The sequence below is a fragment of the Zea mays genome, chromosome 1, assembly GCF_902167145.1.
Source record: "Zea mays cultivar B73 chromosome 1, Zm-B73-REFERENCE-NAM-5.0, whole genome shotgun sequence".
In the NCBI taxonomy this organism is placed as follows: domain Eukaryota; kingdom Viridiplantae; phylum Streptophyta; class Magnoliopsida; order Poales; family Poaceae; genus Zea; species Zea mays.
The window spans coordinates 60,757,493-60,829,581 of record NC_050096.1 but is presented as its reverse complement, the minus strand read 5'-3'; the positions used below and the strand labels follow the sequence as shown (position 1 = coordinate 60,829,581).

General features: G+C 45.2%; 1 pseudogene; it reads right to left on the bottom strand.

Moving 5' to 3' along the window:
- Positions 1–41,255: 41,255 nt before the first annotated feature.
- Positions 41,256–59,933, bottom strand: LOC109941143 (uncharacterized; annotated as a pseudogene).
- Between the last annotated feature and the right edge of the window lie 12,156 nt (positions 59,934–72,089).

The following is a 72,089-nucleotide window of genomic DNA, read 5'->3' as shown; positions in this document are numbered from 1 at the left end:
GCTGGTATTCGTGATCGTGAGCATCTCCTGAAATCTCATTCAGGAGGCGCTACACCAATTTTCTATCTCCATCACGTGAAGTGCTATTGTCATCATTGCTTGTTCTTTTGTTTCTGCTGCGTGGAATCGGACAGCAATCAATCAATCAAGATCCTAACACAAAGGAAAAATTATTTTTTTCATTTCTTTGCCACGCGCTCCTATCAGTTTGTACACGGTTTTTTATTTCATTTGGGAATTTTTTATTTTGGATTATAATGTCGACTAAAATTGATATTTCGAAGTTTGATGACAAAATCAGTTTTGCAATTTGACAGATTTAGATGAAGGTTGTTCTTACTCAGTTATGTGTACGAAAGACATTGCAACCGTAACCTGCTGATATGTCTGATGATAAATAGGAAGATCTTGATAAAAAAAGTTTTGTCCGCCTTACAGCTCAGTTTATCTTCTAATGTTCTGCGTGAAATAATGAATGCAAAATCTGCGCCAGAATTGTGGAATAAATTGGAGGAGCTATATATGACCAAGAGTCTTGCTAATAAGCTCTATCTCAAAGAGTGTCTTTATTCTATTCGTATGGTGGACGATACATCTATTCAATCACATCTCAATGAATTTAAATCTATTTGTGTCGACCTTGAGAGTTTGGATGTGAAGATAGATGATGAAGATAAGACAATCTTGTTGGTAGTCTCGTTGCCCCCTCTTTTAAGCATTTTAAAGAAATTATGCTTTATGTAAATCGTACTTCATTGACATTTGAGAATGTTAAGTCAAATTTATTGTCCAAGGAAAAATTTGACGTTGATTCTCGTTCTGAGTCTAAGGGTGAAGGTTTTATTGTTCGAGGTAAAACTCAACAAGCGGGCAGTTCTAATAAACCTAAATCAAGGTCTAAGTCAAGGGATCGTAAATCCAACACGTTTTGTCGTTATTGCAAAGCTGATAATCATGTGATCTCCCAGTGTCCTAAGTTGAAAAATAAGGAAGAAAGACAGAAGAAAAGGAATCTGATAAATCATGTGCCGAGGCTAGTATTGTTGAGAATAGTGATGGTTGAGAAGCTCTTATGATCACTTGTAATGATGAAAAGCGTATGGCTTGTGTTCTTGATTCAACTTGCTCTTTTCTCATTTTCTCACATCGAGAGTGGTTTTCTGATTGTTCTCATGTCCATAATGGTGATGTTATTATTAGTTATGAATCTCCACTTGAAAATTTCTAGAATTAGTTCTATTCAGATTAAAGCTCATGATGGTTTTCTGATTGTTCGCTATGTTCCTAAGATGAAGAGGAATCTTATTTTTTGGGCACCCTAAAAGCAATGGGTTTCAAATTTTCTACTGATAATGGTGTTATTAAGGTTTCTCAAGGCTACCATGTTGTTCTGAAGGCTGAATGTATAAATAATCTCTATTATTTGCAAGGTTCCACAGTTACAGATACTGCAGCTGTTTCTATTGCATCCAACACTTCAAATACCAAGCTTTGGCATATGCACTTGGGACATATGAGTGAAAAAGGTATGCTTCTCTTGCACAAGAGAGGTTATTTAAAAGATATTGGCAAATCGGAATTTTGTGAACATTGTGTATTTGACAAACAGAAGAGAGTCAGCTTCTCTTTATCTACTCACTGCACCAAAGGTATTCTTGATTATATTCATTCTGATCTTTGGGGTCGAGCTCCTCATTCTTCTATTGGAGGTTGTGATTATATGATCACTTTTATTGATGATTTCTCTCGCAATGTCTGGCTTTATTTTCTGAAACATAAAACGATGCTTTTACTGTATTCAAGTAATGGAAAGCTTTGGTGGAAAATTAGACTGGCAGAAAAAATTAAGAAATTGAGAACCAACAATGGATTGGAATTTTTCAATAGTGAGTTTAATTCTCTTTGTGGTGATCATGGTATTGCTAGACACAAGACTGTTACAGGTACTCCCCAGCAAAATAGTGTTGCTGAAAGAATGAATCATACTATTCTAGAGCGTGTTTGTTGCATGCTTTCTAATGCTGGTTTATGGGATAAGCATGGTTTGTGGGCGGAAGCTGCTTCTATCGCATGCTATTTGATTAATCGCTCTCCCAATTCCGCTATTAATTTTAAAATTCCAGAAGAGGTATGGACAGGTAAACTAGTTGATTATTCTAATCTTAGAATGTTTGGTTGTCCTACTTATGCTCATGTTAACAATGGGAACCTAGTGCCTAGAGCTCAAAAATGCACTTTTGTTGGCTATGGTTCTGATGTAAAAGGATATCGTTTTTGTGTGTTGATTCTAAAAAGGTGATTGTCAGTCGTGATGTTGCTTTTGATGAAAGTACATTTTCTTCATCTGGAGGGGTTTTTGATAGTGGTTCCTGAAAGGGAAATGTGCCCTTGGGCCATTTCTATATTGTTTTGGTGATTAGATGCACAACACATTATGTTTGAACTAACATAGTGTATAAGCAAAGGTATATGAAGGAAATTGAACTCCGAACATGACATAATGCAAATCTAGATGGACCAAGTGAAAAGGTAAGCTCTGGACACTTAGTAAATTGTTTTGTGTGCTAATCATATTTGTCTAAGTGCTAGGGACTTCATAAAGACAAGTCCAAAAGAGAGCAAAAGAAAACAAAGGAATAAAAAGAGAAAGTGTGTTGGACTGGAGTGCGCCGGACAGTCCGGTGCATGGTCCGGCCAACTCACTGCTCTCGGGTTCTTCAGCCTACGTCGGCTATAATTCACCGGACGGTCCGCGCAAGGTGCCAGAGTGCCAGACAGTCCGGGGAGCCAACAGCCAACGGCTAGTGGCCTCGTCGGCCCCGGGCCAATGGTAAAGTGGCACACCAGATAGTCCAGTGCTCCGCAGAACAGGAAAGCAGCCAATCAGGGGATTCTCTGTCCGTACCCAGAACGCCACTGTTCACTGTCTGATGTGCACCGGACAGTCCACTGCACCCACGGACAGAAGGAAACCAGGCCCTTCTAAATAGAGCTCCAACGGCTCCTAGGTCCCTTGGGGCTATAAAAGGGACCCCTAGGCGCATGGAACTCCACACCAAGTAGTCATTGAACATCCAACAACGCCGAGACATTGAATTCGTGCATTTGCTTTAGTAGATTGAGATTTGGGCACTTGTTTTGAGCTATAACTCCGTTGTGCTGTCTTTCTGCTCTCTCTCTTGTTTTGTGTGCGTGAGTTGCTGCAAGTTTGTCTCATGTGTGTGATTCTAGTTCCCCCCTTATTCTTGTGTTCACTTGAGATCTATTGTGTAAGGGTGAGAGACTCCAAATTGTGGAGATTCCTCACAAAGGGAAAACTTGAGATAAGGAAGAAAACTGTGGTACTCAAGTTTGATCTTTGGATCACTTGAGAGGGATTGGGTGCAATCCTTGACCGAAGGAGGTCACCACAACGTGGAGTAGGCATTGGCCGAACCACGAGGTAAAATCACCGTGTCACTTGTGCATTTCTTTAGTGTGATTGTCTTTCTTCCATAGAGTTCTCACATATTCACTTGCACTATTGTTCCAAAGTTTAATACATATCTCAAAGGAACAATCAAGTGAAGAGTTCTCTTCCTCTCTCTATTCACAGTAACTTGGTTTTCATTTCACTAACATTTATAAACCAAGTTTGTGTTGTTTAGAGTTAATTATTGAAGGATCACCTATTCACCCCCCTCTAGGTGCTCTTAATTGGTATCGGAGACGTTCTCTTCATCAAGGGACTAACCGCCCGAAGAGATGGATCCTAAAGGCAAGGGGATGGTGGTCAATGACAAGGAAAAAGAGATTCTCTATGTTGATGAGCCAAAAGGTGACAAGCCCACTGACTCAGGCTCAAACAACAAGAAGAAAGATAGAAAGAAGAGGCGCATCAAGAAGATCATCTACTAGGACAGCGACGCCTCCTCTTCTTCAGCAAGGGACGACGACGACGAATTCTCGTCCACGAAAAAGAAAACGATTAATCAAAATTATTCTTTTGGTTACTCTCGCATTCCTTACAATTCAAATGCTCATTTATTGTATATTCCACTCGATAAACCCCCTCCCCCCACTTCGATGGAGACGACTACTCTTTTTGTAGTCATAAAATGCGCAGTCATTTATTGTCTCTCCATCCTAGCATTTGGGAAATAGTGGAAAATGGAATGCATTTTGATAGTAGCAATAATCCCGTATTTGTTAATGAGCAAATTCATAAGAATGCCTAGGCTACTACTGTGTTGTTAGCATCTCTATGTAGGGATGAGTACAATAAAGTCAGCGACTTGGACAATGCCAAACAAATATGGGACACCCTCAAGATTTCTCATGAGGGAAACGATGCCACCATGATCACCAAAATGGAGTTGGTGGAAGGTGTATTGGGAAGGTTCGCCATGAAAAGGGGAGAGGAGCCAACCGAAACTTACAACAGGCTCAAGACCCTAGTGAACAAGATCCGAAGCTATGGAAGTACAAGATGGACGGATCATGATGTTGTTTAACTAATGCTAAGGTCATTTACCGTTATTGATCCTCTTCTTGTAAACCTCATTCGTGAAAATCTCAGGTACACCAAAGTGACGCCTGAGGAAATGTCACACCCAGGTTTCAGGGGTTCAAAACCCGGGCACGAAATAATCACCAGGTGTGCTGGGACCAAGTCTCACACATATGATGAATCATGGTACATAAATGAATGTCACAACTTTACTATATAATGGGAGTTATGTACAAATTAAATAAATAATTACATCATATGAAAACAACGCTCCAGCAACCCAAAGTTGACTGGGAGACGACGACCTAGACCTCTCATGAACTCGTCACAACATCCTCCATGTGCCTCATCCTGCGGTACCTGTTCTTGACCTGTGGGGGTGTGAGACAGCAAGGGTGAGCTCACAAAATATCATAGCTCAACATGTTGTGGGGAATAATGTGCATGAACTCGCCAAAGGTGGGAGCTCATATGAAGTGTAAGGCTTACCAAAGAGCATGGTTGAAGCTAAGTATTGCTTTTAAAGTTGGTCAAAATTTTATTAGCAATTACTAAGTATAAGTAGATACAAACCCAAATAAGTAGTAGATCAAAATTGGTAACAACACCCACAATGCAATGCATATGACAAATTGAATTTAGTTCCATAAATTAATCATGCGAGAGTCTTGAGCTGCTCATGACCGCGAGCTCGGCTAGTATACCAGTTTTACACTCTGCAGAGGTTGTACCCTGTACCCACAAGTCGTGTATCCCATGTTGCCAGGGTTTGCAAGGGCCTTAGACACTTCCGAGGTGAATGACTAGGGATCCACTACGAGGCCTTTACAAAGTTCCACTAGTTTCTGAAAACCCGCTACAGTTTCTAGGAAGAGCAATGTAGGAATCTGAAAGTTGCCTAGAGGGGGGGTGAATAGGCAAGTTGAAACTTTTTCAACAAAAATTAGAAACGAACTGGGTAAAACTAGTTCAACCGGTGTCAAAACCGGTTCAACTGGTTTGCACGAGCTCAACTAAATCATGAGATATAAAACTGAATTGATCTCGAAATTCACCCAGTTAACTTTGAAAATGAGATGTTCTAGATAATCCACAAGGTTCAAAGTAGTAGATCTGAGAAGGGCACTTCTCAAAATCCACACACCAAAAAGATATAAAAAAATCTTCCACGGAAGGGTGAGAGAACGAAGAACACGAACAAACACAATAAACAAGAACACAAGAGACACAAGATTTATCCTGAGGTTTGGTCACACCACAAAAGGTGCCCTACTTCCTTGTTGAGGCACCCACAAAGAGCCGGGTCTCTTTCAACCTAATCCTCCCTTCGCCGACCACAAAGGTCAGGCCCACACACTAATCTTTGCTCAAACGAGCGGGTAATACAAACTTTCTTGTGGTCTTCCACAAGATTTGGAGACTCACAAAAGACACCTAGTGGTCTAGGAGCTAGAAGCTCCCAGAGTAATGAATCCACAAAGAACTCGATGTAGTACCAAAGCTCAAATGAAGAAGAGCAAGAGAAATTTGGAGATGTAGCACAAAAACCGCAGCTCTCAAACTCACTCAAAGATTTCTCTCCAAAGATTTGAAATGGGAGAGGGAAGAGATGTGTGAGAGAGAGTGGGAGGTGTTTCTCAAGTTAGAAATGGAGTTCCAATCGTGCTCACTTGTGTGGGGAGAGAGGTAGGAGTGAGTATATATAGGTGGGGCTTCAAAACTAGCTGTTTGAGCCAAAACCCGGTCTAAAACCGATTGAACCGCCCCTGGCATGTCAGGCAGACTGTCTGCCAGTCTGACTGTCAGACTGACTGGCAGACTGACCTGTAGTCTGACCAGGTTGACCAAACCGGTTGAACCGCCCTATAGGAGCGGTTTAACCGCCCCTGACATCTCTGGCGACCTGTTTGCCAGTCTGACTGGCAGACTGTTGGTTAGCAGTCAGAGGGGTCAGAGACCAGCTGAACTGCCCCTCAAAACTAGTTCAACTGGTCTTGACTAGAGAGTTTAGGAGAGAAAACCCTAGTTCAACTGCCCGAAGGCAAATTCAGCTGGTGTATGGTCAAAGAGGTTCACAGATGAAGTTGAAGTTCAGCTGGAGTTGAGAAAGCTCAACTGTAGCTGAAAAAGCTCAACTGCAGTTGAAGAAGTTCAACTCAGCTGAAGTTCAGCTCAGCTGAAAAAGCTCAACTGCAGCTAAAGAAGCTCAACTTAGCTGAAGTCACTGATTATTGAATTCAAGGCTGAACTTAGTCATGAATTTGATATGAAAGATCTTGTACCAACAAAGAAAATTCTTGGGATGGAAATTCAGTGTGATTGTCATGCTGGTACTCTTTTTCTATCTCATAAAAGTTATATTGAGAAAGTTCTTGAAAAGTATAATCTCAGTAATTGTAAATATGTTGCTACACTATTTGCTTCACATTTTAAATTATCATCGAGGCAATGTCTTGTTACTGAAGATGAGAAAAAACACATGTCTCACATACCATATTCTAATGTTGTTGGGAATCTCATGTATGATATGATCTGTACAAGACCCGATTTGGCTCATGCTATTAGTGTGGTTAGCAGATGTATGCATAATCCTGGTAAAGAACATTGAAATGCAGAAAAGTGGATTCTTCGCTACTTGAAAGGTACTTATCATTTTGGATTGTTATTTGACAAGAATTCAGTGAAGAAAATTGGTGTTATGGGGTTTGTTGAGGGATTTGTTGATTCTGACTTTGCTGGTGATCTTGATAAGAGATGCTCCATTAAGGTTTTTTCATTATGCGGTTCTGAAGTGAGTTGGAGGGCTTCACTTCAATCTATTAATGCTCTTTCCACTATTGAAACAGAATATGTCTCAGCTACTGAAGGAGTCAAAGAAGCTATTTGGATGCGAGGTCTTATTTCTGAACTTGGTGTTCCTCAGGATGTCATTAAGGTTTATTGTGATAGTCATAGTGCTATTTGTCTGACTAAGAATGACATGTTTCAATTCAAGACCAAGCACATTGATATCAAGTACCACTTCATTCGTGATATTGTTGCTGAAGGCAAGATTAAAGTGGACGAGATATATACAGATGAAAATCATGTAGACATGCTTACAAAGCCATTATCTAATACCAAGTTCAAGCATTGTCTTGACTTGGTAGGTGTTCGTGGAGCTTAGCACCCTAGTGATGTTTGGGGAAACAGTTTTATAGATTTAGCGTCAAGGGGAGATTTGTTGGATAAGATTATGTGACCCTATCTCTATCCCCTTTGCCTATATAAATAGGCCCCCTTGTACCCTATACGATACACCACATAATAGATCTGTTTTCCTGTGTTTTTTCTCCTCCACATTGAGGGAGTTTTTTGTCACATCCGGTTTTGAAGGTAAACCGAATGCGAACCATGTACGTGCCAGAATCAGTAATTCACGTACACAGTGATTACATAAATGACTCATCATAGCACAATGCTTCGAATTACAATAAAGAGTAAGTAATAATATTACAGACTAGAGCCATTTACATAATATAAATCAAAGTACACAGAATCGAAACGTAGCCAACGTAAGCAACCCACCACAGGCAGCTGACTGGGGAAGGTCGCTAGCCTAATCCTCGAACTCATCGACGTCCTGGAACTCCTAGAGATCCACCTCGACGCCTTCTTCTCTTTCTTTACCTGAGCATAGATTGCATCAAAGGCAACCTGGTGTTTTGTGAAAGCAAGGGTGAGTACACATCAACGTACTCAGCAAATGTCCCGTTTGGCTGTAGTGGACTAGCTTTATGTGGGGTTAAGGTCAAGCAGTTTCTTTTAGTTGATCATGTAATTATTACTAGTAGAGAGCCAGGTTTAATATTAACCCAAGTTGTTAACCCAAAAGTACCCTTTCCAGACAGAAAGAATACCACTTACCATTACCATAATCATAATAAAAAACCATCATCCTCATCACCACCTGTAAACCAACCATCTCTGATCAAAGTATCTCTAATCAATGGAGCTCCCTTGGCCGCTCATAACTGTGAGCACAGCTAATATATCAGTTTCATAACACTCTGCAGAGGTTGCGCACTTTACCCACAAGCTGTGATTCCCTCTCTAGCCCGGGCTTGCAAGACCCTTATTCACTCCCGAGGTGAATGGCCAGGGATTCACTATGAAGCCTTTACAAAGATTCTCTGAGGCTGTAGCCGCCCGTTAGGTTTCCTAAATGTATCGCACTCCTCCCTAAGGGGCGAACCAACCTTGGCAGAGCGAGCCGCATACACCGAGCCCCATTAACGACACGACAGCGAAGCGAACTACACCTCAATTCCTCTAATTATTCAGCTAAGGGCGTCCCATTCCACCCTCATGGTTGCACTGTTTTCCCGGGCGGTCATCCAAAGAACAGGTCCTTACGGAGAGGCACTCAAGAAACCGCTCGAGCCCCCTAAAGTATCACAAGTCTAACATCATAATCATAATGAGAACATCGTATCATAAGTGTTCACATCATGTTCATTGATTAAAGTAAAGAAATAGCATGAATCTAACCATAGTAACCCGAAAGGTAATCAAGGACAAGGTAAATACAAAGCTAGTCAATCCTTAGGTTGATCATGGTATGTGGGTTGATGAATTATAAAGTAAACGGGACATAATAGGTTAGAGGACACTTGCCTTCACCAAACAGATGCTCAGGGTCTTCGATCTCGTAGAACTCGAAGAACTGGATCGCTTGGTCGCCAAAGCTTGCTGTCGATTCCTCGAAGCACGTAAACAAATCGTGATCTAATCGTAATGCGAAGCGAAGACGAACCAGTACAAGCAAAGAAACATATATATGCATAAGAACATTACACCATACAAGATAAAACATTATAAAAAGAGGAGGTTTCAAAGGGTATGCTCAAGGTAAGCATGAAGGTAAGGGCATAGATATCACGAGGGTTTAAAGGTGATAACAGACAAGGGTGTAGGAGAGGAGTTAAATGGGCATAAGAACCAATAATATAAGTACCACCAAGTATGGAGTTAAGACAGGACCTGCAAGTGGAAAAGGAAAGGGTACGTCCAAGGGCCAGATAGGTAAATTGTCGCTCTCAAATTGAGGTGGAAGAGAGGGGATTTTTAAAGAGTAGGAATAAAGATGAGTATCAAGGAAAGACCGATGGATGACAAGGTGAGGGTGATAGCAGATAAAAAAATACAGCAAGGGATGGAATTAACACAAAACTTGTAAGGCGACAAGAAGTGAAAAGAAATCAAGGAAGAAACAGGTAACTCGCAACTCTCAAACTTTCTCAAAATAAAGGAGAGGCTTTTAAAGGATAAGTTCAAGATAAGCATTAGGTAGAAGACATCTATAACACAAGGGTCAAAGGTGATAACAGACAAGGGTGTAAGAGAAAAGATGAAGGCACAAAAGTGCCAGTGGTACAAATACAATAAAGAATGGAGTTAAGTCCAGGCCTACACGCGGTAAAGAAGAGGATATAGCCAAGGGTGAGATAAGTAAAACATAGCTCTCTAATTGAGAAAGAAAAGAGGGGATTTCAACAAGCAGACCTAAAATAAGTATCAAGGCAAGATTTATAGATTACTATGGTAAGGATGATATCAAACAAAAGCTCAACAAAGGATGAAGTTATGGTAAGACAAGACTTGCAAAGCGACAAAGGGAAAGGAAACGAACAAGAGCGGGATACGGAAAACAACACTCTCGGATTGAAATGGAATAAGTGAGGCTTTAAAAAATCAGTAAATATCATGGTAAATATGGGGAGATGTCAAGGGTCAAAGGTGATAATAGGCAAGGATATAAAGGAAGAGGTAAAAGTGCATAGACAAAACTAGGAATCTTGGTACAACCAAGAATAGAGTTAAGATAAGTCTTGCAAGTGGTAAAGTACAGGATATAACCACGGGTGAGATAAGTAAGAGACCACGCTTGAACTGAAGTGGGAGATTGGAGGTTTTAGGTAACGAACATAGCGTAATCACCAAGGTAAGATTGAGAGATGGGATAGGTGGAGGCAATAACAAACAAAAGCACAACTAAGGACGAAGTTACAAACTCGCAAGCCAAAGAAGAGGATACGACCAAGGTAAAGATAGGTAAAGTATAGCTCTCAGAATAAGACGGGAGAGAGGTGATTTTAAAGGGCAGGTAGGAGACAAACATCAAGTAAGATATAGAGGTGTCTAAGGTGAAGGTAATAATAACAAAATGCATGACAAAGGATAGAGTTAAGGCAAGAATCGCGAAGTGGCGAAGTGGATAAAACAATCAAGGGTAAGATAGGTAAGGTTCCAATAGAAGGGTTGAAGTAAAATTCATTACCGAAGGAAGTCACAAGAAATTAATGAGATCGCCAAGGATGTGCAAAATAAAATGACCACTCATGGATCATTAAGAAATAAGGGTGGTCAAGGGCATGTTAACTGAAATGTCTTAAACAGACATTGGGATATAAAGGTAAGAATATATAAAAATAATAGTATGCATGATTCCAATAGTACGAGCGTACTAAGACCAAGAGAGTACAAATTGCCAAAAAGATAGCGACTTAACAATAGAATAGGAAAGGGTCTCAAAAGACAGTAAGATCATGGACATATAAACTGAAATGTTTAAATAGGCAACTAAGTTTTTTTATTAGAGGTAGATATTGAAAGAAGAGTATTAAAGAATCCAGGGATACTCGCATGTCAATACTAGGGGAATAAAGATTGCCAAATGGTAGCAATTTAATGACGAAAGAGGAAATGATCCCAAGACAAGAAGGTTATGGTCAGGGGGCTGTTGGGGACTTGTTCTCAAATTCTATGAGTTAAGAACAAGGCAACACAAAAAGAGGTTAATGATTAATGCCCTTCGTCCTTCGAAGCATTATTTCCCTTAGGATATAATGATCTTCGGACGAAGGTCATGAAGGACGTACCTTCATCATTGCAGTATGTGTTAATGAAAGAGGAAGCATATGAAACATGAGAAATAACATGAATAATCATATGACACATTAATATATCTTTATTATATTATCATGGACAAATAAGAACAATATTGAATTACATTTGTACCTTCGGCTTGACAGAAGGCAAAAGTCCAAGCGTGACACACGAGTGAATACAAGTTAGCGTGAATAGTACATGGGTACTGTTCACCTATTTATAGGCACGGGACGCAGCCCGGTCAAAATTACATTTATGTCCTCGACAACTAGCTACAATCATGACACAAATTATCAAGGACCGATTGGTCTTTTCCTCTTTAAGTCGGTGCAGCCGTTCGTCTCAAGGCATGTCGATATGCCGAAGCTCCCTGGATGGTAGCTTCGGCGTGTACCTTCGCGTTGTATTTGCTTATGTGCTGATCTTCCGAAGGTGTTTTTTCTTAAAGGACCTTCGGCGATGAAGCAGACCCCAACAGTAGCCCCTTCGCGGTGCGAGATCGTTTTTCGTAACGAGCTTGATCCGTGAAAATCTCCAAGGCTTCGGAATGTCGAAGGTCCAAAAAACACCTTCCCTGAGCTCGTTGCCGAGAAACGATTAAAATATTCTGAGCACGAGGTGGCCCACTTTGCGACAGGTACGCACGGTCTGGCGATTTTCCTCCCAAGCGTCGAGTGGTCCACCGTTCAGCGGGTGCGGGTAACTGTTCAGTGGGTGCGGGCAACTTGGCGATTCACCTTCCCACCTGCAGCACTATATAAACAGACGGGTAGGTGTGAAGTTACCACAGCATTCATTGTCATTGCACTGTTGTGCCATTGAAAAATTTAATCATAGCCGAAGCTTTTTCACTGCATTCTTGAGCAAACCATCATCGTGAACTAGCTTCGTCAAAAGAGGGAGCTTCGCCAAAAAACTGTAAAAAACATTAGCTTCGTAAAAACTGCAAGAAATTCAACATCAGATGGCCAGAGTACGCTCGACTGTAAGGGTGACCCGTGAAGGAGAGGAGGACGAAGCCACCGAGACAGCCCCGATCTCCGAAGTCATGAGACAATCGGGATTAGTTGTGACGGAGGGAGCCATTGACGAAGGTGCACCTACTGCCGAAGCTAAACAAGCTGACATCGAAGAAGAAAATGTTGATGAAGAAGAGGAAGACTATAACACTCTGATCCCATCAAAACCCAGCCACTTGGATTTTGAAAAATCTACTGTGTCTGAGGCCGACGTGCCCATGATGATGAAGCTGGGTTACTTCGGAGAAGCTGAGAAGAAGCTTATTCGTTTTGCCGGAGAAGAAACCACTCCAAAGCCGAAATATGACGAAGTAGTAGTTTTCAAAAGCTTTTTCAGAGCAGGATTGCGGTTTCCGCTTCACGAGATGATTGGAGAAGTTTTGGATAATTATGAAATCTATCTTCATCAGCTGACCCCTAACGCTATCGTTAGGCTCAGCATCTTCATCTGGGCCCTTCGAAGCCAAGGAATGGACCCAAATGCCGAAGCTTTTTGCCGAGTGCATGAGCTACATTACCAGACGAAGGCCAGAGAAGACGGGTACATGAAAATTTTGGCTGTTATAACTTCGCGTATCGCAAGGATACGAAGGCTCCGGTGCTCAGCTATCGCACCAAGTGGCCAACCGGCTGGAAAAGTGAGTGGTTCTATATCAAGGCCGATGAGAAGAAAAGGGAGAAATTGAAGACGATGGTCATGAGCCCACTGTGTCGCATGATGTCGGGGTCACCATGCCAACAAGCTGTAGCAGAATTCAGGGTGGTGGCTGAACAGATCAGCACTAGAGATCTAGTGCAAGAATACCTGACCAACAGGGTATCTCCAACGTTGAGTGATTGGAGTGTGCGAAGCTGAAGGGAACAAGGAAGAAGAATGAACTTGTTTGATTGCCCTATCGCTTCAAGTTTGAGAAACAATTCAAAGAGCCTTGCCAAGAGTGGCTAGAAATGATTGAGGCTATGTGCAACGAAATTTTGGGCAATTATACTAAAAAAGAAGATGAACTGATGAATGCAGCCTTCGGCACCCGACCAAAACGAAGGTTGAATCGGGTAATGGACGCCTTAAACTTTGAATACCCTGACTATGAACGACTAAGCAAGGGTGCCGAAGGGCCAAAGAGAAAAAGGGTTGTCAGTGTTATGAGCAGAGAGGCTGCTAGGATGGTAAAAGAAGACGAAAAAACTTTGAAAAAGAGAAAATCCAGTCCTGAGCCGAATGTGGCGACCTCGAAGAAGAGAAAAACTGCAACTCCAGAGCCGAAGATGGCTGAGATAGAAGAGGAAGCTCCTTCGACGCCTTCTGCTGCCGAAGTAGAAGAAATTTTAAAGGTAATGACCGAATCCTTACCTATCAAGCTGCTAAGTCCACTGGGGCCGCAACCGACGAAGCTTTTACAGAAGAAGGACGAGCCTTCGGCAGCGAAAAAGGCAGTTGGGCCAAAAAAGCGAAGAATTGTTACTGTTATGCAGGCCATTGAGGAAACGCCACCGCTGGCCTCAGCATCAAAAATAACACCAGCTACCGAAGTTGCTGCTTCTGCCGAAGCTACGACTGCCGAGACTACCAATCTAGAGAGTACATTATCTGCTATTGATAAAGTGCTCTTGGATTTGGCTGTGGAAGAGACTGTTGCGGCTGCAAAAGAAGTCCTAGACGCAGTGCCTGAGAAAGAGAAGGAAATTGCTGAAGATATTTCAGAAGAAAAAGGCTTCAACTTTCAAAATATAATTGGTCAAGAATTATCCAAGGCTGAGAAGGAGGAGCTGCAGGAGTATGCTATATCCTGTGGCTACCAGCCAGGAGCCATGCTCTTCGACGGAATTAACGAAGAAGCCTTAGGATGTATTCGAGATCGAACTGGGGCGAAGATTATCAGCACTCTGTTGAAGAGTGTTGGTTTTTCGAAGCTTGAAGCTGACATCAGCAACTACCGACGACAGCATATCGTCGGCAGCTTATTCTATTCTAATTTTAAGGTAAAGTTTTTTCCTCAACTTTTTATTGTTTTGCAAACAAGCAAAGATTTCTGATGAAGGTTATTTTGCACAGAGTATGCTATTAAGCAAAGCGCTGAGAATGCAACAGGACCTCAAAGATAAGAAGAATGAGGTTATAATTGAGGGTTTGGAAAGTAAAATCAAAGATCATAAAGCTTCTCTTGAAAAGAAAGATTTTATTCTTCAAACAATGGAGGGTTCATTGGCAGAAGCCCAAGCCGAAAGTGCCAGATTAAACAGTGAACTCCTCCTAAAATCAGAAAGCTTCGAGCAAGAAAAGAACAATTTTGATGCGAAGCTTGAAGACGAAGTCGAAAAAAGTTCGAATTTGCAAAAATCCTTGAAAGAGCTTCAGGACAAATGCTTAAACTTTGGCAACCGGTGCGTGCAACAGCTGAAACAGGTCTTCAACTCAGTGGGGGCCAGCTCTAAAAAATTTGAACCTTCGGTTGAAGACCTTCCAAGCACCTTCGAACATATTGAGAGCGAAGTTGAGGCGCTTGACGAAGTTATAGCTGGGCATGGTGACTTCTGTGCCCTGCTAGCTTCTCGCGGCACAGCTGTAGCTTTTATGAAGGCTGGTTGCACGCACGGAAAGATCGTAAATAGGCTGAACTTCAGTCTCTCACCAGCGGATTTAACTGACATCCCCAACCTGGCCCGAAGCATTGGAAATAGATTTATAACATAAATTTGGACGAAGGGTGGGCAGGACTTAGCTGGTGACGAAGCTCGAAGCCATCTTAAGCCGATATTAAACTCGTTTCTGTTGCTTACCTTCTCCTGAAATCACTTTTTTACCTTATTACTGCTTTGTTGTGTACAGGATGACGATGTCGAAGATCAATGATCCGAAGCTTGATGAAGACTGATGAAGCTGCTGCACAAAGCTTTAGAGACATTTGAATTATCTTTGTAAAAGATATTGTAATTTAGGAATCAAACATTACTCTGTAAATTTGTCCATACCATGTAATATATTTTTACCTTTTCATCCGTGTGTGAATTGCTTTGATGTGGACGAAACTTGTATCTTTTGAGCCGAAGGCGAAAAACACCTTCCCTTCTTTTCGTACACAACAAAGCATATCTTTGCTTCTTTATACTCATCAAAGCCTTGTCATCAAAGCCGAAGCATCTGTTTGTACTCTATGTTATGGTGATGATGATCCTACGAATGTCTAAATGAATGTGTATGAATGCAATGAATGATGTGATGTAATGTGCAAATGAATGTCCAAACACACGCATACGAAGCCACACCCAGACTCTGCATCCCCTTAGGAATGTCTTTTGAGTCTTAAGCTCTACATCCCCTTAGGAACGTCTTTTGAGCTTCTTCGTCTTCTATTTCGGCGGTATAAGTTCTGCATCCACTTAGTAACGATTTTTGAACTTCTTTGCCTTATATTTCAGTGGTATTTGACTCTGCATTCCCTTAGGAACGACTTTTGAGCAGAAAACTTACGCTTCGCTCCATTAGGAACGATTTTTTGTAGCTTCGTCATGCTCTGCATCCCCTTGGGGACGACTTTCGAGCTTCTCCCTGCTTTTTCTCTTTTTTCTCTCTCTGCACTCGATGGTGCATGCTCAGATTTTATATTTTACATTCTTTTGGGGGATTTGGCTCTCGTGGACCTAAATAAGAAAGGGAAAATTACAAGCTATGGCCCCATTAAAAACCTTTCTCCCCCTTTTGAAAGGAAAAGGTTGCCATAGAAAAAATGAAAAAGATTATATCAAATTACACATAATATCGCCGAAGCTCATCTGCATTCCAAGATCTGGGTATGTCGTTGCCATCCATATCCTTCAATCTGTAAGAACCGGGCCTTGACGAAGATACCACCAGAAAAGGTCCTTCCCACTTCAGGTGCAACTTGCCTACTGTATCCGGATTGGCCACTCTCCGAAGTACCAAATGCCCTGGCTTGATATTTTTCAACCGAACTTTTCTGTCATGCCATTTTATTGTTTTAGCTTGATATTTATTGATGTTCTCCACAGCCTGAAGTCTGGTCCCCTCTATAGTATCTTTTGCTATGTGATAATCAGCTTCGTCTTCTGCCGAAGCTGCTGTTCTTATTGACCCTGCTTTAGCTTCTTCTGGAGTTATAGCTTCGTCACCAAATAATAGTTTGAAAGGTGTAAAACCTATTGATCTTGAGGTGGTTGTATTATGGCTCCATAGTACTTTAATCAACTCATCTGGCCACTTTCCTCTGGGCTGATTGAAGATTAGCTTCATTATTCCCGTCATTATAATACCATTTGCTCTTTCTACCAACCCGTTTGACTCTGGATGCCTAACTAATGCAAAATGAATATTTGTGCCAATTTGGTCACAGAAACCCTTGAACGTTTCAGCATCAAACTGTGTTCCATTGTCCACAGTTATAGCCTTCGGCACGTCGAAGCGACAAACAATATTTTGCCAGAAGAATTTCTGGATTGTAACCGAAGTTATTGTAGCCAAAGGCTTTGTTTCAATCCACTTAGAAAAATATTCTACAACCACCACAACATATTTCAAATTACCTTGCGCTGGTGGAAGTGGGCCCAACAAATCTAGGCCCCATCTTTGCAATGGCCAAGTAGGCTGTATTAGCTGGGTGAGAGATGAAGGTTGTTTCTGGTCTCTTGCACATTTTTGACAATTTTCACATTTTTGAACTAGCTCTGCTGCATCCGAAGCTGCCTTCAGCCAGTAAAATCCCTGTCTAAACACTTTTCCCAGCAAGGGCCTAGACCCAATATGAGATCCACACATACCTGCATGTATTTCCTTCATTAATTCAATACCTTCAGCTCTGGATAAACACTTGAGGAGTGGAGAACAGACTCCATGTTTATATAATTCCCCTTCTATTATCACATACTGTCGGTGTTTTGGGTCCGACCGCACACCCGGGGTTGCCTCTCGAGGTGTTTTTAGGAGTAGGACGGTGTCGATGACTATAGCAAAATGGTTCGTGCCAGATGCACGAGGGACAGTGGACAATGTTTACAGGTTCGGGCCGCTTAGAGATGCGTAACACCCTACGTCCTGGTGAGTATGCTTGGTGAATGAGGTTACAAGGGAGCTCTCCGAATTGAGAATGCAGAGAGTTGAGGTGGGTGGCTGAGTAAATAGGGTCGATCGTTCTGAAGGGGTGCCCCCTAGGCCTTATATACTCGACCGTGGGGCAATACACGTGGATATGATAACAATGTGCAACTAAAAGATAGTGAACTGTTTGAGTTTATCTCCCTATAGTTCTGCCGACCTATCCTCGCATGGCTCCGTTGCATGGGGGCTCCAGCGCGGGAAAGTCGGATCTCTGTTGTGATCGCTTGCTCAACGTTGTGGGCCGTCCGGGCTCGCACCAATCCGGCCTCATGTCAACCTGCTTTGCTGATTGTCCCTCCCCAGGCCCACGAAAGAATGACCTTACGATTTATTGGGCCCTTGGGCCTTTCGTGAGGTCTTTTACTCTTCCAGTGGACCCGGGGGATATCTGTCCCCCACACATACGGTCTTGTCCTTGCTTCCATTCTCTTATTATAAGCTTCGTCATCCGAAAGAGAATTACCTTGGAGGAAAGATATAATTTCAGTCCTCCAATCTTCACTATGTACTGGAGAAATTTCAAGCACTGCTCTCTCCATAAGTTCAACTGAAGGTGCTTTTATTGTTTCAAAAAATACTTCTGAAGGTAGAGGGAGCCCCTGTGCCGCTGATTTGGCTAGTAGATCTGCATGCTCATTTTCTCCTCTTGGAATATTCTTGACAGAAAAACCTTCGAAAGAAGCCTCCAACCTTCGAACTGTATCCAGATATTGTTCAGGCTTCGGGTCTCTTGCCTTGCTACTTTTGTCTATATGGCCAGAAATGACTTGAGAGTCAGTTTTAATGATGGCCCTTCTTATTCCCATTGCCTTTAACTTCCGAAGCCCCAACAGAAGTGCTTCGTATTTAGCAATATTATTTGTACAACTGAAGTCAAGCTTTGCTGCATAACATGTTCTGACTTTTGAAGGCGCAACTAGGACAGCAACCGCTTCTGCACCGAAGGTTCCCCAGGAACCATCGCAGAACACTGTCCAAGCTTCAGTGTCTTTATTTGTTTCTTCTTCCTGAGCCCCTACCGTCCAATCAGCGACGAAGTCTGCTAACGCCTGGGACTGAATTAAGGATCTATGCACATAGTCAATAGTGAATTCATTAAGCTCCGCAGCCCATTTTCCAATCCTTCCAGTAGCTTCTCTGTTCCTCATTATGTCCTTCAGAGGCTGTGACGAAGGGACAATTATGTGATATGCTTGAAAATAATGCTGAAGCTTCCTGGAGGCCATTAACACAGCATACAACACCTTCTCCAATTCTGTATAATTTTTCTTTGATAAACTTAAAACTTCGGAGATGAAGTACACTAGAGCCTGTTTTTTGACTTGGCCATCTAGCTTCTCCTGCACAAGCACCGCACTAACTGCAGAGTGCGAAGCTACCACATATAAGAGCAATGGAGCCCCTAGCGAAGGTGGAGTTAGTGTTGTTAAATCAATCGAGTATTGCTTCAACTCTTCGAAGGCTTTTTGTTGAACCGGACCCCATTGAAAAACTTCGGCTGACTTCAATATTTCAAAAAATGGCAGATTTCTTTCTGCTGATCTGGATATGAATCTATTTAATGATGCCAGTCTTCCTGCCAGCCGTTGGGCCCCCTTCTTTGTGCTTGGCGGCTCCATCCGAAGGATAGCTTCAATCTTGCTCGGGTTGGCTTCAATTCCTTTCGTTGATACTAAACAACCAAGTAACTTGCCCTTCTTCACCCCAAAAACACACTTTTCTGGATTTAACTTCAGGCCAGCTTGCCTGAAATTGGCAAATGTCTCTTGCAAATCAGTAATGTGATTTTATTGCTTTGTGCTTTTCACTATGGTATCATCAACATAGGTCAGTACATTCCTGCCTATTTGAGAATGAAGGACCTTGGCTGTCATTCTGTTGAAGCTTCCTCCAGCATTTTTAAGCCCCTCAGGCATCCGAAGATAGCAATAGGTACCACTAGGGGTTATGAAGCTAGTCTTTGGCTCGTCTTCCTTCTTCATCCAAATTTTATGGTAGCCTGAGTAACAATCCAAGAGACTCATGAGCTCTAAAGAAGCTGCTGCATCTACTAGAGAGTCTATTCTTGGCAATGGGAACTCGTCCTTTGGACAAGCCTTATTGAGATCTGTGAAATCAATGCACATTCTCCATTTACCATTGGCCTTAGGGCTGGGCATTCGGGTAATATGGGTAATTCGGTTCGGTCTATTAGAGTTCTACAAAAATCGGGTTCTGTAAAATAGGAACCGAACCCGAACCCAAAATTACAGGAACCGAACCCAAATAGACCGAAAAATTCGGTTCGGTCTATTCGGTTCCTACAGAACCCGAATAACACAATCAGGTACAAATACTCAGCAAATTCACACAAATTAATACCATACAATACTGCACATAGGTCCATACAAAGTTCATAACAAATTAACTTAGAAACAAATTCACACAATACTGCACAAATTAACTTAAAAAATGTGGCCGGAGCTTGCAGCGAGGGAGTGGCACACCGGAGCTGCAGCGGACTGGGAGCCTGGACGATGAGCAGTGGAGAACCGGACGGGGAGCCTGGACGGGGAGCAGTGGACGCCGGAGCTGCAGCGGACGCAGGAGCAGAACGCCGGCCGGCCGGGGAGCAGTGGAGAACCGAAGCTGGACGCAGGAGCAGAACTCCGGAGTCCGGACGGGGAGCAGTGGAGAAATGGAGTGGAACACCGGACGGGGAGCAGTGGACGCCGGATGCAGGAGCGACGAGCCGGACGCAGGAGCGACGAGCCGGACGCAGGAGCGACGAGCGAGTAGCTCTAGGCGGCAGCCAGACGGGGAGCGTCTAGCTCTAGGGTTGCCTGGTCGCCGGTCGGAGTGGTGGCTGTGGACTCAAGTCTCAGGAAGCCTGGGCGGACTGGGCCGTCAGCTATTTCCTATTGGGCTGACTACTGTGTGTAGCCTACGTAGGTATATTTTGGTTTTTAGTCTATTCGGGTTACACGCTATAAAACCCGAACCCTAACCCGATAACCGAATAGGAACGATCTTTGGACCGAACCCGAAAACCGAAACCCGAAAAACCGACCAAATCGGTCTATTCGGGTTCGGGTTCGGTTCACGGGTTTAAAATGCCCAGCCCTAATTGGCCTTCTTCACCATAATAGTGTTGGCTAGCCATTCTGGGTATTTCACCTCTCTGATGACACCAGCACTAAGAAGTCTCTTCACTTTGTTCCGAGCACCTTCAACTTTGTATTCAGACATTTTTCGAAGCCTTTGTTTTCTTGGCCTGAAAGATGGATCCGCATTGAGTGAATGTTCAATAACATCTTTGTTGACACCACAGAGATCATTGGCTGACCAAGCAAAAACACCTTTGTTGTTGAATAAAAATCTTAGCAAAGTCTTCTCTTGCTCTTCAGATAGCTGAGATCCCAACAGTACCCTTTGTTCTGCTATGTCTTCACATAGGAGCATAGGCTTCGGCTGATCCACCGAAGCAGCCTTTTCTCTTTTGTATTTATACTGTTGATAGGTTTCGGCTCCATCTATGTTATGAATTGCCTTTGAATCTGTCCAGTTTCCTTCGGCCCCTCTGGCAGCTTCTTGACTCCCATGGACAGCGATGGGCCCTTGTTCCGATGGTATCTTCATGCATAAATATGTTGGATGAAGTATTGCTTCGAAGGCATTAAGTCTCCCTCGGCCAATGATTGCATTATAGGGGTACTCCATGTCAACAATGTCAAAGACAACCTGTTCAGTCCTTGTGTTATGGATGAAGCCGAAGGTTACTGGCATTGTGATTTTACTAAGTGTGACAATCTGCCTTCCTCCGAAGCCACAAAGAGGGTGTGTAGCATCATGAATCTTGTCTTCTGGCCCTTGCATCTGTCTGAAGGCCTTAAAAAATATGATATCCGCTGCACTGCCTGTATCAACCAGAACATTATGGACTAGAAATCTCTTGATTACACAAGATATGACCATAGCATCATTGTGAGGGTAATCCTTGAGCTGAATGTCCTCCTGTGAGAAGGTGATTGGAATGTGAGACCATTTGGACTTGATGAAGGGTCCCTGCACCCCCAACATGTTGCACCCTTCTCTGCGCTTCTTTCTTCTACTTCTTATTAGCCGGCTCTGAACTTGAACCACCTGTTATCGGGAGCACCAGCTTCGTAGCCGAAGGTGCTACGACTTGGTTGTTGAACGAAGCCATCAGCTTAAAAGTGGAAGTGAGTTCACCGGAGGTGGGCGCCAATGTTGGGGACTTGTTCTCAAATGCTATGAGTTAAGAACAAGGCAACACAAAAAGAGGTTAATGATTAATGCCCTTCGTCCTTCGAAGCATTATTTCCCTTAGGATATAACGATCTTCGGACGAAGGTCATGAAGGACGTACCTTCATCATTGCAGTATGTGTTAATGAAAGAGGAAGCATATGAAACATGAGAAATAACATGAATAATCATATGACATCATTAATGTATCTTTATTGTATTATCATGGATAATTAAGAACAATATTGAATTACATTTGTACCTTCGGCTTGACAGAAGGCAAAAGTCCAAGCGTGATGCACGAGTGAATACAAGTCAGCGTGAACAGTACAGGGGTACTATTCACCTATTTATAGGCACGAGACGCAGCCCAGTCAAAATTACATTTATGTCCTCGACAACTAGCTACAATCATGACACAAATTATCAAGGACCGATTGGTCTTTTCTTCTTTAAGTCGGTGCAGCCCTTTGTCTCAAAGCATGTCGATATGCCGAAGCTCCCTGGATGGTAGCTTCGGCGTGTACCTTTGCGCTGTATTTGCTTATGTGCTGATCTTCCGAAGGTGTTTCTTCTTAAAGGACCTTCGGCGACGAAGCAGACCCCCAAAAGGGGCATCGACAAAGATGTCACAAGAACAACAGTGAGATTAGATCTAATAGATTGAGAGAAGTATAGACCATACTAGAACGAAATACTTTTGGCAAGGGGGCATATAGGAGCACAACATAGAATTAGTCGAGGTGACTAATATTTTGAAGCAGAATCAAGGAGAGGGTGAAGTAATAGTCAATAAGTCCTTAAAACGGCCAATGCTACTCTAGGCTAACGGTCCTACAGTCAGCACGACTTTGATACCATTTATGTCACACCCGGTTTTGAAGGTAAACCGAATGCGAACCATATACGTGCCAGGATCAGTAATTCACATACACAGCGATTACATAAATGACTCATCATAGCACAATGCTTTGAATTACAATAAAGAGTAAGTAATAATATTACAGATTAGAGCCATTTACATAATATAAATTAAAGTACACAGAATCAAAACGTAGCCAACGTAAACAACCCACCACAGGCAGCTGACTAGGGGAGGTCGCTAGCCTAATCCTCGAACTCATCGACGTCCTGGAACTCCTAGAGATCCACCTCGACGCCTTCTTCTCTTTCTTTACCTGAGCATAGATTGCATCAAAGGCAACCTGGTGTTTTGTGAAAGCAAGGGTGAGTACACATCAACGTACTCAGGAAATGTCCCGTTTGGCTGTAGTGGACTAGCTTTATATGGGGTTAAGGTCAAGCAGTTGCTTTTAGTTGATCAGGTAATTATTACTAGTAGAGAGCCAGGTTTAATATTAACCCAAGTTGTTAACCCAAAAGTACCCTTTCCAAACAGAAAGAATACCGCTTACCATTACCATAATCATAATAAAAAACCATCATCCTCATCACCACCTATAAACCAACCATCTCTGATCAAAGTATCTCTAATCAATGGAGCTCCCTTGGCCGCTCATAACCGTGAGCACAGCTGATATATCAGTTTCATAACACTCTGCAGAGGTTGCGCACTTTACCCACAAGCCGTGATTCCCTCTCTAGCCCGGGCTTGCAAGACCCTTATTCACTCCCGAGGTGAATGGCCAGGGATTCACTATGAAGCCTTTACAAAGATTCCCTAAGGCTGTAGCCACCCGTTAGGTTTCCTAAATGCACCGCACTCCTCCCCAAGGGGCGAACCAACCTTGGTAGAGCGAGCCGCATACACCGAGCCCCATTAACGGCACGACGACGAAGTGAACTACACCCCAGTTCCTCTAATTATTCAGCTAAGGGCATCTCATTCCACCCTCATGGTTGCACTTTTTCCCGGGCAGTCATCCAACAAATAGGTCGATATGGAGAGGCACTCGAGAAACCGCTCGGGCCCCCTAAAGTTTCACCAGTCCAACATCATAATCATAATGACAACATCGTATCATAAGTGTTCACAACATGTTCATTGATTAAAGTAAAGCAATAACATGAATCTAACCATAGTAACCCAAAAGGTAATCAAGGACAAGGTAAATACAAAGCTAGTCAATCCTTAGGTTGATCATGGTATGCGGGTTGATGAATTATAAAGTAAACAGGACATAATAGGTTAGAGGACACTTGCCTTCACCAAACAGATGCTCAGGGTCTTCGATCTTGTAGAACTCGAAGAACTGAATCGCTTGGTCGCCGAAGCTTGACTGTCGATTCCTCGAAGCGCGTAAACAAATCGCGATCTAATCGTAATGCGAAGCGAAGACGAACCAGTACAAGCAAAGAAACATATATATGCATAAGAACATTACACCATACAAGATAAAACATTATAAAAATGTGCAGAATGAAATAGAGCTCGCTTCCACGGCCACACGAGGGAAAGAAACGCGTCGGTCGGAGCTACGGTCGACAAGTTATCGCGTTTACGCTAAACGAATATGAATTAGGACATTTAATTCGGTGTTATCAAATATAAATTATAACTACTATTTAATTAAAGCGAGGGATTCTAAGCGAGGCGAGTTTACGATGCGCGAAACAGCACGCCAGTTTGTGAACGACACGCGCGACATAGCGCGCGGACGACGCACGAAACAGCACGACAGTGTGCGAGCGATGCGCGGACACGCGTGCGAACAACACGTGCGACACACGAACTAGACGCGCGACAGAACGTGCGAAGGAAAGACGACGACACGTGAACAGTGCGCGAATGACACGTGAATACGCACGCGATAACGTGCGAGCAGCGCGATAGCGCGTAAACGATGTATGACCACACACGACTAAGCGTGCGGACGACACGCGGCACGCGTCGACAACGTGTGACGACACGCGCGAAACAACACGCGAACGACGCGCAAACCAGCATGCCACCACGTGCACATCATGCGTGAATGTCATGCGGATGGGACACGCGATACACGTAGAACAGAGCATGCGACACACGCGGAACAATTTAATAACGCGTGTGGACCACTCTTGAATCAGCGCGATCACATTAGTAGGTATTTATAAGAGCGTATATTAAAACTATAGATTGGTTTTACTTAGAATGTTGTTTATAATTATTGAACAATTAATTAATTAAAACTCGCGACATGACAAAATGACTTTACTAATATGAAATCGACGTTGTTACAAAGTTGACGTGACTAAAACGAGTCGAAAAGGGTTTGCGACACATTATATATTAAATAACAAACAATTTCGTGTCAAATAAACGACACCACATACGAATACTATTAAATTGTGTCAGTTTTGTAATAAACAAATATTAACTATAACATCTAAGTCGGCATAATCACGTTAACAAGTATCTATAAACGCATAATTAAAATTATAAATTAGATTCGATTGAATTGTTACTTTAATAACCGACAACTAAACAATTAATCAATGATTCAACATGAACGATATAGAAAATGATTTTATTAAAGCGCGTAAATAGAGATTTACGCAAACGATAACGCGAGCTACCAACATGCGAAAAAACACGCACGCAACGGTACGCGCAAAACAGCACGCGTGACGACATGCGAAATAGCACGTGCGACACGCACGAACGACGCGCGCGGGCAGCACGACGACCTGCGCGAGCAGCGCGCGCGCGACAGCGTGCACGACGCGGAGGCAAGGTGCTGGAGCTGGTAGACGTGTGCATAGGGGGTAGACGAGGGTAGTCGGGGGAAGACGGTCTCACCTTCGCGACAAACGACGATGACGTGGAGGCAGCACGACTCCCAGCTCGACGACAAAGACGCTGGTGAACTTTGGGAGTGCGACGCGACGACGACGAACGCGGCGCAGCACTATGACGCGACAATGAGGGCGGTGCAGATGGTGGCTCAACGGAGCTTCGGTGCGTGGGGGCAGGTGCTCGATGGCATGCGTGGGAGACTCCTCCGCATGTTTGCGGCGTGCCTACGCGCGGGGTCAAGGGAGACGACGCGGCGGGCGAGCGCCTGCGTACAACGCGGTGGGGAGCGCGCACACGCGCACGTCGAGCTGGGCAGGGGCCGCGGGCTTCACCGGCAAGGGAGCACGCCGGGGCGGAGGCGCCGCACCATGGGGCGAGCCTCGCCCACGGCTGGTGCACGAGGCCGGGACGCCGGGACCTAGGGCTCGGGCGGGGATGAGGCGGGCCAGACGCGTTGAGCGGGTGGCCGGAGCTGGGCGAGAATGGGCGAGAGGAGCGCGTTGGGCGAGATCGGTGGCGGCGGTTTCCGTTTTCAGCGCAGGCACGTCGACCGAACGCAATGGACCAGCGGGAGGTGGCTTTTGGAGGGGAAGTTAATGACATCTGGGCCCCACGGCTCAAGGCGATCGGCCGCCAAGCGCGTCTGCGCGTGGCTCTGGCACGCGGGCCCCCCGTGGGCAGCGACGACGGCGACCGAACCACCCACGCGCACTACACGCGTTGGAAGCGCGGCGGCCGACGGGGGCTGGCGAGCGGGCGCTCCCGGTTGGGGCGCAACTGGGCCGCGCGAGCGCGCATGACGTGGGCCGAACGGAGGCACAAGGAGGCTGGGCCAGGGAGGGGTGGCTTAGGGAGTGCGGCAGCCAGGCCAGGCTGGCCGAGCAGGCCAGGAGGGGGAGAGAAAAGTCAGCCCTTTTTTCCTTTTGTTATATTATTTTCCCTTATTTAATTTTAGGCTCGAGCACAAATTCAGAAATCCGAAGAATTCACAACAAGCAGATTCATCAATCAAAAAAATATGCACTCCAACATGATGCGATAATCGAAATTTCCTTAAGGTTTTATTTTACTAGGCTCACTCCTATGTATATAACAAAATAACTCCCCTCTATTTAGGAAAAAGGGTAGAAAGGAAGGAAAGAAAGAGGGTAACACCTGAATTTGGTGGATATTAGAAAAGAAATTTTATACCCCAAATTCAAGGTGTTACATTTTTTCACATTAAACTCTATATCTATTTTTCCCACCTACGATCCTAACATATTCTTCAAACCAAACACCCTCTTAGAGTATTGCTAGTACGATGTCTATGTGTTGCGACAACACACAAATTATTCGATAAAACGTTAGTGCAGAACGAGTACCATACCTATATATATCAACATGTAAACACAACTTATCCCTAATCATTGTAGACCCAACATACCAATAAATTGGTGCAACTAAATAACCAACAGAAGTTAGTAAAATATATGAAGATGAACCAAATCAATCTCAATGGAGATTTCACATGGTTTCCAAGTCCTTGGAAACGAGACATCACGGTTTCATCCCCATGAAACTAATTTAATCCCCATAAAACTCTTTCCTCTTAAATACTACACCATGCCATCTAAAGTTTCAGCACACTATTAAAGTAATGTGATCCCTTCTTCATTGATTCTATTATGAAAAAAACAAATCAGACAGAGAAGTTGGGAGCTAATATTAATACTTAACAAAATAAGACATAAGCTTAATTTCTTTTCATTATTTTCTTCAAGTACATATTATTACAAAACTACCTTCGTAATATTCGAAGGTGGGTCGGGATGTTCGTGCTTTACAGCTTCGGATGCAGAGCGACCCGAAAGGAAACGTGCGCCTAAGATCATGAAAATGATGCCCCCATGCATGGGAACTATACCTCTATTTATATAGGGGGCATGATGTACAACTTCGTAGGAAATTAAATTTATGACCTTAAGTCTTGTACAAGTAAACTACAAAGTGAAAGGGAAATGTGTCGTTGGGCTATTTCTATAAATGTTTTGGTGATTAGATGCCCAACACATGGTTTTAAGTTAATATGTACTAAGTGGTTGAGAAGTGCAAAATCAAGAATCAAGGTATGTTTCTGGACTTAGTAAATTGTTTTTGAATACTAACACATCTCTCTAAGTGCTAGGAACATAGCCAAGAAAACTGGAATTGGATAGGAGAAGTTTTGGCTAAGTTCAGCCAAACTAGCACTAGCCTGTGGTGCACCGGACAGTGTCCGGTGCCCAGGCTGGCCCGGCGACGAACTCGTCGCTCTCGGGAAAAAGCGAAGGCGCCGCGGCTAAAAATCACCGGACTGTCCGGTGCGCCAACGGCGCCCGCGGCCAACGGTTGGCAGCGCAATCACCGGGGGACGCGTGGCCCGCGCCAACGGTCAGTTGGTCACACCGAACTGTCCGGTTCGCCCGATAAGGAAGGGGATCTAGCATCGGACTGCTACTGTTCATGTCCGGTGCGGCACCCGACAGAAGGCAAGAATTACCTTCCAATTGGAACTTCAACGGTTCCTAGCTGCCTTGGGGCTATAAAAGGGACCCCTAGGCGCATGGAGCAAAACACCAAGCATTCTCTGATCATTCTAAGACGCCTAGACTCCGCCACCACACATTAGGATCATTGTGTTAGAGATTTGAGCACCATTTGAGTTGTGAACTCCCTGCACCGTGTTTTGTGCTCACGTCTTGGCTTGTGTGCATGTGTTCGCTGTGAATTGAGTCTTGCGTGTGTTGCTTTCCCTCCCTTACTCTTGTACTTCTCTTGTGATCAAAGTGGCGTGAGGCTCCAATTTGTGGAGATTCCTCGCAAATGGGAAAAGACTGCAAAGTAAGGAAACCATGGTACTCAAAGTTGATCATTGGATCACTTGAGAGGGATTGAGTGCAATCCTTGACCGAAGGAGGTCACCACAATGTGGAGTAGGCTTTGGCCGAACCACGGGATAAAAATCAATGTGTCTCGTGTCCCTATTCATTGTGATTGTTTTTCTTCTAGAGTTCTCACTTTAGCAACTTGGTTTTAATTGCAGTAACGTCTTTAAACCAAGTTTGTGCTATTTAGTATTGAATTCTACAGGATCACCTATTCACCCCCTCTAGGTGCTCTCACAAAGCCTATTGAGGGTGTTGTCTTCTTTTCCTTCTAGAAGCGTGTCATACACGTCGCTTGAACCTTCCTCCGTCTCCTTAGTTGCTTGGTTCAGACGCTCCAAGGTGCTTCGTCTAAGTATTAATGCCGAAGCTTTTACGTGCTTCCTTAGTGTGAGAGACCACTATGATGAAGGCCACTTTGTCATTCCTGAAACAAACTCAAATACAATTGAGTCTCATTAGTTTGAGGACCTACTATCAATGAATTTTTTGGTATTGAATTTGTACAAGGTTGATCACGAGATTGAAATATGAAGGTAAATGCATAAGGACACGAAAGTTTAGACTGGTTCAGGCTCTTAATGTGAGATAACACCTTATGTACGTGCTTATGATCTGATCTTCTCCTCCCTAGAGAGCACCCATGCCCCTCTTTCTATAGTCTTAGGTGATTGATTATAGGAAACCTAACTGGTTTCTTTTGAGACAAGGACACGGTCCTCCAAAGAGTCCTAGTCTATCTACAATTACAAAGGTTCTTTAGCCTATCTTCTATGGGGATTCCCTAATAAATTGGGATACATTGTTATTACAGAGATACAGTCCTAATCAATCACAAACTATCATCTTAATTATCTATTTGGGCGTGTAGATCTTATTCTGACTTGTGGGCCGAGATATATAACCTAAGTCTAGGTTTGAGTTCCATAGTCGAGTCCGAGTAAGGCACATAGGTCAGCGTCTTTATTATCTAAACGTCTTGGGTACCCTGGTATATATCCTTTACACATACCTAATATTGTGGAGCCAACATTTATTTCTATTCTATCTATCTTAGGTTGGATATAATGCACTTGGTCTATACCACTCGTCACGTTAGCTACAGATTACACCACCGACCGCGTTATAGACCATCGTAAGTTCTTATCTACCACAATGATTTAGCCTTTACCGTCGGCCTACACAACCACCTCAGTGACACATTAATTTTTTATAGATTTGTATTGTGAATGAAACACGATGTTTTATTTAAAAAATCATCAAACACATAAATAAACAAATAAAATATAGGTAGTTCATAAAGAGAATTTAAAATTACATTACTTAAGAAAAATAAAAGTACACAATATATAAAATAAGTTAAAATAACATTACTTAACAACAATAAATGTTACACAATGTATAAAATAAATAAAACTTACATTACTTGAAAAAAATAAAAATTACATGACTAAAAAAATCTAAATCTCGTGGTGTAGATCTCAAACAAACCCCACTAAATTATTTTGGAGCTAATCATGCATCGGGCCTACGGGAATTGCGACCTCACATTGAAGGACAGTTGCAAAGCCCATCGGTGCATCAGGGGAAGACAATTGATGATGCAATCGAGGACTCAACTATCTCATTGTCGTCCATGTCATATGAACCTCAACATTCATCCTTCGTGATCATATTTTGTAGAATGATATATGCACACATGATCGGACTAAGTATTTGGTGGGAAAAAGAATGGTATGGGATAGCAAGAATATGCATCAGCCTTTGAGCACCCCAAATGCCCTCTCTACATCCATTTATGTGCCCTCCTGACATGCAACAAACACTCGATGCATTGGAGTCTATGAAAGGAGAATGGTCTACAAAAATTAAATACTGGCCATCAACGGTAGATGTCATTGTCGAGGTAGTATCCTTGGTTGTAAACATAACCATTCACCATGAAGTTCATATTTGGTGCTTCACCTTCAGCACATCTATGAACAACGATGGCTGGTTGAGCATGTACACATCGTTGTCCGACCCTCCTATCCAAAAAAGCATGCCAAATCCACAAAGTCATAAAGGGCAACAACCTTGAGCATGATTGTCAGAGATCCAATGCCCCCTTGTAAAGTGACCTCTCTGTTGGGGGCCTTCGGCTTCCGAAGGTCCTCAAAAGTATAATTTAACAATGTTACTGGAGTATAATGTGTGAACAGGTATCTTCGGACCTGAGTTAAAACCACAACGTGAAGAAGCACATAAGGGGTACGGAGGATGGCGCGGAGCCGAAGCTGTTTGTAGAAGAGCTTCGGCATGATAGCGGAAAGGGGAACCGACTTAAAGATGAAAAGGCTATTTAGACCTCGAAGAATTATTATAGAGTTATTACCAGATGTAAAGGGCATAGGTGTAATTGTACATGGGTTGCGTCCCGTGCCTATAAATAGATGAACAGTAACCCTGTACTAGGCACGCTGACTTGGCATTTGCTTTTGCATCACGCTTGTACTGTCACCTTCTTTCAAGTCAGAGGTACATTTGTAATCCGATGTCATTTCTATTTCTCCATAGCAATAAAATAGAAATGAGTTGATAATAATATATAACTGTTTATCTTATCTTTCATATTCCATGTGATTCCTTCTTCATTATGATATGTGATATCTATGAAGGTATGACCTTCATAACCTTCGTCCGAAAATCATTATATCCCAAGGGAAATAATGCTTCGAAGGACGAAGGACTTAAACGTTTAACATTTTCTGTGTTGCCTTATTCTTAACTCAGCATTTGAGAACAAGTCCCCAATAAATGCAATCTATACTCTCTATCATACCAGGAGACCCCATTTTCTCCTCCTTCACTAATAGTTGCCCCAAATCATGAATAGTTAGATGACAACTATAGTCCTTACCAAAACATGTATAACACCTCTAGAAAATAGTTTGAGGCACTCTAAGCGGAAACGTTTCCCCATTTTGATGTATTCATGAACAAAACAAGGGTGAGATGAGTATGTGTTGGTAGAGAAATTTGAATTGTGAGTTGTGTGAATGATTTGAAACACTTCTCTATTTATAGACCATATTTTAGGATATTTTTGGATTTTTTTTTGAAAATTTTGAAACTCAAAACAATGTGAACCAGTTAGAAAGCAACACATGCCAACATAAGGTTGGTACCGACTGATTGAGGTCGGTACCAACCGATTCTCTATTGATGGGGTTGGTACTAACCAATCGGTACCAACCAGTATAGGCCCAATGCGATCGGTACTAACCCTAATGTCTGGTTAGTAGTCTAGCCAACACCACACTCCTGATGACCGGTAGTGGAGTTGTGGTGGTCGGTACTAACCAATGACAGTGCCACACAAGTGGCTAGTACCGCCAACTAGAACCCACCTTACTTTAACTAACTTTACAAAGGTGGAAAATATCTTTGTTCTCATGTGTACAATATCCTAATCCAAATAGAAAAGAATAAAAGTATATGGCTACACTATGTTAGCCTTTGATGAAAAACATACCTCGGATATTGGCAATACACCTACTGAGATCTCGTCAACAAAAGTAAACTCGTAGTGGGTCCGGTTAGTACCAGCCTCATATCCCTAGGGCATGTCTACTCGTATTGTAGCTAACTCTAGGACACTCTAGTTTGGGAGGTAAATCCTTGTATCCTTGAGGCCTTTGGGGATTTCTTGGTTAAGGACCAAGCCCCCAACTCAACCAAGTCTAAGGGGCCCTATAGGATGAGGTTGAAGGACAAATCCCTCTACCCTTGAGTCCTCCAAAAAAAATTAGGTTACTCTCGGGGTAGGACAAACCCATGTGGCACAATTCTAGTGCCACATGCGCATATGATCAGGACAACCACAAGTGCAGGGTAGACAAGAGAAGCTTCCATCCATTGCATTAAATATGATAGACAATGTTTCAATTAATAATCCACGATGCCACCAGGCCTAAGGTCATAGGTTTATCTACGGTAGATGTGTGGTGTGTACCGCTATCACTATAGACATACCTCAATGTGCATGCATACCCACAAGGATTATAAAGTACAAGATGCTACATTGGCTACCAACTATGTCATTCCCAATGATGTGGTGTCACATACTTTCTACTGCAATAAGACACTCTTGACATTATCGAACAACCAAGGCATATGGCTCTGCAACTATGGCAAGATATAAGAAGCTAGACCTCTGTTGGGTAGGGCCTATCGTCTAGGTAGATATGTAACTCTATCCTCTCTTGTGCTATAAACGAGGGAGTAGAGAAACATAGAAGAACATGAAGTTCAAGCAAGTCCATAACTCCAAAAGGTTCCACAAGAAGAGATATTTGGGACTTAGACTAGAACTCCCACAAAAACTAAAGTAAAATGGAACTAGTCAGTCCTTTAGCATACACCACATTTGAAAATGTAATCTTCGTCTTCCCTTCCATTAATTCATCCACCACTAAGAGAATATAGTGTATTATGCTTTCGTGACCTAAACTTCTTTAAATTGTTTGTGCTTGTAGCTATGTTAACACCCTAATCCAATGAGCCTTTAGCCTACACCCTTTGCTCTCTTTCTAACTCTACAAATTTGTCTAGTACCCTTAGTACATTGGTGTCACAACATGGCAACATTTGTCATGCCAGGTAGGGCATTAATGTTCATTGCGATGTTATGTTTGATATGGCATCACTGGCACACCCACTCGATCGAGCGGCAACCTCCAAACATGGAGGATCATCTCAATATTGGTTATGTCAATACGCTCAATGGTGCCTCAATAGGTCCACCAACATCATTGAACCTCTTGACGCTATAGTGGCTCTCCTCTACAATCCTCTAGTACCTAATGGGGGAGCATGGTGTGCTAGAGGCATAGGGTCTTGTTGAGCCCCTGCGCAACTGCCATTGTGATGGGGGAGCCAACATCCTACTACCCCTTGAAGAGTAGGCTTAGCTCCTAAGAGCTCCGAGTCATCTTAGGCCTACATCAACAAGCCTGAACAATGCACAAAGTCATGCTCATCATCTTCCATTAGGGGTCGTACCCCTGCATCTAAAAGAGCTATATTTTCTAGCTTCCTGCTAAACATAATAGACGCTCCCTTGTGCATGCCAAGGCTACAATGGTCTTTAAAATTAGCTTGTGCAATAAACAATCCAACATAGTCGCACAAATGCACTACCCTAGGAGAGGATAAGCTATGGTATACATAGATCTACCATGGTGGATAGCCACTTCCTTAGCCTAGTTTGTGCCCCCCTCTATGTTGCTCCTTACCCATATATCTGAACCTAGCAAAACCTAGAGATGATGGCTCGTGCCCTCTTGAACCCTATGCCTAGCTAGGACCAAGTCCTCAAGCAGACCCCCAAGAATGGAACCCTATGATCTTGAGTTGCTTTAAATATGAATCCTCCTCAAAGATGATAGCACTATGGGGTCACCCAAAAGTGTGTTTCTTGAGGGGACGACAATGATAATCTCATTATACTGTTAAGTGTGAGTGAGTAGCTATTCATTATCTCACACGTTCATTGGGAAGGCCTTCCAGCAAGGCTTGTACTGGCCAATCACCCTCAATGATGCAACTAAGCTACTATCGTTAAGTGTTCACTTTGTAATGAACCTATTCAAGGCTACGATGCGACCTATTAGCTTTTGGACCTCTTTCACTGTTTGCGACGGATGCATTTTAGCTATGACCCAATCGGGGTTCGCCTCAATGCTCTTTCTTGACACTAGGTAACTCAAGACCTTTCCCCTACATAAGCTGAAGACACACTTTTCTGGGTAGAGCTAGAGTCTGGCCCCTCTCATGTTAGCAAAAGTCTCCGCCAGGTCTTCCAGGTGACCAACTTTGTTTTTTCTTGCTACGACGATGTCGTCGACATAGGTGAATATATTTCTGCCAACCTAGTCCTTAAGTATGGACTGTGTGAGGCGGCAGAAAGTGGACCCGACATACTTGAAGCCTTCGGGCATCCTCACGAAATAGTTGGTTCCAAAGGGGGTGATGAAACTGGCGTTCTCCTTGTCCTCCTCGCTGAGGAATATTTGGTGGTAACCGGAAAATAGGCAAGGAGGGACATGACCTCACAACCTGCTACAGAATCGAAAATTTTGTCGATGCGAGGGAGCGAGAACTCGTCCTTGGGTATGTTTGTTTAAGCTGGTGAAGTCAATGAACATGCGCCTCTTGCCATTTTTATTTTTTTGTCATGACGACATTTGTGAGCCAAGTGGGGTAGTCGATTGGTTCAATGAATTTTGCGTCCAAGAGTCATTGGACCGCGACCTTGGTTGCCTCTGTCTTCTCATCTAACATTCTATGGAGTCGCTGCTTCTTGGGGCGAACGGAGGGGTTGATATGTAGTCTGTGCTCAATTATGCTCTGACTGACTTCGACCTGGTGAGATGACGACCAAGCGAAGACGTCTTTATTTCTACACAGACAGTCAAGTAAGTTGTCCTCTTCCTGCGGGACTAGGCCTTCACCAATTAACACAACATGGTTGGGAAGGGTTGTATCGAGGGGTAATTTTTTGGCCCCTTCGTCACTCTAGATGGGGTTCTCGTGCTTGTCAGTCTTCAACGACGAATCTGGAGTATTTTCTTGACATCGCCCTCTTGATCGGTGGAAATGGATATGTTTTTGTTTTGCGAAGTGGCCCTCGCCCTGTGGGTAGGCGGTGGCCTTCAGGTTGCGTGGTGGGGAATGGTCAGTAGCGAGGGCAAGCTTGCCCTTCTTGGCAGTGTGGGCTACCCTGGCCTCGTCGTTGTTCGGTGGTGAGCTAGGGCGGGTGTTCTTTTTGGGAGGCATCGTGGGAGTAGTCTTCATCGCACAAAAGGTGGGCGCCATATGTTGGGAACTAACACACATTTGTGTACTATCAGGTGGACCCAAACACTCAAAGATGATGGGAGAGAGCTCAGGTGCACGGCAAGACAAACGGGAGAGAGCTCAGGTGCACAACAACCATCTTCAACGCTAGGTGCACTGGACGGTCCGGTGTGACACAGAGGCAACAACTTTTCTTCCAACGTGTATAATTGAGTAGGGAGGCTATAAATACCCTTTGGCCAGCCATATGGAGTGTGTGGAGCACAAGAAACCTATCCCAAGCATAGAGGCACATTTCTAAGTGCTCCAACACACAAGTGCAAAAAAGAATCACTCCATGATTAGTATAGGTGCTTTGCGAAGTGTTTAGGCTAGTAAGACCGCTATTGTGTCTGCTCTAGGTGTATTCCTAGTTGTGTGAGTGAGGTTAGCAAAATCCACGAAACCCTCGGCTCTTGCGCGAGCCTTTGTAATATTGTAACTAGTGGAGCGAGAATCTTGCGAGACCGTGTCAACTGCGTTTGTGACACTGTCGTCACCATGTACTGGAGGGAACGAGGCCCGCGGTGTTTCGACCGGAAGCTCGATAGTGAAGACAATGGGGAGCGTTCGAGAGGAGGCTAGAAGCAGAGCACCACTTGCGTGTGGAGAAGGCAAGCGACTCTCTTCGGAGTTACTCGTTCGTGATGCTTGGCTCTCGCATGGGCTACCCTTTACGTATGGGCACCAACGAGGATTAGACGGGACCTTGCGCAGTTCCGGATACCTCAGTAAAAATACCGGCGTCGTCCATGGAAGTTTGCATCTCTACCCTTGCTTCCGCATTTATATTAAGTATTTAAGTTTCAATCTCTCAATTCTATTTAGATTATTTAGATTTGAAACTTAGGTTGCAAAACTATTTTTGCGGTAGAGATAGCAACACTTAGATCAGTGGCGGACGCAGAACAAAATTCTAGGTGGGGCCGACAGTGCAACTGACAAATCATCAGACTAGACCATAAATGTAGATTAATGATAATAACATGAATATTAAATGATAATCTAGTGTTTCCAAAAGGATATGAATACCAAAAAACCTTTTTGGCTCCCGAAAGGAGAGCTAGAGGGAGAAAATAGGTGGACTGACTGAGGACGAGACACTAGGGCGGAGCAGCCGCATCAGCGCGTCGTTCTGGCGAGTCATCGAATTTGTCGTGAGATGGCGTTGGTGAGACGACGACAAGTAGGAGGAGCGAGTGCAGGAGGCAAGGTAGCGATAGATGATAGTGACGGCAAACGACACCCATTGTCGTGTTGCAATGGCGCGGTGGGACTCTAATGAGTTAGCGAGGGATAGGTGATGCCACGGTCCCATCAACAGCTTGCCCATGTGCTGGTGCATACTAGGAGGCAAAATATCAACGTTGTGTGTAGGATCCCGATGAGTCGACGAGCTGATGAGTGATGAGAAGGCAAAGTGCGCAGCAGCGGGCGGGTTAGGTCACCGACTTACTGGTCAGTCGATGACCGAAGAAGCGAGTGAGCCACGAGTGGGCTTGCGCTAGGGAAGAGAATCAAATGGCTCAGGTGAAGAGTGGACTGAGTAGTGAAGCATCGAGAGAAAAATAGATCAAAATCTAGTTTTCATTAGATTTGTCCACGCTAACTATACAAAAATTTGTTTATTTTGGTGTGTACCTAAACCTAGGTATAAGGGGTTAAGAAAAATTGAGATGGGGCCATGGCCCACCTTGCCCACCCCTTGGATCCGCCCCTGACTTAGATAAAACCTAGTTTGCACATTCTAGCTTACATATTTACATATGTTTTGTTCTAGGGATTTTTTTAGGATAGTTTAGCGAAAGTTTTTAGAAGTTCTAATTCAACAGCCTCTTAGGCTTCATTGTTTCCTACAATGCATAAATGCAACAGAACTTACAACAAGTTTGGGGCTGATTGCTAGTGGACATATTTATTTCAAAAGCGATGAATTCGCAACCAAAATTATTCAAATGCACAATGTTTCAATAAGCAAGATCTAATGATAAAGCAAGAATAGATCCAATGTCCAAGGCTTCCACATGAAAGGGATATGAAAACAAAGTAATCGAGACAAGGCTTTCCCCTGCAATACTACGCTTCTTTAGACAAAATAAGACGAAGGTAATAAAAATGAAGGCTCAAGACTTCGCTTAAACTTGAAAAAACACGGAGTGAAGAATCAGATCTCTAGCGATATGATGCACACCCTCACAACCCACCTGACAGGAGGTGGTTCAGTTTTGTTTTCATTGACACCAACATAATAAGGGCGCACCATATCTTTTCTGATACACGAGAACGATCGCATAATTCATCCAGGTTTGAAATTTTCAGTTGCTTCAAACTGCTAGAATTTCTTATGCTTCCAAATGATGTGCCCCGAAAATACCACCGAACTGCTTTGCATATGACTGTTTTCAGATGCCCTCGCCCACCAGGGCACTACCAGAAACCATGCTCTCTAGAATACTACCTAACCCATTTGTAAGCAGCATGAAACTTGATCCAGAGGTTGATTAGTAACCCACCTAAAGTACATGCAGATCCTAAATGTGTGTTGTCATCAGTCATGTGTTGGGGCACAATGTCCATGCCTCCTTCAACCAACTAAACAACTACACATGCAAGCAAAGGAAAAATGAAGGAAATCTTGTGCTCAAGAAAAGTTCTAAAGACAGCACCAACCCAGCCGTCCTCAACCAGTGAAGCAATATGCTTTCCCGGCCACAGATAATGGCCAGCATGGACCACAATACCACGTCCACCCGTGACCAAAATATAGTTATTTCTAGTTCTTTTTTTTTCATCCACATTTCAATAAATGATAATGAATCTAGACATATATATATCAATTATATTCTTAGATTTACTAATGAATGTATGTTTAGTCTGAAAAGAATAATAATTTAAGACGGAGGGAGTAAAATTTAACCGGTATTATTGGAAGCATAATGGAGCGACAGCAAAACGGCAAATGCACATCTTCCCAATTACTCCCATCTACCCTGGCAGCAGGGCTTAAGTGCCTAAACTTCACTGTTTACCATTGCTTTCTTCTCTTTCTATCCCACTGAAGAGACTCCTACCTACATTAATTGCACAATTTCACCTACTACGGTGTATGTGGAATTTGGGTGACTTTGCATATCCTGAAGCTCGTTGGGGTGCTGTGGAACAAAGTGGACACTGTTTACCAAGAAGAAACATGAGATTATCCTGTTGGAACTGTCATCCGATTTCCCAATCTTAGACCTCGTAGAAAAAAGTCACATCAAGACAATGCACTTGCCTTTCTTTTTGCCAGTGGGCGTACTAATTAGCGCACAGCATCAGATCCGATCCTTGCCATCCCAGTACCAGACGAAATAATCAAATAAAAATAATTGCTCGCGTACCATGCCTGTTCACTAAACGACTCTCAAATCTCAAGGTACCAATGATATTGCGTGGAACTGCCATTATTTCTCATGCCTTGTTGAAAGACTCGAATGCTCCACTTATATGCCTGTTCACTAAACGACTCTCAAATCTCAAGGTACCAATGATATTGCGTGGAACTGCCATTATTTCTCATGCCTTGTTGAAAGACTCGAATGCTCCACTTATATGCATATGCTATTTGGTTTGAGAAATGAGCTAGTCCATTATATTCTCACTCCTTACTTTTTGAGTCAATTCCCTACATGCCACTGAAAAATATCTAAATTCCATATCAACCATCGAAAAAGTTGTGATGCCTAATGTAAGTATGTGAATGATTGATTGTATTCCAATACTGGGAATAGGAGTACATATATACAGCGCACAAGTAGCATGCAAGGCAACCGTAGATAGCGCAATTACATCCACAAATCAAGGCCTAATTACATCATGCTAACACTCCCCCGCAGTCTAACCTGGAGCATCGCTAACAGTTAGGCTGGACCTAAACTCCTGGAACAACGAAGTGGGAAGACCCTTGGTGAAGACGTCGGCGTACTGAGATGTCGTAGGGACATGGAGAACTCAAACGTGACCGAGGGCGACCTTCTATCGAACGAAGTGGAGATCGATCTCAACATGTTTTGTCTGCTGATGATGCACAGGATTGGTGGAGAGATATACAGCACTAATGTTGTCACAATAGACCAAAGTGGCACGGCGAGGAGGGTGCTGAAGCTCGAGAAGCAACTGTCGTAGCCAAGTCGCGTCAGCGACACCGTTTGCAACAGCGCGGTACTCAGCCTCGGCGCTAGACCGTGAGACCGTGTGCAGTCGCTTGGAGGACCATGACACCAGGTTATCTCCAAGGAACACGGCATGTCCAGAAGTCGACAGTCGAGTGTCGGGACATCCAGCCCAGTCGGCATCCGTGTAGACAACCAGCTCCGACGGGGGAGAACGACGCACAGTCAAACCAAAGTCCGTGGTGCCTTGAAGATATCTTAGAATGCGCATAAGAGCAGCAAGGTGAGGCTCCCTGGGATCATGCATATAGAGGCAAATCTGCTGAACTGCAAAAGCAATGTCAGGACGTGTAAAGGTCAGGTACTGAAGAGCTCCTGGAAGACTGCGGTACTGAGTAGCATCACCAACAGGAGGTCCATCTGCAGATAGTTTGGAGTGGAGATCAATAGGCGTGCTACAAGGTTTGCACGCACTCATCCCAGCGCGCTCCAAAATATCCTGAGTGTACTGCCGCTGAGAAAGAAATAGGCCATGTGCTGAGCGTGTGACAAGGATGCCCAAGAAATGGTGAAGCTGACCCATGTCTGTCATTGCAAACTCATGCTGGAGAGCCCCAATAACTTGATGAAGAAACTCGGCAGAGGAGGCAGTGAGGACGATGTCGTCCACGTAGAGCAACAAATAAGCAGTGTCGGACCCTCGACGACAAATAAATAAAGAACTATCCGACTTGGTTTCAATAAACCCAATGGAGGAGAGATATGAGGCGAACCTGTGATGCCATGCACGGGGAGCCTGCTTCAGTCCATACAGAGATTTGTGTAGCCGACAAACCAAATCTGAGCGAGAAGAGTCCACAAACCCAGAAGGCTGCACACAGTACACTGTCTCGGTGAGGGTGCCATGTAGGAATGCATTCTTCACATCTAACTGATGGATGGGCCAGTCCTGAGAGAGAGCCCGAGACAACAACGCGAACTATCGCTGGCTTAACAATTGGGCTGAATGTCTCATCATAATCAAGACCAGGTCGTTGTGTAAACCCCCGAGGAACCCAACGAGCCTTGTAGCGATCGAGAGACCCATCTGCATGAAGTTTGTGCCGGAAAATCCACTTGCCAGTAACCAGATTGACGCCATGAGGACGTGGTACCAAACTCCAGGTGTCATTAGCCATGAGGGCATCATATTCAGCTTGCATAGCTGAGTGCCAATTTGGATCCGCAAGGGCATCCCGAACGGAGCGAGGCAATGGCGACATTGGCACAGCGTGGAGGTTGAGACGATCCACGGGATGTGTAATGCTGGATTTGCCACGGGTGCGCATGGAGTGCTCGTTGACGACGGGGGCGATGGAGACCGGCTTGGTGAAGACCGTGCGCCCAGTGGTCGTGGCGCTGCTGGCAACGACCTGTGCAGGGGGCATAGGGGCAGTAGCACCGGCCGGGGGCACAGGGGGTGTGCTGCTGGGGGGCAGCGCTGGTGGATGGCCTGACGAGGCTAGGCGCCCCATGCCAAGCACGCGGTTGTGGTGACCGTGGGGCAGCGCTCGGTGGCGAGCGAGGGGGCGCAGGAGCCTCAACCGCCCTATCAGCAGTACCTGCACGGGCAAAGGTTGCTCCGGGAAGAGGAGCGGTGAGATCACTGTCATCTAGAAGAAAATCCAAGGCGGAGGATGTTAGGGGTGAGGTAGACATGTTGGCGAAGGGAAAGGAGGATTCGTCAAAAACAACATGTCTAGAGGTGAGAATGCGATTCGACTCAAGCTCGAGACACCGATAGCCTTTCTACTCTGAGGAGTAGCCGAGGAAGACGCATAGAGATGAACGAGGAGCGAGTTTATGGGCTGCTGTAGAGGACATGTTTGGGTAACAAGCACAACCGAAAACTTTGAGGTGTTCATAAGAAGGTGTAGTGGTGTGGAGGTGGAAGAAAGGGGTGGAGGAGGCGAGGGTTTTGGTGGGGAGCCGGTTGACAAGGTATGTGGCAGTGTGGAGTGCCTCAACCCAGTAGACCGGAGGAAGTGAAAGGGAAATGTGCCCTTGGGCCATTTCTAAGTATTTTGGTGATTGAGTGCCAACACAAGTGCTTAAATGTGAATTTATGCTCATGGATGGACAAAGTGCAAATCAAGAGGAAAGGTATGTTTCTAAGCCTTAGTACATTGGTTTTGTGTACTAATATACTTGTCTAAGTGTTAGAAACAGAAAGAAAAATAAAAGAAAAGAGGTGAAAAAGGCTTGGCTGTGTACAGCCAAGACTCAGCTCAGTCTGGCACACCGGACTGTCCGGTGGTGCACCGGACAGTGTCCGGTGCGCCAGGCTGACTCGGCGTGAAGTGGCCGCTCTCGGGAATTCGCCGACGGTGTACGGCTAAAATTCACCGGACTGTCCGGTGTGCACCGGACTGTCCGGTGAGCCAACGTTCGGCCGGGCCAACGGTCGGCCGCGGAATCTGCGCGCGACACGTGGCCGGGCCAACGGTCGGAAGGGGGCACCGGACTGTCCGGTGTGCACCGGACATGTCCGGTGCGCCAACGGCTCCCAGATCTGCAACGGTCGGCCGCGCCATTTTAGGAAGGAAATCGGGCACCGGACAGTGTCCGGTGTGCACCGGACTGTCCGGTGCCCCCGATGACAGAAGGCAAGAATGGCTTTCCAGATTTGTGCTCAACGGCTCCTAGCTGCCTTGGGGCTATAAAAGGGACCCCTAGGCGCATGGAGGACAAAACCAAGCATCATTTGAGCATTGTTGATCACTCACACTACATTCTTGCGCACTTGTTCGACATTCTAGTGATTTGAGCTCCGTTCTAGTGTGCTAGTCTCTTGAGCTCAAGTCTGGGTTTTGTGTGTGCGTATTCGCTGTGATCTTTGTGTCGTGTGTGAGTTGCTAATCCCTCCCTTGCTCCGTGATTCTTTGTGAACATCTTTTGTAAGGGCGAGAGGCTCCAAGCTGCGGAGATTCCTCGCAAGTGGGATTAAGAAAAGCAAAGCAACACCGTGGTATTCAAGTTGGTCTTTGGACCGCTTGAGAGGGGTTGATTGCAACCCTCGTCTGTTGGGACACCACAACGTGGAGTAGGCAAGCGTTGGTCTTGGCCGAACCACGGGATAACCACCGTGCCATCTCTGTGATTGATATCTCTTGGTTATTGTGTTGTGTTGAGATCCTTCTCTAGCCACTTGGCAAATTAATGTGCTAACAATTAATCAAGTTTTTTGGCTTAAGATTTTGAAGTGTTACAGGATCACCTATTCACCCCCCCCCTCTAGGTGCTCTCAATTGGTATCAGAGCCGTTCTCTTCAAGAAAGGGACTAACCGCCCGAAGAGATGGATCCTAAGGGCAAGGGGATGGTGATCAACGACAAGGAGAAGGAGACCTTCGTCAACGAGCCCAATGATGACAAGCCCACCGACTCAGGCTCGGGCCACAAAAGAAAAGACGGGAGGAAGAAGAAGACAAGGCGCATCAAGGAAATTGTCTACTACGACAGCGACGAATCTTCCTCCTCCCAAAAGGACGACGACGACCACGATAGACGAAAGACGGTTAACTCAAACTTTTCTTTCGATTATTCACGCATCCCGCATAGTTCAAATGCTCAATTGCTCCCCATTCCACTTGGCAAGCCCCCTCACTTTGATGGAGAGGATTACGGATTTTGGAGCCACAAAATGCGTACTCACCTGTTTTCTCTCCATCCAAGCATTTGGGAGATTGTGGAAAGTGGAATGAAATTTGATAGCTCGGATAGCCCTGTGTTTATTAATGAACAGATTCATAAAAATGCACAAGCTACTACTGTGTTGCTAGCCTCTTTGTGCAGGGACGAGTATCACAAGGTGAGCGGCTTGGACAATGCCAAGCAGATCTAGGACACCCTCAAGATCTCTCATGAGGGAAACGACGTCACCTTGCTCACCAAAATGGAGTTGGTGGAAGGCGAGCTTGGACGGTTCGCGATGATAAGGGGCGAGGAGCCGACACAAACATACAACCGGCTCAAGACCCTTATCAACAAAATAAGGAGCTACGGGAGCACGCGATGGACGGACCACGACGTCGTCCGCCTAATGCTAAGGTCATTTACCGTTCTTGATCCTCATTTGGTGAACAATATTCGTGAAAATCCCAGGTACACCAAGATGTCGCCCGAAGAAGTTCTTGGGAAATTCGTTAGCGGGCGAATGATGATCAAGGAGGCGAGGTACGTGGACGACGCCTTGAATGGTCCGATCAACGAGCCGCAACCCCTTGCTCTCAAGGCAACACGAAGCAAGGAGGCGCTACCTAGCAAGGTGGCACAGATTGAGGCGGCCGGACTTAATGATGACGAGATGGCTCTCATCATCAAAAGATTCAAGATGGTGCTTAAAGGTCGCAAGGGACAGCCAAGCAAGACCAAAGCCAAGGGGAAGCGCTCATGCTTCAAATGCGGTAAGCTTGGTCATTTTATTGCTAACTGTCTCGACAATGATAGTGATCAGGATCAAGGGAACAAGAGGGAGAAAAAGAAGAACTATAAGAAGGCAAAGGGCGAGGCTCATCTTGGCAAGGAGTGGGATTCGGACTGCTCTTCGTCCGACTCTGATAATGAGGGACTCGCCGCCACTGCCTTCAACAAGTCATCCCTCTTCCCCAACGAGCGTCACACTTGCCTCATGGCAAGGGAGAAGAAAGTAAGCACTCCTAATACTAGTACTTATGCTTCTTCAAGTGAGGATGAGTCTAGTGATGATGATGAGATAGATTACTCATGCTTATTCAAGGGATTAGATAGAACTAAGGTAGACAAAATTAATGAATTGATTGATGCCTTGAATGATAGGAATATACTGTTAGAAAAGCAAGAGGATTTGTTGTATGAAGAACATGATAAATTTGTAGAAGCTCAGAAATCTCTTGCTCTAGAAATTAAGAGGAATGAAATGCTCTCTAGTGAATTATCTTCTTGTCATGAAACTATTGCTAAGTTAAAAAGTTTTAATGATGATTTAAATGTTAAACTAGAAGTAGCTAGTAAATCTAATTCTTGTGTAGAAATTGTTGAAACTTGTAATAGGTGTAAAGATTTTGATATTGATGCTTGTAGTGATCATTTAGTTTCAATTTCTAAATTAAATGAGGAATTAGCTAGTCTTAATGCCCAACTTAAGACTAGCAAGAATGAATTTGACAAGCTAAAATTTGCAAGGGATGCCTACACGATTGGTAGACACCCCTCAATTAAGGATGGACTTGGCTACAAGAGGGAAGCCAAGAACTTGACAAGCCATAAGGCCCCCATCTCCGCCAAGGAGAAAGGAAAGGCCCCTATGGCTAGTAGTGTGCAAAAGAACCATGCTTTTATGTACCATGATAGGAGACAATCTAGAAATGCTTATAGAAGTTGTAATGCATATAATGCCTTTGATTCTCATGCCATGTTTGCTTCTAGTTCTTCTTATGTGCATGATCGAAATGTTGGTAGGAGAAATGCTGTTCATAATTTGCCTAGGAGAAATGTTGTTAATGTTCCTAGGAAAGTAAATGAACCTTCTACAATATATCATGCTTTAAATGCTTATTTTGCTATTTGTAGAAAGGATAGGAAGATAGTTGCTAGAAAATTAGGGGCAAGATGCAAGGGAGACAAAACCTGCATTTGGGTCCCTAAGGATATTTGTGCTAACCTTGCAGGACCCAACATGAGTTGGGTACCTAAGACCCAAGCCTAAATTTGCCTTGCAGGTTTATGCATCCGGGGGTTCAAGCTGGATTATTGACAGCGGATGCACAAACCATATGACGGGGGGAAAGAAGATGTTCACCTTCTACGTCAAAAACAAAGATTCCCAAGATTCAATAATATTCGGTGATGGGAATCAAGGCAAGGTAAAAGGGTTAGGTAAAATTGCAATCTCAAATGAGCACTCTATCTCTAATGTGTTTTTAGTAGAGTCTCTTGGATATAATTTGCTATCTGTTAGTCAATTATGCAATATGGGATATAACTGTTTGTTTACAAATGTAGATGTGTCTGTCTTTAGAAGATGTGATGGTTCACTAGCTTTTAAGGGTGTACTAGACGGCAAGCTTTACCTAGTTGATTTTGCAAAAGAAGAGGCCGGTCTAGATGCATGCTTAATGGCTAAGACTTGCATGGGCTGGCTGTGGCATCGCCGCTTAGCACATGTGGGGATGAAGAACCTCCACAAGCTTCTAAAGGGAGAACATGTGATAGGTCTAACCAATGTTCATTTCGAAAAAGATAGACCTTGTGCAGCTTGTCAAGCAGGGAAACAAGTGGGAGGCTCTCATCACACCAAAAATGTGATGACAACATCAAGACCCCTGAAGCTGCTACATATGGACCTCTTCGGACCCGTCGCCTATCTGAGCATAGGAGGAAGTAAGTATGGTCTAGTTATTGTTGATGACTTTTCCCGCTTCACTTGGGTGTTCTTTTTGCAGGATAAGTCTGAAACCCAAGGGACCCTCAAGCGCTTCCTAAGGAGAGCTCAAAATGAGTTTGAGCTCAAGGTGAAGAAAATAAGGAGCGACAACGGGTCCGAATTCAAGAACCTTCAAGTGGAAGAGTTCCTTGAGGAGGAGGGGATCAAGCACGAGTTCTCCGCTCCCTACACAGCACAGCAAAATGGTGTGGTAGAGAGGAAGAACAGGACGCTAATCGATATGGCAAGGACGATGCTTGGAGAATTCAAGACCCCCGAGTGTTTTTGGTCGGAAGCCGTGAACACGGCTTGCCACGCCATCAACAGGGTCTATCTTCATCGCCTCCTCAAGAAGACTTCGTATGAGCTGCTAACCGGTAACAAACCTAATGTATCGTATTTTCGTGTTTTTGGGAGTAAATGCTACATTCTAGTGAAGAAGGGTAGGAATTCCAAATTTGCTCCCAAAGCCGTAGAAGGGTTTTTGTTAGGTTATGACTCAAATACAAAGGCGTATAGAGTCTTCAACAAATCAACGGGTTTGGTTGAAGTCTCTAGCGACGTTGTATTTGATGAGACTAATGGCTCTCCAAGAGAGCAAGTTGTTGATTGTGATGATGTAGATGAAGAAGATGTTCCGACGGCCGCTATACGAACCATGGCGATTGGAGAAGTGCGGCCACATGAACAAGATGAACGAGATCAACCTTCTTCCTCAACAACGGTGCATCCCCCACCTCAAGACGATGAACAGGTTCATCAAAAGGAGGCATGTGATCAAGGGGGAGCACAAGATGATCACGTGATGGAGGAAGAAGCGCAACCGGCACCTCCAACCCAAGTTCGAGCGGTGATTCAAAGGGATCATCCCGTCGACCAAATTTTGGGTGACATTAGCAAGGGAGTAACTACTCGGTCTCGATTAGTTAATTTTTGTGAGAATTACTCCTTTGTCTCTTCTATTGAGCCTTTCAGGGTAGAGGAGGCCTTGCTAGATCCAGACTGGGTGTTGGCCATGCAAGAGGAGCTCAACAACTTCAAGAGGAATGAAGTTTGGACACTGGTGCCTCGTCCTAAGCAAAATGTTGTGGGAACCAAGTGGGTGTTCCGCAACAAACAAGACGAGCACGGAGTGGTGACGAGGAACAAGGCTCGACTTGTGGCAAAAGGTTATGCCCAAGTCGCAGGTTTGGACTTTGAGGAGACTTTTGCTCCTGTGGCTAGGCTAGAGTCCATTCATATTTTGCTAGCATATGCCGCTCACCATTCTTTCAGGTTGTTCCAAATGGATGTAAAGAGCGCTTTCCTCAACGGGCCGATCAAGGAGGAAGTGTACGTGGAGCAACCCCCTGGCTTCGAGGATGAACGGTATCCCGACCACGTGTGTAAGCTCTCTAAGGCGCTCTATGGACTTAAGCAAGCCCCAAGAGCATGGTATGAATGCCTTAGAGACTTTTTAATTGCTAATGCTTTCAAGGTTGGTAAAGTCGATCCAACTCTTTTCACTAAGACTTGTGACGGTGATCTTTTTGTGTGCCAAATTTATGTCGATGACATAATATTTGGTTCTACTAACCAAAAGTCTTGTGAAGAGTTTAGCAGGGTAATGACGCAGAAATTCGAGATGTCGATGATGGGCGAGTTGAACTACTTCCTTGGGTTCCAAGTGAAGCAACTCAAGGACGGCACCTTCATCTCCCAAACGAAGTACACGCAAGACTTGCTAAAGCGGTTTGGGATGAAGGACGCCAAGCCCGCAAAGACTCCGATGGGAACCGACGGACACACCGACCTCAACAAAGGAGGTAAGTCCGTTGATCAAAAAGCATACCGGTCCATGATAGGTTCTTTGCTTTATTTATGTGCTAGTAGACCGGATATTATGCTTAGCATATGCATGTGTGCTAGATTTCAATCCAATCCTAAGGAGTGTCACTTAGTGGCGGTGAAGCGAATTCTTAGATATTTAGTCGCTACGCCTTGCTTCGGGATCTGGTATCCTAAGGGGTCTAACTTTGACTTAATTGGATACTCAGATTCCGACTATGCTGGATGTAAGGTCGATAGGAAGAGTACATCGGGGACGTGCCAATTCTTAGGAAGGTCCCTGGTGTCATGGAATTCTAAGAAACAAACCTCCGTTGCCCTATCCACCGCTGAGGCTGAGTATGTTGCCGCAGGACAGTGTTGCGCGTAGCTACTTTGGATGAGGCAAACCCTCAGGGACTTTGGCTACAATCTGAGCAAAGTCTCACTCCTATGTGATAATGAGAGTGCTATCCGCATGGCGGAAAATCCTGTTGAGCACAGCCGCACAAAGCACATAGACATCCAGCATCACTTTTTGAGAGACCACCAGCAAAAGGGAGATATCGAAGTGTTTCATGTTAGCACCGAGAACCAGCTAGCCGATATCTTTACCAAGCCTCTAGATGAGAAGACCTTTCGCAGGCTGCATAGTGAGCTAAATGTCTTAGATTCACGGAACTTGGATTGAATTGTAGCATACATGTGTTTATGCCTTTGATCATGTTCATCCTGCATTTTGTTGCTTATTGTGGTGCTCAAGTTGTACAAACATTCCCTGGACCTCACAAGTCCTTGTGTAAGTGATGCACATATTTAGGGGGAGTTGTTTACAACTTGACTCCTTGAGACTAACCATATGCTTGAGTTTGCTTGATTTAGTCTCGGAGGAAAATTGAAAGGGAAAAGGTGGACTTGGACCATGAAAGACTTCCACTGCACTCCGATGAGAGGGTAACTTATTCCAAGTTCATCTCATGAACTCTTATTGCCATTTGCTCTTAATTGAAGATTTTGGTGAGGCAATGGGGTTAACGGGCCAAGATTGATCCCGTTTTGGTGCTTGATGCCAAAGGGGGAGAAAATAAAGGCCAAAGCAATAAATGGATCAGCTACCACTTGAGAAATTTTGAAAATAGTAAAATAGAGCTTTTTGTTTTGTCAAAACTCTTGCATTGTCTCTTTTGTCAAAAGTTGGCCTCTTGTGGGGAGAAGTGTTGATTATGGGAAATAGGGGGAGTTTTTGAAATCTTTGATTAATCTCTTTTGGAATGACTCTCTTTATGCTTCAACATGTGTGTTTGACTTAGAGATAGAGATTTGAGTTTGATTTGCAAAAACAAACCAAGTGGTGGCAAAGGATGATCCATATATGCCAAAATTGAATCAAAATAAATTTGAGTTTATTTGAAGTGATATTGCACTTGTTCTAGTTGCTTTACGTTGTGTTGGCATAAATCACCAAAAAGGGGGAGATTGAAAGGGAAATGTGCCCTTGGGCCATTTCTAAGTATTTTGGTGATTGAGTGCCAACACAAGTGCTTAAATGTGAATTTATGCTCATGGATGAACAAAGTGCAAATCAAGAGGAAAGGTATGTTTCTAAGCCTTAGTACATTGGTTTTGTGTACTAATATACTTGTCTAAGTGTTAGAAACAGAAAGAAAAAGAAAAGAAAAGAGGTGAAAAAGGCTTGGCTGTGTACAGCCAAGACTCAGCTCAGTCTGGCACACCGGACTGTCCGGTGGTGCACCGGACAGTGTCCGGTGCGCCAGGCTGACTCGGTGTGAAGTGGCCGCTCTCGGGAATTCGCCGACGGCGTACGGCTAAAATTCACCGGACTGTCCGGTGTGCACCGGACTGTCCGGTGAGCCAACGGTCGGCCGGGCCAACGGTCGGCCGCGGAATCTGCGCGCGACACGTGGCCGGGCCAACGGTCGGAAGGGGGCACCGGACTGTCCGGTGTGCACCAGACATGTCCGGTGCGCCAACGGCTCCCAGATCTGCAACGGTCGGCCGCGCCATTTTAGGAAGGAAATCGGGCACCGGACAGTGTCCGGTGTGCACCAGACTGTCCGGTGCCCCCGATGACAGAAGGCAAGAATGGCTTTCCAGATTTGTGCTCAACGGCTCCTAGCTGCCTTGGGGCTATAAAAGGGACCCCTAGGCGCATGGAGGACAAAACCAAGCATCCTTTGAGCATTGTTGATCACTCACACTACATTCTTGCGCACTTGTTCGACATTCTAGTGATTTGAGCTCCGTTCTAGTGTGCTAGTCTCTTGAGCTCAAGTCTGGGTTGTGTGTGTGTGTATTCGCTGTGATCTTTGTGTCGTGTGTGAGTTGCTAATCCCTCCCTTGCTCCGTGATTCTTTGTGAACATCTTTTGTAAGGGCGAGAGGCTCCAAGCTGTGGAGATTCCTCGCAAGTGGGATTAAGAAAAGCAAAGCAACACCGTGGTATTCAAGTTGGTCTTTGGACCGCTTGAGAGGGGTTGATTGCAACCCTCGTCCGTTGGGACGCCACAACGTGGAGTAGGCAAGCGTTGGTCTTGGCCGAACCACGGGATAACCACCGTGCCATCTCTGTGATTGATATCTCTTGGTTATTGTGTTGTGTTGAGATCCTTCTCTAGCCACTTGGCAAATTACTGTGCTAACAATTAATCAAGTTTTTTGGCTTAAGATTTTGAAGTGTTACAGGATCACCTATTCACCCCCCCCTCTAGGTGCTCTCAGGAAGACTTGCCTGAAATAAGAGTGAGTGCAAGGTGTTATTAATGGTACGAAGAGAGCGCTCAGCTTTGCCATTTTGCTGGGATGCATAAGGGCACGACATGCGAAGGGCAACACCGTTGGAAAGAAAGAACGTGCGGGCTGGGGAATTATTAAATTCACGGCCATTGTCGCACTGGACGCTTTTGATGGTGGTGCCAAACTGCGTGCGGACATAAGCAAAAAAGTGAGAGAGAGTGGCAAACGTGTCGGATTTTAGGCGAAGCGGGAAAGTCCAAATGTAGTGTGAGCAATCATCTAAAATGACAAGATAATATTTGTAGCCCGACACACTAACAATAGGAGATGTCCAAAGATCACAATGTATTAAATCGAAATTATTTGTAGCTCGAGAATTTGAGGAACCAAAAGGAAGTCTAGTGTGTTGACCGAGCTGACACGCATGACATAACTGGTGACTATCATCTTTATTACACGAGATGGCTTTGGAACTAATGAGTTTGGACAAAACTTCATGCCCAAGATGCCCAAGACGACGGTGCCATAGCGAGGTGGGTGCAGCGAGGAATGCGGAGGTGCTGGTGGCTGGAGGAAAAAACGGGTAGAGGTCGCCAGAGCTATTGCACCTGGCGATCACGTTCCTGGTTTCCAAATCCTTCACAGAAAGACCAAACGGATCAAATTCGATGGAGCAATTATTGTCGGTGGTAAAACGACGAATGGAAATCAAGTTATCAAGTTATTAATAATGTGAGGTGAAACTAAGACATTGTTAAGAACTAGATTGCGATGTGGAAAAGAAAAAGTATGTGATCCGATGGCAGTGACAGGAAGTAAAGCACCATTGCCCACAATGATAGACGAAGGTGTGGAGAATGTGGGCGAGGATAGGGTGGAAATTTTACCAGCATCCGCAGTCATATGCGAGCCGGCACCAGAGTCGGCGTACCACTCCAATGGTGCCGGGGGGGTGAGCGTCATGGTGTTGAAGTTCTGCACCAGGGAGTCCTGGTTCCATGCACCTCCATGTGCAGGATTCCAGGGGGCAACCGACAGCTGGTATGATGCCCCCTGAAACATCGGCGTCGAGGGTGCACCTCCCCCCCGTAGACATACGGGTGGCCGGGGCCGTTGCCGTAGAGGTTGCCGTTGGGGGCACCACCGAAGGGTGGCCCGTACTGGGGAACAACGGCGAAGGTCGGCGGTGCCGGAGGCGGACGCCCGTAGGGCCACATCTGGAGCGTGCCGGCCCATGGGTGTGCGAAAGAGGGGTGCACGACACCCTGACTAGCCTGTGCGTCGTGGCCGTGCGTAGCCGGGGCGTCGTGACCGTCCGTAGGAGGACCGTGGCCACCTTGGCCAGCGCCAGGATGGCTGCCCTGCCCGCGACCACCCTTGCCACGACGGCGGCCGTTTCGTTGGCCTCCTGGCTGGCCGGGTTGACCGGAGCGCGGTGGAGCAGAGGCCTGCACATGGTGGCCCTGGCAACCAGCAGGCGTCATGGGCGACGAGGCAATGAGGGCCGTAGGCGGGGACGGTGGGAGGGCGTCGACGTCGACCTCCTCAAGGAGCAGGTGCATGCGGGCCTCGGCAAACGTAGGAAACGGACGCTGCATCTTCAAAATAGACACCATGTGACGAAATTTACCACTGAGTCCGCGAAGGAGGGTGAGCACCATCTGGCGGTCACCGATGGGATCGCCGAATTCGGCGAGAGACGCAGCCATGGTCTCCAACTTGCGGCAAAAGCCGGTGATCGTCATGGAGTCTTGGCAGAGGTTGCGGAACTGTGTTTCCAGGAGAAGGGCATGAGACTCCTTCTGGTCGAGGAATTCGTCCTCAAGGTAGCACCACGCCTCGCGTGCGTGGCGTGGGCGGATCATGAGCGACTGCTGGAGGTCGCCGGAGACGGTGGTGAAGATCCATGACAAGACGACGCAATCCGTCTAGACCCAAACGGGGCGATCGGGATGTGTCGCGTCCTCGAGGACGTGCGGGGTAAGGGCGTACTTGCCGAGCACGGTGAGGAATATGCCGCGCCATTTGGTGTAGGTGTTGGTAGCCTTGTCGAGGATGATGGGGATCATCGCCTTGACGTTGACGACGGTGGTGGCTTGTGTCCAGATAGCCTCATGGGCTGCTTCAAAATTGCTGAGGGCTGCAGCGCGGAGGCGTGCCGCTTCGGTACGGCGCTCGGCCTCGGCGCGGACTTCGGCTTCCTGAGCCGCCGCCGCGGCGGCAGTCGCGTCGGCGTCGTCCGCCACGAAATCCCCGGTGAGCAGAATAGGCGGAGTTCAAACGCCAACGGAGCAGCGGCGGCGCAGCGGTGGAGACGCTCGGATGAGACGCGCTCGCGCGCAGACAGCACAGCATGCGGCTGCGCGCTCGGTTGAGGACGCGCCTGGACGTCCTGCGCGCGATGGAAGCAGGGGCAGCGGCGGCCGGGAGTCCTGGGCGGCTGGGCGCTCGGATGAGACTTGCTCGCGCGCAGACGACACGGGACGGACGCGGCCGGGAGTCCTGCGCGGCGTATAGCGGACGCAGGAACAGATCAGCAGCGCGGGCGATGAGACCGGCGACACCCAGCGACGTGTGGTCAGCGACGGTGGTGGCGATCGGATCGGCGGCGGGCGCTGGTTAGGGTTGCGGAAGCGTAGCGGATCGGAACCGCGATAGATACCATGTAAGTATGTGAATGATTGATTGTATTTCAATACTGGGAATAGGAGTACATATATACAGCGCACAGGTAGCATGCAAGGCAACCGTAGATAGCGCAATTACATCCACAAATCAAGGCCTGATTACATCATGCTAACACCTAACATGGCATCGGTGAAAATTTTCGGGGACTTTTGTGCCACTGCAGTCAAATTTGAAGGTGACAGTTTCTGACTGAAGGATGAAAAAGACCACATCGCCCTTTGCTTAGTTCACATTGAAAATTTGCGTAAGTTCCTTCCATGCCACTCAGTCGTATTGGCTAAGTATTAAATCTTTTTAAAAAGTTCTTTTGGACTTGATCTCCCCGTATGGTTGACGGCATCCGATCACTGCTATGCGCGAGTTTATATAATATATATAATAAACCCAAAAATGCTCTAAATTTTGATGGTTTGATAACACGTGTTCTCAAGAAGAAAGGTGAACAAACATGGATATTCATATTCGTGTTATGGAATTTCACGTGTGTGCTTGGGCGTGGCAATGGCACGTACGGCGAGCTTGGAGACGACAGTGTCGTGTCATGTGTGTGCTTGGCGGGTACCAGCAGTGGGGCGCCGGCGTGGGCGCACAGCGGCCGCGCACACAGCCAGCTGCGGCTATCGGGTACGCGAGGTGCATGTAGGGCAAAGGTGACGTGCATGCGAGGTGCGACGACGGCAGCAGCGCACGCATGCACGTGGTCGGCCCACCACCAATCGAGTCGTCCATCTCGTCTCGGCAGCTAGCAAGACGCATCTATGGTCGAGGTGTGGTGGCCGTTCGCCGAGCTACTGCCGCACGTCGCCGAGCCGTCGCCGTCCCGCTTCGAGCCGAGCTCCTCTCGTCGGTCGGTGCCTGTAGGCTACACTGCATGCAATATTCCATTGGTCCATGAATGAATTAACATTTCTCGCTCCGTATTTTGTACGTATTATTTTATAATCTTTCCTCGGTTATTTAGAAAAATCTAGCTGTCGTGCATGATAGAACGCACGCACGTCACGTTGGTGATTTGTCATGATAGCGTGCATGCTGGTTTACGCCTCCGTACGTGAGCACCCAACTGCTGCTAGATCGTCTCGTTTAATAACTCTATGTACAATGCTAAATAAACGCTTGGAATGGTATAGAAGGAAATCAAAAATTCTAACGCCACATGAACCAAGGGCAATATGGTCTTTTCAAGCTTTGGTGAGTTGCCGTCAACCCAAAATCTAACGGTAATGGCATAAAGGGCATGGGAAAATTTTGTTAGTGGTATGTTAGGCGTCACAAGTTTTTTAATGGTATATATGGAATTTCAATTTTTGTCAGTGGCCGATAGAGAATTGACTCTTGCTTTTTTATTTGGTTCGTGGAATAGAATGAGTTGATTCATCACCACATCATTCATCATAGTTAGTTAGTTAATACTAATACGAGGAATGAGATCATCCCACCAAATTTGTGGGTGTTTGGTTTGAGTAATAAGCTAGCTAGTCCATCATCTTCTCACTACTTATTTTTTGTTTGGTTTGTGTAATGGAATAAGTTGATTGATCACCACCGCATTTCTCATAGTTAGTTAGTTGGTACTATTATGAGTAATTGAGTCATCCCACCAAATTTGAGAAATAAATCTATGATGCACCATCTTATTTTAGATTAAGTGATTTCTCAAAACAAACACCCCTTGAGGAATGGACTCATGAAGTGATTTCTCAAAATAAACACACTCTTAACAATCTAGTCCACCATGCATGGGACATCAATTAGTGACATGCCTAACTAAAATATGAGCATGTGACCATGTGCTACACAAACAAGAACTTGACATCACGAGCTGGCATATGCTTGAACAGAATTATTGCATCTTCTATATGTTATATAATTCAACATGGCACCTGTGCTCACTGGATAATTGTGATAAAGCTAACTGCATTGCTGCTAATAATCTGGAGATCATGCCATGTGGAATATAATCTTGATTGTGCTGTTTAAGTATTTTTAAAAAATGACTGGCACATACCTCGAACATTCAAAGTTCTTATCTAGTAGGCGTTGAAGCAGTAAATGCTTCATCTAGTTCTGTGTGTGTTCTGCTGTTCAGAGGTCAATGCCCTTCTTAAGGCAGTATACGCTTTTCGCAAACCATTTAATTTCAGTAGCTCGTAAGAATGTCTTGGGAAGGTCATGTAAAGAAACTGTCTAATATGATCCAAATGTAGCATGCTGCTGAAGATGACAAGGATTTAAGCTGGGATATCGAGGATGATGATAACAATACTTGAATGCCAATGGTGGTATGAAAGTGTCAATTGCATTTTTGCATGTCTTACCTTTCATTACTCGCGCAAGTTATTGTGATTTGGACAATATTGACTGGTTAGCCTTATGCTATGGACATGTGTGTACATTCTACAAAAACATGTATAATCCTGAGCCTGTCTTGTTATATTATCTAATTGTCAAATCAATACACTGATAAACATTCCACTGATGACTATAATTTAAGCAAACACATGCTCATAAAAAGGACACAGAAATGATGCTAACAGATCATTATTACATCTATAACATGGGAAGATTTCAGTCCTTACCGATGACTTTTTAACCAAGAAATTTTATAAAACAAAATTAAATTACTGGCTTCTAGTAACCTCGGTCTGTTTGGGTGATAGTTCCAGAAATTACGGTATCGATAAGACAGGTCCCTGAATGGAGTTTTTATTACTCCAAAAAAGAAATACACTTACTACAAAACCATGTTTTTATAAACTCCAAGGATTGTTACATCCAAACTGCGGTCAGTTTTTGAAGATCAAGTAATTGGAAAATAAAAAGGTAAAAATGTGGGCTCCAACACGATACACGGCCCAATAGTTCGACAGACGGTGTCGTAGCACCAAAACAGAATCTGAACGCTGATTTGTTTCGACAATTTCCATTGACTCCGGATGAATTTTAAGGTGGTTCCAGCTAGAATGGAAATCTTATCTTCTTAGTTTTCCATCCATATAAGGACCAACCTAATCAAAATTTAGATGCATCCAGGGCGTCCATTTTATTGCAGACTAGTCCTGGACTCTGAGGTGGAGACGAAGTTGAGTCAGACTTGGCTTTCTCTTGTTGTGAACGTCCTAGCTTCTCCTCCTTAACATCTTGGAATTTTCCAAGTCCATGTTGATCCTATACAAGGTTCCTGATCATCAAAACATTCATGACACCAAGCATAAACTCTAAAACACAATTGACTATATAAGAACAAACCTAAAGATTTAGTTGTCGTGCACGTGCTCGTGTTGTCAGTTCATACATCATTTGTATGAGAGTGATGTCATCATCATCATCATCATCATCCACTTGAATTGGAGTCGTCCTCGACTCAGACGGTGGCCAAGCAACCCTAGGATGTACAAGGCCTTTAGGCCCAAAACCAGGTGTCGCTAATTTCTTGTAGATTTTGGACGTCATCTTGTTATGATGATTATGATCAGCTCTGATAGTATTTTGATGTGGGATCGGTTGGGTTGGAAAGCTTATCTTCTTAACTTTCCAAAGATATCTAGAACCTAGAACATAGTTTGCATGTTTAATTACACAAATCTCCTGAATGCTATATCTTTTCAACCAAAGCTCTTTTTCAGTGTTTCTTTCCCTCACGTGACCATAACGACGAGCCCTACCCTTTGGTGCATGTTTTTAATAACATTTTTATTTGTGTGTTGTAATGTTCTTAATCTTATGCATGTATGTTTGTTTGCTTGTGCTTACTCGTGTCGGTTGTGTGTCATGAATAAGACGCGATCGGTTCCCAAGTTTCTAGGAATCGATGATCAAGCTTTGGTGAGCAAGCGATCAAGATCTTAAAGTTCTACAAGGTTGAAGACTGTGAACATATGTTTGATGAAAGAAAGTTTCATCTGACCTACTTATGTCCTATGTCACAAAACAACTTACTTTCTCGCACACCATGATCAACCTAAAAATGAGTAGTTTTCTCTTTCTCTATCCTTGTTTATCCATGGGTTTGGGTTGTGATGTTTAGCTTTAATGCTAGCATTCAAACTTAACTAATGAACATGATGTGATACATATTATGATTCGATGTTCAATGTTTTGGAAATGAATTTCTGGTAACCTGATGGCTTGGGCAATATCCCAAGTGATTCACCATATGGAGGCTTGGGTGGTATCCTAAGTGCTTCACCATAGGGAGGCTTAGGCGGTATCATGAGTGCTTCTCTGTAAGGACCGATTAACTGGGTGACCACCTAGTTAAACAATACAACCATGAGGGTGGTATGGGAAAACCTAAGCTGATTAAATAGCGGAACCTGAGGTGTAGATTACTTCACTGTCGTGCCGTCGATGGGGTATGGGCCTTATCTTTGCTCTGCCAAAGCTAGGTGCTAAGGTTTATTCATTTGGTTTTTGTTAGTCACCCCCTTGGAGAGGAGTATTGTGCTTAGGAACTGGAGAATTTTATAAAGGCTTCATAGTGAGACCTTGCCAGTTTACCTTGGAAGTGATCAATGAGAAGTTGCGATCCTCAAGCAGAAAGAAAATCATGACTCATGGATAAAGTGTGCAACCACTATAGAGGGATTAAATTAGTATATCAGTCATGCTCATGGTTAAGAGTGGCCTCAAGAGCTCCATTGATTAGAGATACTATGGTTCTAGTTATGATACTGATACTGATGTCCTCAAGCAGGATATGGTTCATGGGTTGATAATCATGGGTTAATACTAAAACTTGGCTTATACAAGTGTCACAATTGACATTTGAGTCACCAACTGTCAGAAAGTTGAGAAGCTAACCACAAGAAAACCACCATTGGGCATATTTCTAAAGCATTAGGAAGTGCACATCCAGAATATCAAACAAATTGTCATGATGCATGTTGTTCTTGTAAAGTATTATGGGGTTCCTTATCACTAGAATCATGCACGTGAACACGATGCTACCTAAAAACAAGACCTTAGTTTCTCGTCTAGCCAAAAGAGAAAGATGTCACCCAAGAACATTTGCTATAGAATTCTCTCTTTGTCGATATGCCATTAGCTGAAGTGTTCTAGCTCAACTAGAAAGCAATAATCTACATCGGCTCAAGAGATCCTCAGCTCCCAAAGGAAACCCTTGATAGTTATCTTCGTGGGTTGACAATCACTTGCATAGAACTCCATCCACGAAGGGCTCATATGTATAGGTCTGAGGGCGTAACTGTAATTTTACCAAAAATATACACCATGACTATAAATAAAGGAACTGTGTCATGCATTTGGCACGCTCCAGAAGCAGTTTATATTGCTGTACTCCGTTATGAAGCTGTATTTTTCTTATCTTCGTCCTGTAATTCTAAGGAGTCGAAGGTATACATGTAATATTTTAAAATAATAAAAAAGGAAATAATAATATCTCATGAGGTTGTTGAATCATATGCTTCATATTTATATTATGCACAGTTTGTCCTTAATGTCCTTTACTTTTCCTATTCATTTCCTACATCTTCATCATTTAATCAACCTCTTCTCCGAGAAGGGAACACTAAATGATGAAGATGAAACTTGATTTAATTGGGTTGTCTTTGTTTTGATATTCTTAAGGAATCAGAAGCGAGTGACCAACAGTCTCCAAGTTGGGAAGGGCCTTATAGAACTATGTAGGTAATTTCAAGTAATGCGTACACACTGGAAATGTAACACCTTGAATTTGGGGGTATAAAATTTCGTTTCTAATATCCACCAAATTCAGGTGTTACTCTCTCAGTTCTTTGCTTTCCTTCTCTTTTTCCTAAAAAAGGAGAATTATTTTGTTTATATTGGTGTAAACCTAGTGGAATGAGCCCTAGGGGCACTTTGGTTGTTGTATTCATGTCGTTGCATGGTGTTTCTAAGTGCAAAATGTGTTTGAAATATGTTAACATATCTTATAGAAGCGCTCGGTAAATTTTCATATTTTTTCAGAATATTTTTCTATTTTCTGGAAACCAAAATCTATTTATTTGAGGAACTTAAAATGTTTTTAGAAACTATAATTATGTTTTTTGAGTTCATTAGGTGACAAAATACTTATAGGATTGTTTTCTGAAATTTTTGGAAGCATCTATAATATTTTGAGCACAAAATATGGATTTCTAGACTTTTCCGAATTTTAAGAATGGTAAAATCCGGATTTTAATCAAATTTCCATCTCGTCCGAACCCTAGATATATATACATGTCCGACTTCTCCTCGTCGAACACGTTCCAGAACGCGAAACGGTTCCTCCAAATTCGATCCCTAGCTCCCGGTATTGCTCGTCGAAGTTCGGAGCGGTTCCAACTCCAGTGACAACTCCGACGAGCAATTACTCCCAATCCGTGCATTATCTGTGGAATTCGAGGGTACCTCTGCGTTCGTCTTGTCGAGGGCTTCGTCGGGGCGCGTTTGGTTTGTCGATCGGACCCCCCGAATCTCTAGCAATCGATGGATTTCTCCTCGGCTCCAGCGAGGGTTTTCTTCCCCGGTGAGAAACCTCCATTGTTGCACCTAGGGTTTCTTCGTTTTCCCGTCCGTGCAGGGCCTCACTCTCCCTCCCCTCACCTTCCCCAGTGGCGGCGTCCCTCACCCTACGTTTTCCCCACCGGCGGTGCCCCTTTCCCCCTCCCCGGCGGCGGCGGCAGTGGCCGGCAGCGGCGACCGCGCTCCCGCGCCCCTCCCCGGCGGCGGCGGCCACGCCCGTGCCCGGCCAGCCTGGCTCAGCCTCCCCTTGCACAGCCCCTCCCATTCCCTTCCACTCCCCTCTCTCTTCCATGGATGAGAGGAAGTGAGAGCACCTAGAGGTGAGGTGAATAGGTGATCCTGTAAAAATCAAACACTAATATCCACAAAACATAGTTTTAAGTGTTAGTACGGCTAAGTAGCTTGAGGCAAGTTCTTGTGAACACAACAATCACAGAGAAAGCAACACAAGACACACAATTTTTATCCCGTGGTTCAGCCAAGTAGCACTTGCCTACTTCCACGTTATGGCGTCCTAATGGACGAGGGTTGCACTCAACCCCTTTCAAGTGATCCGATGATCAACTTGAATACCACGGGTTTTTCTTTAGAGTATTGCTCCCGTTTGCGAGAAATCTCCACAAATTGGAGTCTCTCGCCATTACAATGGAGATCACAAAGAAAACACGGAGTAAGGTTGGGAAGAGCAACACACACAAGACACAAATCCGCAGCACACACACGCACACAAGCCAAGACTTGAGCTCGAAACGTAGCACAGTGAGTTCACGACTCAATCGGAGCTCAAATCACTAACACAGTCGATCAATTGCGTGGAGGCGGAGTGCGGGAGTCTTAGAATGCTTAGTGAATGCTTAGATATCTCCTCCATGCACCTAGGGGTCCCTTTTATAGCCCCAAGGCAGCAAGGAGCCATTGGAGACAAACTTGGAAGGCCATCCTTGCCTTCTTTCGAATGGCGCACTGGATAGTCCGGTGCGCCACCGGACAGCTACTGTAGCCTGTCCGGTGTGCGATTCCCTTCCAAATTGGGCATAGATGATCGTTGCAGCTCCGGGCCCGTTGGCGCACCGGACACTGTTCGGTGCACACCGGACAGTCCGGTGCCCCCCACCGACCGTTGGAGCTGCCACGCGTCGCCCGCAGATTTTACGGCCGACCGTTGATGCTGGCGACCGTTGGCTCACCGGACAGTCCGGTGAATTATAGCCATATGCCGCCGTCGAATCCCGAGAGCGGCGAGTTCACTGCGAACCAGCCTGGCGCACCGGATACTGTCTGGTGTGCCAAGCCGAGCTGGAGTTTGCTGCACATAGCCAACTCTTTTTCCAATTCTTTTCTCACTATTTCTAGCACTTAGACAAAACACATTAGTACTCAAAACAATGTACTAAGTCTAGAAACGTACATTTTTCTTTGATTTGCACTTCTCACTTTACTTGGCACATAAGAACTTAATTAACCGTGTTGGGCACTTAATCACCAAAACATTATTGAAATTGCCCAAGGGCACATTTTCCTTTCAATCTCCCCTTTTTGGTGATTTATGCCAATACATCCAAAAGCAACCAAAAGAAGTGCAACATCAATGCAATTGAGGACCAAATTGTTTTTGCACAAGATTTGACATATTTGGATCATTCTTTGACACCACTTGTTTTGTTTTTGTAAATCAAGAGTGAAATTGATCAAGTATCAAAAACTCTCCCTTTTTCCCATAATCAAAGTTCTCCCCCAGAAGAGACCAAATTTTGCAATAAGAGCATTTTGGACAAATCAAAAAATCTAACTCTATTACTTTTGAAATTCACAAGTGGTAGCTGATCCAGTTGCTTTGGCCTTAATTTCTCCCCCTTTTGCATTAAGCACCAAAACGGGATCACTTTTGGCCCTTTCAACCCCATTGCCTCACCAAAAATGTCAATAAAGAGCAAAAGGCAATGAAATTGCAAGTATGAACTTGGAAGTAAGTACACGAATACCGGAGTGCAGTGGTAGTCTTTTCACCGTCCAAGTTCATTTTTCCCTTTCAATGCACCTTTGAGACTACATCAAATATACTCAAACAAACAGGTTAGTCTCAAAGGGTCAAGTTGTAGCACATCTCCCCCTAAATATGTGCACCATTTGCATATGGACCATAAATAGATAACACATGCATAAAGTAACATGATCAAAGGCATAGAACACATGTATGCTATTGATCAATCCAAGTTACGCGAATCTAAGACATTTAGCTCACTACGCAACCTGCAAAAAGTTTTCTCATCCAACGGCTTGGTAAAGATATCGGCTAGCTGGTTCTCGGTGCTAATATGGTACACCTCAATATCTCCCTTTTGCTGGTGGTCTCTCAGGAAGTGATGCTGGATGTCTATGTGCTTAGTGCGGCTTTGTTCAACAGGATTATCCGCCATGCGGATAGCACTCTCATTGTCACATAGGAGTGGGACTTTGCTCAGGTTGTAGCCAAAGTCCCGGAGAGTTTGCCTCATCCAAAGTAGTTGCGCGCAACACTGTCATGCGGCAACATACTCGGCCTCAGCGGTGGATATGGCAACAGATGTTTGTTTCTTTGAACTCCATGATACCAGGGACCTTCCTAGAAATTGGCACGTCCCCGATGTGCTCTTTCTATCAACCTTGCACCCGGCATAATCGGAGTCTGAGTATCCAATCAAGTCAAAGGTAGACCCCTTTGGATACCAGATCCTGAAGCAAGGCGTAGAAACTAAATATCTAAGAATTCGCTTAACGGCCACAAGGTGACATTCCTTGGGGTCGGATTGATATCTAGCACACATGCATACACTTAGCATAATGTCCAGTCTACTAGCACATAAATAAAGCAAGGAACCTATCATAGACCGGTATGTCTTTTGATCAACGGACTTACCTCCTTTGTTGAGGTCGACATGCTTGTCGGTTCCCATCGGTGTCTTCGCGGGCTTGGCGTCCTTCATCCCAAACCTCTTGAGAAGATCTTGTGTGTACTTCGTTTGGGAGAGGAAGGTGCCGTCCTTGAGTTGCTTCACTTGGAACCCAAGGAAGTAGGTCAACTCGCCCATCATCGACATCTCAAACTTTTGTGTCATCACCCTGCTAAACTCCTCACAAGACTTTTGATTAGTAGAACCAAATATTATGTCATCGACATAAATTTGGCACACAAAAAGATCACCATCACAAGTCTTTGTAAAAAGATTGGGATCGGCTTTCTCAACTTTGAAGGCATTAGCAATTAAGAAATCTCTAAGGCATTCATACCATGCTCTTGGGGCTTGCTTAAGTCCATAGAGTGCCTTAGAGAGCTTGAACACATGGTCGGGGTACCTGTCATCCTCAAAGCCAGGGGGTTGTTCCACGTATACCTCCTCCTTTATTAGCCCATTGAGGAAAGCGCTCTTCACATCCATTTGAAATAGCCTGAAAGAGTGGTGAGCGGCATAGGCTAATAAAATTCGTATAGACTCTAGCCTAGCCACAGGAGTAAAAGTTTCCTCGAAATCAGAACCTGCGACTTGGCATAACCTTTTGCCACAAGTCGAGCCTTGTTTCTTGTCACCACCCCGTGTTCGTCTTGCTTGTTGCGGAACACCCACTTGGTTCCCACAACATTTTGCTTTGGACGTGGCACTAGGCTCCAAACTTCATTTCTCTTGAAGTTGTTGAGCTCTTCCTGCATGGCCAACACCCAATCCGGATCCTGCAAGGCCTCTTCTACCCTGAAAGGCTCAATAGAAGAGACAAACGAGTAATGCTCACAAAAGTTAGCTAATCTTGAGCGAGTAGTTACTCCCTTGCTTATGTCACCCAGAATCTGGTCAACAGGGTGATGTCGTTGGATCGTTGCTCGGACTTGAGTTGGAGGGGCACGTGGTGCTTCTTCCTCCATCACTTGTTCTTCCTGTGCTCTCCTTGATCCTGTCCTTCTTCTTGAGGTACCTGTTCATCGTCTTGAGTTGGAGGATGCACCATTGTGGAGGAAGATGGCTGATTTTGTTCCTGTTGTTCCTGTGGTCGCACATCACCAATCGCCATTGTGCGCATTGCGGCCGTTGGAACATCATCTTCATCTATGTCATCAAGATCAACTTGCTCTCTTGGAGAGCCATTAGTCTCATCAAATATAACGTCGCTAGAGACTTCAACCAAACCCGATGATTTGTTGAAGACTCTATACGCCTTTGTATTTGAGTCACACCCTAGTAAAAACCCTTCTACTACCTTGGGAGCAAATTTAGAATGTCTACCTTTCTTCACCAGAATGTAACATTTGCTCCCAAATACACGAAAGTAGGAGACGTTGGGTTTGTTACCGGTAAGGAGTTCATACGAGGTCTTCTTGAGAAGGCGATGTAGGTAGAGCCGGTTTATGGCGTGGCAAGCTGTGTTCACGGCTTCTGACCAAAACCGCTCGGGCGTCTTGAATTCTCCAAGCAACATTCTCGCCATGTCGATAAGCGTCCTGTTCTTCCTCTCTACCACACCGTTTTGCTGTGGTGTGTAGGGAGCGGAGAACTCGTGCTTGACGCCTTCTTCCTCAAGATACTCCTCCACTTGCAGATTCTTGAACTCGGACCTGTTGTCGCTTCTTATCTTTTTCACATTGAGTTCAAATTCATTTTGAGCCCTCCTTAGAAAGCGCTTTAGGGTAACTTGGGTTTCTGATTTATCCTGCAAAAAGAACACCCAAGTGAAGCGGGAAAAATCATCAATAATTACAAGACCGTACTTACTTCCCCCGATGCTAAGGTAGGCAATGGGTCCGAAGAGGTCCATGTGAAGAAGCTCCAGTGGTCTTGATGTTGTCATCACATTCTTGCTACGATGAGTGCTTCCCACTTGTTTCCTTGCCTGATAAGCTACACAAGGTCTATCTTTCTCGAAGCAAACATTGGTTAGTCCTAACACATGTTCTCCCTTTAGAAGCTAATGAAGGTTCTTCATCCCAACATGTGCTAAACGGCGATGCCACAGCCAGCCCATACTAGTCTTAGCTATTAAGCATGCATCTAGATCGGCCTCCTCTTTCAAAAAATCAACTAAGTAGAGTTTGTTGTCTAATACACCCTTAAAAGCTAATGAACCATCACTCCTTCTAAAGATAAATACATCGACATTTGTAAAAAGACAATTGTAACCCATGTGACACAATTGACTTACAGACAGAAGGTTGTAACCAAGCGACTCTACTAGAAATACATTTGATATGGAGTGCTCGTTGGTGATGGCTATCTTTCCCAAACCCTTGACCTTGCCTTGATTCCCATCTCCAAAGATAATCGTATCCTGGGAATCCTTGTTCTTGACATAGGAGGTGAACATCTTCTTTTCCCCCGTCATGTGGTTTGTGCATCCGCTGTCGATAATCCAGCTTGAGCCCCCAGATGCATAAACCTGCAAGGAATTTAAGCTTGGGTTTTAGGTACCCAACTCTTGTTGTGTCCTACAAGGTTAGTCACAATAGATTTTGGAACCCATATGCAGGTTTTGTCTCCCTTGCATTTGGATCCCAATTTCCTAGCCACTACTTTTGCATTCTTACATGAAAGAACAAAAGAAGTGTTGCAAGCATGGAAAACGGTAGTAGATTCATTGCACATTTTCCTAGGCACATGATGCACAACATGATTTCTCCTAGGCCTACTTCTACCATGAACAAAAGTAGAACTAGAGGCAAACATAGCATGTGAATTAAAAGCATCATGATCATAACTCCTATTATAATAAGCACGATTAGCAATTTTCCTATCATAAATAAAAGCATGGTTCCTTTGAGGATTAGTAACCATAGGAGTCTTCCCTTTCTCCTTGTTGGGAATGGGAGCCCTTCGGCTTGTTAAGTTCTTGGCTTCCTTTCGAAAACCAAGCCCATCCTTAATTGAGGGGTGTCTACCAATGGTGTAGGCATCCCTAGCAAATTTTAATTTATCAAAATTAATTTTGCAAGTCTTAAGTTGAGCATTGAGACTTGCCACCTCATCATTTAATTTGGTAATAGAAATAAGGTGATCATCACAAGCATCAACATCAAAATCCTTACATCTATTACAAATAACAACATGCTCTACACATGAACTAGTTTTGTTGACTTCCTCTAGCTTAGCATTTAATTCATCATTTAAACTCTTTAAACTAGAGACCGATTCATGGCAAACAGACAATTCAGAGGATAACATTTCATTTCTCTTAATTTCTAAGGCAAGGGATTTTTGCACACTGACAAATTTGTCATGTTCCTCATATAAAATATCCTCTTGTTTTTCTAACAATCTGTCTTTTTCATTTAGAGCATCAATTAATTCATTAATTTTTTTCTACTTTAGCTCTATCTAAACCTTTAAATAAACTAGAGTAATCTACTTCATCATCGGAGGATTCTTCATCACTAGATGAAGTGTACTTGGGTGTGTCCCGAACACATACCTTTCTCTCCTTGGCCATAAGACATGTATGGTGTTCATTGGGGAAGAGTGAGGATTTGTTGAAGGCCGAAGCAGCGAGTCCTTCGTCATCGGAGTCGGAAGAGGAGCAGTCCGAGTCCCATTCCTTTCCAAGGTGCGCCTCGCTCTTTGCCTTCCTGTAGTTCTTCTTTTTCTCCTTCTTTCCGCTCTTTTCTTGTCCCTGGTCACTATCATTATCGGGACAATTTGCAATAAAGTGACCAGTCTTACCTCATTTGAAGCAAGAGCGTTTTCCCCTTGTTTTATTCCTGTTGGGGTACTCCTTGCGTCCTTTGAGTGCGGTCTTGAAGCGCTTGATGATAAGCGCCATCTCATCTTCATTAAGTCCGGCAGCCTCCACTTGAGCTACCCTGCTTGGTAGCGCCTCCTTGCTGCTCGTTGCTTTGAGAGCAACGGGTTGTGGCTCGTAGATAGGTAGTGGACCGTTCAAGGCGTCATCCACATATCGTACCTCCTTTACCATCATGCGCCCGCTCACGAATTTTCCGAGTATCTCCTCGGGCGTCATCTTTGTGTACCTGGGGTTTTCACGGATAAGATTCACAAGATGGGGGTCAATAACTGTAAATGACTTGAGCATGATTCGGACGACGTCATGATCCGTCCATCTTGTGCTTCCATAGCTTCTAATCTTGTTGACCAGGGTCTTGAGCCTATTGTATGTTTGTGTTGGCTCTTCTCCACTGATCATGGCGAATCTCCCTAGCTCGCCTTCCACCAGTTCCATTTTGGTGATCATTGTAGCATCATTTCCCTCATGTGAGATCTTGAGGGTGTCCCAGATTTGCTTGGTGTTGTCCAAGCCACTTACTTTATTATACTCGTCCCTACAAAGAGATGCTAACAACACAGTAGTAGCTTGGGCATTCTTATGGATTTGCTCATTAATAATCATAGGGTTATCCGTACTATCGAAATGCATTCCATTTTCCAATATTTCCTAAATTCTAGGATGGAGAGAAAATAGATGACTATGCATTTTATGACTCCAAAATGAGTAGTCCTCTCCATCAAAGTGTGGAGGTTTTCCTAGAGGAATAGAAAGTAAATGTGCATTCGAATTGTATGGCATGCGAGAATAGTCAAAAGAGTAGTTTTGATTAACCGTTCTCTTTTTCGACGAAGAGTCGTCACCGTCGTCGTCTCTTGGTGAAGAAGAAGATGCATCGCTGTCGTAGTAGATGATCTTCTTGATGCGCCTCTTCTTCTTCCTGTCCTTCTTCTTGTGACTCGAGCCTGAGTCAGTGGGCTTGTCATCTCTTGGCTTGTTGAAGATAGACTCCTTCTCCTTGTTGTTGACCACCATCCCCTTTCCCTTAGGATCCATCTCTTCGGGCGGTTAGTCCCTTAGATGAAGAGTACGACTCCGATACCAATTGAGAGCACCTAGAGGGGGGTGAATAGGTGATCCTGTAAAAATCAAACACTAATAGCCACACAACTTAGTTTTAAGTGTTAGTACGGCTAAGTAGCTTGAAGCGAGTTCTTGTGAACACAACAATCATAGAGAAAGCAACACAAGGCACGCGATTTTTATCCCGTGGTTCGGCCAAGTAGCACTTGCCTACTTCCACGTTGTGGCGTCCCAATGGACGAGGGTTGCACTCAACCCCTTTCAAGTGATCCGATGATCAACTTGAATACCACATTTTTTCCTTTAGAGTATTGTTCCCGTTTGCGAGGAATTTCCACAAATTGGAGTCTCTCGCCCTTACAATGGAGATCACAAAGAAAGCACGGAGTAAGGTTGGGAAGAGCAACACACACAAGACACAAATCCGTAGCACACACACGCACACAAGCCAAGACTTGAGCTCGAAACGTAGCACAGTGAGTTCACGATTCAAACGGAGCTGAAATCACTAACACAGTCGATCAATTGCGCGGAGGCGGAGTGCGGGAGTCTTAGAATGCTTAGTGAATGCTTAGATATCTCCTCCATGCGCCTAGGGGTCCCTTTTATAGCCCCAAGGCAGCAAGAAGCCGTTGGAGACAAACTTCGAAGGCCATCTTTGCCTTCTGTCGACACAGCTATTGTAGCCTATCCGGTGCGCGATTCCCTTCCAAATCGGGCACAGATGATCGTTGCAGCTCCGGGCCCGTTGCCCCCCACCGACCATTGGAGCTGCCACACGTCGCCCGCAGATTTCCCAGCCGGCCGTTTGCACTGGCGATCGTTGGCTCACCCGACAGTCCGGTGCACCACCGGATAGTCCAGTGAATTATAGCCATACGCCGCCGTCGAATCACGAGAGCGGCGAGTTCACCGCGGACCAGCCTAGCGCACTGGACACTGTCCGGTGTGCCAAGACGAGCTGGAGTTTGTTGCACATAGCCAACTCTTTTCCAATTCTTTTCTCACTGTTTCTAGCACTTAGACAAAAACACATTAGTACTCAAAACAATGTACTAAGTCTAGAAGCATTCATTTTTCTTTGATTTGCACTTCTCACTTTACTTGGCACATAAGAACTTAATTAACCGTGTTGGGCACTTAATCACCAAAACATTATTGAAATTGCCCAAGGGCACATTTCCCTTTCAGGAAGAAGATGAGGTGAGGAAGAAGATGGCAGTTCTGTAATTTAGTACGCACGAATTAGAGTCTAGTTTAAAACAGTGATAACTTTTGCGTTTTAAATCCGATTCGATCCATTCAAGTTGCGTTAGATTTGTATTAAATTTATATTAATTTAGAAATATTTATCCCCGCTGTGCATATTTTATTTATTTATTAAACGTTTGTTTAACCAATGGCTACTGGAACGACAATTAAATTTTAAAATCTAATTTATAAATTCGATTTGCACATTTATAATTAGTCACCAACATGATTAACCTTAACTTAAATATTACTTATTAATAATTGTTTAGTATAATCATGTTGTCATTTATTTATTAGTTTCGCATGTCGGTCCGCGCGTAACGTGCGCGAGCCGCGGTGCTGTTTCGTGTGCGTCGTTGCGTGTCGTTCACGAGTGTCGCACATGTTGTTTGCACGCGTTGTCACGCGCCGTTCGCACGTATGGCGCGTTGTCCGCACGCGATATTAAACCATTCGCTTATAATTACTCATGTGAGTTAATTAGTGTCGGCGTTTCGGTCCCGGGGGACCCTCAACCGAGCCGACCAGTGAATTTATCGATGTGTGCCCCTGCCCAGATGGGTTGGCGCAAGATGGAACACAAGAGGGAATGCGGCTTGTATTATCTCGCACCGGGGGTGCTCGTAGTAGGGGTTACAAGCGTCGCGAGAGAGAGAGAGAGCCTGTTCGTTTGCTCGTCCCCCGCACGACCCCCCTCGCAGGAAGGCCCTGGACCTCCCTTTTATAGATGCAAGGAGAGGGTCCAGATGTACAATGGGGGGTGTAGCTATGCGCTAACGTGTCTGGCAGGGAAGTGCCTGTGCCCTGTGTACATGCCAACGTGGATGTCGGAGAAGAGCTTGAGCCCTGCGTACGCGATAACGTGGTCGTTGGAGAAGTGCTTGAGCCCTGTGTATGCGATAACGTGGCCGTCGGAGAAGTGCCTGATCCCTGTAGAAGCACAGCTGGCGGTGCGGCTGGGATCCTGCTGATGTCTCCTTGCTTTCGTAAGGGGCTGAGAACCACCAACGTCATGGACGCACGCGGGGAACAATCATTACCTGTTACCGGGGTGAGCCAGATGGGACGCCGGTCTTGTTCCCTCGTAGCCTGAGCTAGCTAGGGGTAGGGTAATGATGTATCCCCTGTGGCGTGGTCGGTCCGAGCCCAATGTCGGGCAAGGCGGAGACTTCTCTTGAGGCCTAGGCCGGGGTCGGGCGAGGACGCGATTCCTCCCGAGGCCGAGGCTGAGGCCGAGTCCTGGGGTCGGGCGAGGCGGAGACCTCCTCCCGAGGCTGAGGCCTAAGGTCGGGCGAGGAGGAGCTTCCTGTTGCGCCCGAGGCTGAACTTGGCTGTTGTCAGCCTTACCCGGGTGGTTGGCACAGCAGTCGGAGCGGGGTGAGCGGCGCTGTTTTCCTGTCAGATCGGTCAGTGAAAGGGCAAAGTGACTGCGGTCACTTCGACCTTGCCGACTTCGGCGTGCGTGTCAGGGTAAGGTGTCAGGCAATCTTCGCATTGAATATGCCTGCGATACGGTCGGTTGGTAAGGCGATTTGGCCAAGGTTGCTTCTCGACGAAGCCTGCCCGAGTTGGGCTTCGGGCGAGTCGAAGGTGCGCCCACCGCCTGAGGAAGCCCTCGGCTGAGGCGTGAATTCGTCCGGGACTACTGTTCCCGCCCGAGGCCGGGCTCGGGCGAGGCAAGATTGCGTCCCTTGGTAGACGAGGCCTTGACCTGAACCGTGCCCATCAGTCTTTGCGGTTTGTGCTGAGGGTGGTTACCAGCCGTGTTTAGGAGTGTTGGGGTACCCCTAATTACGGTACCCGACAGTAGCCCCCGAGCCTCGAAGGGAGTGTTGGTACTCACTTGGAGGCTTTGCCGCATTTTTTGTGAGGGGACCGGCCTTTCTCGGTTATATTTTGTTCCGGTGGGTGCGCGCGAGCGCACCCGCCGGGTGTAGCCCCCGAGGCCTCGGAGGAGTGGTTTGACTCCTCTGAGGTCTTAATGCTTTTCGTGATGCCTCGGCCGGCCTGGTTGTTCCCTCATGTGGCCTGGTCGTAGCCCGGGTGCATGGTCAGGTTCCGAGTTTTTAGGCTGGTTTGTTGACGCTGTCAACAGTTTGGCCGTAGCCTGGTGCGAGAGCAGCCCCCGAGCCTCTGCACGGAGCGAGAGGACGATCAAGGACTATCTCGACTTTTGTTATACGCCCCTTCGTCGCCTTTCCGTAAGGAGGAAGGGGGGAAAGCGCCATGTTGCCCTCGGAGGGCGCCGAACATGGTGTTTCCGGTGATTTGCTAATGGGTGATCCGAGTGGACGCCCAAGCCCCATTCGATAAGGGTCGGCTAGTGGCCCAGAGGCACGCTCCAAAAGTACCTGCAGGTGATTTGCCGGACCCAGACCTATTCGATAGGGTACGAGGGCTCGATGCCTCCCTCTGGTGGGATTCCGTTACAAAATCGCTCCTACTGGTCTCAGAAATGTCCTAGGGTACCTCGGGAGCGTAGCCCGAGCCTCGGCCATGTAACATATGTACCTAGAGTCATCCCTCACTCTGCGTGCTCTAGGGCGGCTGTCGAACCCTTCCTCCTTCCAAGCCCCCGGATGGGGTGCACCTGTGTTGCCTTCTTCTTGCGGCTGTTGGAGGAGCGCGACCTTGTGGGGGTTGGCGCTCTTCAGTCACTGCTCGTCTTCAAGGATTTTCATCATGCAGCCCGGTTGCAGTCCCCTGTCAGCGGTCACCTAGGATGATGACCGTAGGCCTCATGGTGGGGAGAAGCAAGCCGGGCTGTGGCCTCTGCCCCGCCTTTAGCTTCAAGGATGTTCATCATCCTCGCTGTGGCGGAGGGCGAGCCGAGCCGGGGTTCTACCTCCCGCATGGGCCGGCGAGCCGCCTCTTCCTTCAGCATTCAAGGGAGAGGGCGCTCACCGACCTTGCGGAGGGGGCGAACTTCGACAACGCGGGATCGGTCGGCCGCAAGCGTCGTCAGCTGCAGCGTGCCTGGCTTGCTGGCTCAGCTGGCTCTGGCGCAGCCTCCGACGCTGCCTCCTGCCGCTTGGTTCAGGCGTGGCTGTCCATCCACCGCACGGGCAACTGTCGCGCTGTGCGCACTGGGAGATCGTACGAGACATCGTACGCCGCACGGGCGGCGTTCGTGTTCCTGGATTGTCTTGTCCTCACTCCGGCACGACACCTTCGCGGAGGCCGGCGCCGGCCCGTCTGGGAGGACGTGAGTGGGGATTTGCTAGTGCAGGCTGGGGCGGCCGCCATTCGTCGGCGTGGTGCTAGCGCGTAGGTGGCCGCTGTCGTCAATGCTAAGGTGGTGGTCGCCATAGGTGAGGTTGCCTCTGCCGAAGCGGTTGCCTCCGCCGACGAGACTGTCAGTGCCACCTGCGCTCCG